The sequence below is a fragment of the Benincasa hispida genome, chromosome 7 (genome assembly GCF_027475165.1).
Source record: "Benincasa hispida cultivar pf3 chromosome 7, pf3_genome.v1.1, whole genome shotgun sequence".
In the NCBI taxonomy this organism is placed as follows: Eukaryota; Viridiplantae; Streptophyta; class Magnoliopsida; order Cucurbitales; family Cucurbitaceae; genus Benincasa; species Benincasa hispida.
In genome coordinates this window covers 25502750-25574838 of record NC_143484.1, presented here as the reverse complement: position 1 = coordinate 25574838, position 72089 = coordinate 25502750, and the positions used below count along the sequence as shown (strand labels likewise).

At 37.0% G+C, this 72089-nt stretch overlaps 1 protein-coding gene and 1 pseudogene across 1 annotated transcript; both read right to left on the bottom strand.

Moving 5' to 3' along the window:
* Positions 1-22831: 22831 nt before the first annotated feature.
* LOC150035064 (uncharacterized) lies at positions 22832-25477 on the bottom strand. Its single transcript, XM_090315219.1, is given in 6 exon segments — positions 22832-23137; positions 23206-23444; positions 23793-23928; positions 24021-24488; positions 24653-24740; positions 24864-25477. Coding segments are annotated over 6 exon segments (1851 nt in total).
* Positions 25478-25597: 120 nt separating this feature from the next.
* On the bottom strand, positions 25598-29677 carry LOC150035063 (uncharacterized; annotated as a pseudogene).
* Between the last annotated feature and the right edge of the window lie 42412 nt (positions 29678-72089).

Here is a 72089-nt window from a genome sequence, read left to right as displayed (position 1 = left end):
TTAATTTCAAAACCTATATGAAATCTTAAACCAAATGACCCATTTATATTATACGTGTAACTACAAATATATATGAACATTAAAGGGTATCTAGAACATTATTTTTATTAAATCATTTGTTTATATATTTCAAAACTACCACTCGCAATCCAAGAGACTTTTCTTCACATGTCTTTATGCACATTTTAGCCCTTTATAAATAATGAAGCTAGAAAATTAATATGAATGTTACATACTATTATTTAATTATAATTAATGTTATAATATTATTTATTAAATCACCTCTCTTCCCCTTAATACACTTCAATTTTCAAGCCTTTTAGTTGACTTAAGATTGGGAGATCTGCTCCCATTTTTAAATAAAAATTCTAGAGTGTTTTGTTATTTTTTTTAAGTTGACTATTTAAATTTAGGGTAATTGCAGTGAATAGCACTTTGAGGATTGATTATTAAATATATAACAAAAATTTTTAAAAATTGTAAATATAGCAAAAGCTATTTGTAATAGATTCATTCCAAAAACTAGATCTAAATTTTATTAGATCTACAAATTCTATTCTTTAGGTTGATAACAATATTTACAACTACCCCTTAAATTTGAGTTATCTGTATTGTTGATCCATAATAAATTAGATTCCACCCTAATTAACAAATGGTTCGTATGGTCAGCCCATATTTTCCAGTGTTCGTCAACTCATTTGTATAGTATGGGCTTTGACTTTGATTTCACTTGTATTTCAAATTGGGCTTCTTCTATTTTTTCTTGGGCCTTTTGTCTCTTGGGTTTGAAGTCCATTCTAGGGGCAATTAGACAAAGATATTTTAAAAATGTCTTTAAATTTGAATTTTTCAAAAAAACTTTGTATTATTTTTTTTGACAAATTTATCCTTTTTTATTATTTTTATTTTCGATTTTTATATATATTTCCTTATTTACAAAGCTTTCTTAATGATGGAGAGAGAAACTGCATTTATTAGGGAGAGAAAAAATGTATTTAATATGATTTTTTAACATTTTCAAATGAAGAGATAAATTGCATTTATTTGTTGTGATTTTTCCCTTTATTCAATTTAATTGGAGAGAGAAAATGCATTTAATTAAATTTTATTTTCTATTTTCATTGGTTTCACGTATTTTTTTTCGGATTCATAGTTATTTAAAATATACCTCAGAACATTTTGTTAGGTATTTAAAAATATTCTAAAAAATATATTAAATATACCACAATATATAAATTAAATATTGATTCAATTCTTGACATAAATCACCATATAATATGATATATGAAATATACCACGATATATAAATCGCATATTGGCTTAATGTTCGACATAAATCACAATATATATCATAAATTTCATTTACAATATATATATCCATTTAAGTAACTATAAATCCCAACAAATCAAAATTTGTATATATTACAATATATAAAATCTAAATAAAAAAAACTCTCAATTAATTTTTATATTATATAATATATTTGTTCATTTGGAAATATTCTAACAAATATTACGTATATATTATGTAATATATTCCGTTGCTTATTTAGTGTATATATCCTAGGTATTCTAATAATATATTCCCTTAATGTTTTGATATGTATGTCAATATATTTAATTATTTATTTGATGTATATATCCCAAGTATTATGATATATATGCACTTCTAATTAGGTATCCATATCTTATTGCTCTGATATGTATGTCTCTATACTTTGGAACATTATTTTAGATGTCTGCAAATTTTCAAACCAATATATGAAATATACTAGTAAAACGGTAAAACACTTTTAAATATTCCAACGTACTTTTAAATATACTAGTAAAATGATTTTTATATATACCATAGTTTAGATTCATGGTTATTTTTAAATATACATTAGAACATTTGTCTTAGATGTTTGCAAATATTATAAACAATATATGAAATATACTAGTAAGATTGAAAACAAATATATATAAATTACAAATGAACTTAATATTCAATATATATTAGTGTATATATCATAATAAAAAAAGTCTAAATAAAAAATTAAAGATAAATATCACAATATATATCAAAAAATCATCTTATATATCGAAAAAGAATATATATATATATATACCTATATCGAAAACGAAAAATCACCATATGACAGTATATATCAAAAAACCACCATATGACAGTATATATCATAGTATATATATATACACACCCTATATATTATCGTCGACCGCCATCATCTAGAACCCCACGCAATCGGTTCATTCGCATTGGATCTGCTCACCCCACGCCAGAAAAATAATCCCGCACCAGATCTGCTTGCCTACACCTAGAAAATCACTCCACATTGAATCTCTTAGCCCCACGTCAAAAAAATCGCCACTTGTCAGATCTACTCGCCACGCGCCGGAAGATGCACTGGATCTGCTTGCCTTGTGTCAGAAGATTCACTCCACGTTGTCCGTCTCCCTCGCCAGCCACCTACAACTCACATCGTCGGGGGAGATAAGAGAGGGAGGAGAAAGGAGAAAGGAGAGGGAGATCTGAGGAAGAAACTCACAACGGTGAGATCTGAGGAAGAAACCCATAACGAGATATAAGAAAGGCGACGACAACTAGTTAATGGCCCAAACGGAGGGATGTGATGGCTGGATCTTGGCAGGGTGGATGGATGTAGGGAGGCGGCGATGGAAAGATGAGAGAGTTTTGAGATAGAGAGTTTTGAGAGAGAAATTGAAGAAGATGAAGCGTGGGTGGGATATAAAAAGATGAGAGAGAAAAATGCAATTATTAAAAAAAAATCATTAATGGAGTGTGGATGGGATATGAAAGTTTTTCCACTTTTGTATTTTTTATTTTCTTTCAATGCTTGGAGGGTTAAATAGGAAAGTTCAAGACATAAGTGTAATATTGGGTAATAATTAAGGTCTTACATGTATAAAGTCTTTAGACAAATAACCAATATGAAGATTTAATTTCTAAGTAAAAGGGCTTAAGAATAGACTCATATTACGTTAATGTTTTGAACATTTTACTTTTTACAACAAATGCCTATTGGTCTCTATATTTTCACTAATATCAGTAGTTATTTACCATTAAGCTCTCATCCATTATTTTTATAAAACAAAATTAAATTAAAAAATTCTTCTAGAGATTTGTGTATCTCTCTCATCCATTGGTAGCCTAGATTTTTGTGTATCCATGTAAGAGGGCTTATCCCTCTTGCTTCTCCACTCTTCTCTCTCATCCCCCTCTTCTTCTTCATTCTTTTATCCGTCAAATTTCTCCTATTCTCTCAAACCCACTCCTCTCAATTTTATCCATGTATTCTAATCTTCGTCATTGTTGTGCCAAAAAAAGTTGCAAAATCGAACAACGTTACGGTTGAAGGCGACGATGCGGTCATCATCGTCGAGGAGAAAACGGAGTCAGACGAGCTTGGCGAACAACAACGGGGCTTAGATGAAGTCAAAGAAAATGAAGTCGTGGACGTGCGAGGATTGGTGCATATCGACCCAACTTACTTACCAAGCGAAAGGAATATGAATTTGTTCTTCATTGAGTTTTCCTTCGTCTTTCAGGCCTTTTTCGGGGAACAGTCAAACAATGAAAAATGGGGACGGGCAACAATGGCAAAGGCTTCACTTTTCCTCTTCTATTTTTTAACCCTAAAAATACGTATAGATGATATATATACATGTCTATTTGATATTGTTGAATGAGAAATTTTGGACCAATCACAAGTTGTCATGTCATTTATTAAATTAATGACGAAATTCCAAATCATTAAATTTGGGCTCAATTAGGAGTTGACATTTGTCCTGAATTGAAGTTGAAGACAAATTTCAATGACGCCATGTGGTTTTATCATGACCGTTGAATCAGATAAGATTAATTTGGCGCAATTTGATATTATTATTTGGGTCAAAGTCCAACTTAGCCCAAAAATAGGTTGAATTTGACTCAAATGTCAAATTAGGCCTAAATTCGATTAATTGGGCCCAAAGGTCAGACCCATAAACCAACCAAGCCCAAGTCCAACTAATTGGGCCCAAAGGTCAGACCCATAAACCAACCAAGCCCAAGTCCAACTAATTGAGCCCAAAGGTCAGACCCATGGATCAACTAAGCCCAAACCCACCTGTGAACTCTATAAATAGAGAAGCTCTCCTCATTTGGAGAGGTCAGCATTCAGAGAGCCCAAAGAGAATTTATTAACAAGTAGAAGACTCTCAAGACTTCTGTAGCTACAATCTTAGAAGACAGAAGACCTTGAAGACACAAAGACTCTTCCAAGACTTCTACTTCAAAAATGTTTGGTGTTTTTCTTCATCAAGTCAAGCATATTCATCCAACTTAGAGAGAATCAGAGGATCAAGTACTAGAGATCGAACCACATCGCATCAAATCAACCTCAACATCAACACCAACTCAAGTTCAACTCCATGAAACAAGTTTCTCCAGAAACCTCGTGCGAACACTAGTCCTCCAAGAAGATCAACAAGCCCAAAGGGCGATCATCCAAGATGATCAACAAGTCCAAAGGTTGATCATTCAAGAAGATCAACAAGTCCAAAGGCTGATCGTCTAAGAAGATCAACAAGCCCAAAGGCCGATCATCCAAGAAGATCAACAAGCCAAGGTCGATCATCTAGGAAGATCAACAAGCCCAAAGGACGATCATCCAAGAAGATCAATAAGCCCAAGGTCGATCATCCAAGAAGATCATCAAGCCCCAAAGACCGATCATCCAAAAATATCAACAAGCCCAAAGGTTGATCATCCAAGAAGATCAACAAACCCAAAGGCCGATCGTTCAAGAAGATCAACCAGCTTAAAGATTATAGTTTATTTTAAAAGCATCAAAATACTATGTATTAGAGATTGTACTCACTTTCCACAAAATTAATAAAAATACAAAGTTCAAGTTCCACGAAATAAATGTCTCTTAAAATCTCGTGCGAACAAATTGGCACGCCTAGTGAGACATCTCTACCTCTCATCTCTCTTTTGTCATCCAAGTCAACAAATCTACAAATGGTACCAAAGAAAGATCCATCCAAAGCTACCGTCATAAGCAACACTTATATAAGCTCTGTCATCACGGAGGAAATCTGGGACCAGCTGATGGAATCTTCTAAAGGCGGGATCATCATCAGAGAAAATCTCTTGTTCGATAACCATGCTTCTGCTACTGATCTATTAGAGAAAGAATCATATTTTAATGTAGTGTCTGTCATGATGACTGACGTAATAACTGAGTCGACCATGGCAGAGATGGAGATAAAGATAAATCTTCTGATGAAAACGGTAGAAGAGCGAGATCATGAAATCGTTTCTTTAAGAGATGAAATACAAGCTCAAGAAACTGCTGAGTCGATTCAATCTCCAGCTATGAAAGCCAATGACAAAGGAAATATTGTTTTGCATGAAGACCAGCCGCAACAATCTAACTCTGTCGCCACCCTGTCAATTCAACAAATGCAACATATGATTACAAACTCCATAAGGGCTCAATACGGAAGCCCATCACAGTCCTTCTTTATGTACTCCAAGCCGTACACTAAGAAAATTGACAACCTGAGAATGCCAACTGGGTATCAACCTCCAAAGTTCCAGCAGTTCGATGGAAAGGGTAATCCAAAACAACAGGTTGCACACTTCATTGAAACCTGCGAAAATGCAGGAACTAGAGGAGACCAGTTAGTCAAGCAGTTCGGCCGTACCTTGAAAGGAAATTCTTTCGATTACTATACTGATTTGGAGCCAGAAGTGATTGATAGTTGGGAACAACTAGAAAGGGAGTTCCTGAACCGCTTCTACAGTACAAGGTGCACTGTTAGCATGATGAAGCTGACAAACACCAAACAGTTGAAGGAAGTGACAGTCATTGATTACATTAACCGATGGAGAGCTTTGAATCTGGATTGCAAAGATAGACTCACTGAATTATCTGCAGTGGAGATGTGCACTCAGGGCATGCACTGGGAACTTATCTACATCCTAGAAGGGATAAAACCTCGTACGTTTGAGAAGTTGGCAACACGCGCTCATGATATGGAGCTTAGCATCGCCAACAGGGGAACTAAAGATTTTCTAGTCCCTAAAAGGAGAAAATACAAGAATAAATCTAAAGGCATTGAAAGATCGTAGATAGTGCCATAAAAGAATCTATGGTCATTCATGTGACCCTGCTGAAATTTTTCTCCAAAGGAAAACAAACAAGGCACAATGAGGGCGAGAAGCGTCGTCCAACTCTTAAAGAAAGACAAGAGAAAGTTTATCCATTCCCTGACTCTAATGTGGCAGATATGTTGGAGCAACTGCTAGAGAAGAAACTTATTCAGCTGATGAAATGCAAGCGGCCGGAACAAGCAGGAAAAGTAGATGATCCTAACTACTGTAAGTATCATTGAGTCATTAGTCGCCTAGTTGAAAGATGCTTCGTACTGAAGGAACGAATTCTGAAGTTGGCTCATGAAAAGAAGATTAAGCTATATTTGGATGAAGTAGCTCAGACAAATCACGCTACAGCAGCAGCGACTTCAAGTGTTCCAACACTGTCTATGTCCCATACTCAAAGACAAAACCTGATCCAGTTCGTAGCCCTCGAGCCTATAGTTGTTTGATTCCAGCAAAGGATTCAAACAACAATTTCCAAAAAGAAAGATAAACATGTTGAAGATGACAATAAAGGGTGGATAATTGTGACTCATCGAAAAAAAAAAGACAACCAAACTCCACCCAAAAAGAGTCGCGTTCCTATCGAAGCTATAGAAGAAGGAACAAGACTCATAAAAAGAAAGGCAAAAAAATGACATGGAAGCCTAAGCATGCTAAGAAAGAAGACAAGAACTTCCCTCAATTCTGACGACCGACAACTTTGGAAGAATTTCTCCCAAAAAACTTTCTCAATAATCATCTAGAGAAAGTATCAGAAGTTATTGCATGTCACATGAAAGTTGACAACAATCATATAACTGTTGAAGAAGTCAACGACTCAAAAGAAATGAAGAAAATAACTTCTGTCTTCAATCGTATTAAGCCTTCAAGTGCTCGATCTTCAGTCTTTCAAAAATTGAGTATGGCCACGGTAGGAGAAGAAGACCAATGTCCAACAATTACTTCTACTCGAACTTAAGCCTTCAAAAGGTTAAGTATATCCAAATCAAAGAAAGATCGACCTTCAGCATCTGCTTTTGATCGTCTCAGCAACAACCGATCAACATAAAGAAAGGATGAAAATCTTGAAGGCGACGTCATTCCATGAAGAAAACAACGACAAAAAGATTCACAGTCGTGTCCCTTCACGCATGAAGAGGAAATTTTCAGTTGACATAAGTACAGAAGGTTCCTTGATAGTGAAGCCAAAACTCATCATATTGATGAATCCTACAAATGAAGAGGATGATCAAAATCATGATGAAATAAGAGTTTGTGAAGTTTAAATGAAAAAGCTCCTCATCGCAAGAGTTTAAACTACATGATGCTCCTGGCCCGCATGAGCTTAAAATATGAATGGCCTAAAAAAAAAAAATCTTTGTACGAACTACGTTACGATTTGATCCCTGTCATTATAAAGGGTACGTAGGCAACTTATAGAAATTTAAGCTCAGTCGCGTATAAAAAAAACATTCTTTTTGAAATACATTATGACTTGATCCCTATCATTATAAAGAGTATGTAGTCAGCTTGAAAGAAACTTCAAATTCAGTCCAGTTAAAAAAAACTTGAACTACATCATGATTTGATCCCTTTCTTTAAAGGTACGAAGGAAACATAAAGAAATTTAAATTTAGTCCATCAGAAAAGGTACCACACCCACCTAAGTATGATACTACAAGATTGACGTTGATCATCCCCGCTAAAGAATGACACTCCAGATTGAAGATATTCATCCCTATTCGGGGCAACACAATGGATTGAAGAAGTTCATCTCTCGTAAGGAGCTAGCACAGTAAATAAAAGGCACACACTTGGAATGCGCTTCGCTTCCTCTTCAAAATCAAACTTAGATGCTCCTCCATCTTCAAGTTTAGAGGCTTCATCGATGTACTTTAATCTTCAAGTTCAGAGGCGTCATCGATGCTCCTCCATCTTCAAGTTCAAAGGTTTTATCGATGCTTCATTTTCATGCTCAAGTTTGAAGGCTTTGCAATGCCATCTTCATGCTCAAAGTCGAAAAGTCAAGCCTACTACCAAAGATTCATTGGTGCTTTGTCAAACTTAATTGCGAAGGATTCATCGATACTTCAAGCTTAAGTTCAGATGATTCACCAATATTTCAAACTTGAATGCGAAGGATTCACTGATGCTTTGTCAAGCTCAAGTGCAGAAGATTGTTCGATTCTTTGTCAAGCTCAAGTGTAGAGGATTAGTCGATGCTTTGTTAAGCTCAAGTGCAGAGGATTGGCTGATGCTTTGTCAAGCTCAGATGCCGATGATTCATCGATGCTTCATCAAACTCAAATGCGGAGAATTTTCGGATGCTTTGTCAAACTCAAGCGCGAAAGTCTCATCAATGCTTCTCCATCTTCAAGTTCAGAGGCTCCGTCGATGCTCTTCCATCTTCAAGTTCAGAGGCTCCATCGATGCTTCTCCATCTTCAAGTTCCAGATCGGCGTACGAGGCCCACTTCTATCTTCAAGTTTAAGATTGGTGTGCATGGTTCCGTGCTTCATCTTCACAAGTTTGGCGTGGCTCGCTTCGTCTTTTCAAGTCTGACGTGGCTTCGCTTCATCTTCACAAGTCTGGTGTGGCTTCACTTCGTCTTCACAAGTCTGGAGTGGCTTCGCTTCGCCTTCACAAGTCTGGAGTGGCTTCGCTTCGTCTTCACAAGTCTTGCGGGCTTCACTTCGTCTTCACAAATCTGGCGTGGCTTCGCTTCGTCTTCAAAAGTCAGGCGTGGCTTCGCTTCCTCATCACAAGTCAGGCGTGGCTTCGCTTCGTCTCCAAAAGTCAAGCGCAGCTTCGCTTCATCTCCAAAAGTCAAGCGCGGCTTCGCTTCATCTCCAAAAGTCAAGCGCGGCTTCACTTCATCTCCAAAAGTCAAAGTGTGGCTTCGCTTCATCTCCAAAATTCAAAGTGCGGATTCGCTTCATCTTCAAAAGTCAAAGTGCGGCTTCGCTTCATCTCCAAAAGTCAAGTGCGGCTTCGCTTCATCTCCAAAAGTCTAAAATTCAAGTGCGGCTTTGCTTCATCTCCAAAATTCAAGTGCGGTTTCACTTCATTTCCAAAATTCAAGTGCGGCGTCGCTTCATCTCCAAAATTCAAGTGTGGCGTCGCTTCATCTCCAAAATTCAAGTGTGGCATCGCTTCACCTCCAAAATTCAAGTGCGGCTTCGATGTTGCCACCTCATTTACTTCACCACCCTAATAACTTAACTTCTGTAAAAAAAAAAAAAAAAAAAGTGGGAGCAAGTTGTTAAAAAAATGGTGAACTAAAAATATTAAGCATAAAAAAGGAGATGGTAGAATTGCAAAAAAAAAAAAAAAAAATGTAAGATTCAATTCATTGTCTAAATTTGACTTGTTTCTAAAAGAGAAGAAACAAAAAGTAGAAACAAAAAGTAGAAACAAAACATAAAAAAAATAGAAAAGAAGGAGAAAAAAAAAGAAAAAAAAAAAAAGAAAAAATTGGAAAACAAAAGAAAAAAATAAAAGAGAAGAAGAAAAAAGGGGAAGAAAAGGAAAAAAAAGAAAAGGGAAAAGAAAAGAATAAACCCAAAAAATAATAATAAAAAATAAAAGAAACTAAAAAAGAGAGAGAAATATATATATATATATATATTTAACCCTAATTTTGTTTTTTTTTCTTAGTGTCGCCACCCCTCCCACCCAAATTTTTTTTTCTCCTCTCCCACAGGTCTCAACAGCAGATGGAAGAGCCAGTTCTCTGTCGTGGATCATCCCTCGTCCGACACTTTATGCCAAACCTTACGGCCGTCGAACCCATCAGTTGCACCTCTAGACCAACCGCTGATGGATTTCCGAGTTCTCCATTGCTGAATTACTTGAAAAAGGGCAAAAAAAAAAAAAAAAAACCCTAAAAAAATTGTATCTATCTGAAGTCTTAGAAGTGGTGAATTCCATTTGATGGTCTTCTCTCAATTTATAGGCAAAAGTTTCTTACTCATCAAGTCGAGAGGATAACAATTTGGTAAAAAAAAAAAAACCATCAACATTCAGTTTTAATCTCAGATCTTATGTGGTGAAAGTGGAGGTTTCAAACCAAGATTTAAAAGAAAATTGAAAAAAAATATTATGGTCTCAAGTTTAGCCAAATATTTAAATTATGATTGTGATCTTATACATCTCTGAAATAAACCCATAGTATCCCACCAGAATTAGTAGCTACAAGTCTCCTAGAAAGAAATTCAATCTCTAAGCCCAAATTTCACGACAACCCAATTGTCATGCGATATCAAGGAATTCTAAAGTTCATCTTCAAGCCAGAAAAAAAAAGTTTGAGAAAGCTTTAAACTATCTCGCACGAATTTTGATGGGTCAAATTTCGCCATATTCCACATTCTATCTCAAATTCAAATCCCTTTATCTTGGGTCAAATCAAATTATGGATAAGTATCTAAAATTTATTTCAATCAAAATTTTACCATATTCCAAAATTTATCTCCAGTTCAAATTATCCAAGTTTAGACTTATCTCATCAATAGTGGATAACGCCTCAAATTAATCTCAAATTAAAATTTGGGGCATGTTCCAAATTTTATCATAAATCTAAATATCCAAATTTAGATTTTTTTTTTCCTCAAGTCAAATTAAATTGAGAATAAAATCTCAAATTTATGTAAAATTCAAATTTGGGTATCTTCCAAATTTTATATCCAACTCATCCAAATTTAGGTTCTTATCCCTATTTCCAAATCAAGTTGTGGAAAAGATCTAAAATTCATCCCAAATTAAAATTTGGTCATATTCAAAATTTTATTCCAAATTCAAGTTATCCAAACTTGAATTTTTATCTTCAATCAAAATAAACTGTGGATAAGAAAATAAATCTCAATTGATATTTTATTAAAATTTGGGCATACCCAAATTTTATCTCAGATACAAATCAAATTGAAGTAAAATCTTAAATTAACATTTAGCCATATTCAAAATTTTATCCCAAATTTGAGTTAAACTTATGTACTAAATTCATAGTTTGACTGACACATCGATTGAGGTCAAATTCAAGAACAAATATATTTGGATTTTGATTCCAACTTTATATTTTTCGAGATTTATCCACCCATATATGTGCATAAATCTCGAAAGGGGTATTTGTTGAATGAAAAATTTTTGACCAATCATAAGTTGCCACGTCATTTACTAAATTAATGATGAAATTCCAAATCATTAAATTTAGGCTCAATTAGAAGCTGACATAGATTAATTTGACGCAATTTGATATTATTATTTGGGTCAAAGTCTAACTAAGCCCAAAAATAGGTTGAATTTGACCAAAATATCAAATCAGACCTAAATCCGATTAATTGAGCCTAAAAGCCAGATCCATAGACCAACCAAGCCTAAGTATAACTAATTGGGCCTAAAGGTCATATCCATGGATCAACCAAGCCCAAACCCACTTGTGAACTCTATAAATAGAGAAGTTCTCCTCATTTGGAGAGGTTAGCATTTTCTACATTGCCCAGAGAGAATTCATCAACAAGCAGAAGACTCCCAAGACTCATGAAGCTGCAATCGAAGACAGAAGACCCTTGAAGACACAAAAACTCTTCCAAGACTTCTACTTCAAGAACGTTTAGTGCTTTTCTTCATCAAGTCAAGCACATTCATCCAACCGAGAGAGAATCAAAGGATCAAGTAATAGAAATCGAACCACATCGCATCAAATCAACCTCAACATCAACCCCAACTCAAGTTCAACTCCACGAAACAAGTTTCTCCAGAAACCTCGTGCGAACACTAGTCCTCCAAGAAGATCAACAAGCCCGAAGGTTGATCGTCCAAGAAGCTTCCAAGAAGATCAACAAGCTCGAAGGCCGATCATCCAAGAAGATCAACAAGCCAAGGCCGATCTTCCAAGAAGATCAACAAGCCCAAAGGCTGATCATCCAAGAAGATCATCAAGCCCAAAGGCCGATCATCCAAGAAGATCAACAAACTCAAAGGTCGATCATCTAAGAAGATCAACCAGCTTAAAGATTATAGTTTATTTTGAAAGCATCAAAATACTATGTATTAGAGATTGTACTCACTTTCCACAAAATTAATACAAATACAAAGTTCAAGTTCCACTAAATAAATTTCTCTTGAAATCTCGTGCGAACAAATATAAATGATGGTGATTTTTTTTGGACTACTTGTTTTAAGCTATATACCGTGGTATATATATATTTTTTATTTGAAAATTGATATATAGACAAGTCTATTTGATATAAATGATTATGTTTTTTTTTCTTATTTAGACTACTTGTTTTATGATATATACGATAGTATTTGATATATCCTTGAACATTGTATTGGATTTTTACAAATGTTTTGACCAATATAAGAAATATACTGGTAAAATTATTTGAAATGTACTTAGATACAATTGGTTTCATGGCAACTAGTTGGTTTTTCTCGCAGATTCATAGTTATTATATACCTTAAAACATTATATTAGATGTTTGTAATTATTCTAACCAATATATAAAATATACTGGTACATATATTTGAAATATACTAAAATGATGGTTATACCATACGAAGATTTTGCAATTAATATGATTTTCTTTTCCATTTTTACTTATGAGATTTTCTTCGTTTTCTCAATTGAGATCTTCGTTTTTCTAATGATTTGTGGTTATTTTTAAATATACATTTAAACATTTTATTAGATTTACAAATATTCTAACTAATATATGAAATATACTGATAGTATATCATAAATTTTATTCAAGTAGTAAAAAATTCTAATAAATCACAACTTAATGATAGCTCCCTAACATTAGTAAAAAAAAATCGCAATACATATATGGCTTCAAATTAATTTTTAAATCTCATAATTTTCAAATAAACAAAAATACATACCATATTTTAGAGCCACGTATTTTATTTGTTGTCTTTTAAATAATGTGATCTAATTTGTAGCATAGAGGTATATATTTCCAAAATAACTATATATACATGAGCAGATATGAAAAGAATATGCAGAATATATAGTTCAATAGAAACGAGAATAATTAATTATGCAATTGGATGAAGAAGACGAGTACATATGACAAGGCATGTGAAATATATACATTTGAAATAACCTGAAAAATATTTAAAATACCATTGTATATATTTGGAATGAGCTTCATATATATACATAAAAAGAGAAAAAATGAATTTTTGAAACCAAAATCCTAAAATAAAATGATATTAAATATATTTTCTCTCTCAAATTGAAAAAAGAAAAAAACTATATTAAATGTATTTTCTCTCTCCAATTGAAAATGGAAAAATTCATATTAAATACAGTTTCTCTCTTCATAATAAATATATTATCTTTCTCCAACACTAAAGGAGTTTCATAAATAGAAAAATATATATAAAAATCAAATATAAATAAATAGAAAAATGGTAAAATTGTCCAAAATTAACACTAAAAATCTTCTTTGAAAAAAATCAAATTTAAAGATATTTATGAAATATAGTACCCAAAGATGATTTTTAATGTAAAAATCTTTAAAATTAGAGAAATTGCCATAGATGGTTAAAATTGGAGGCAAGTTGTGAAAGATGGCTATTTTTTGAAATTATTGAAAAATGTCTATCGAGTTATTAGGAGCGTTTGTATTTTCCAGATTTACCCTTCATATACCTTGTACTCCTGCCTTCCTCTCCTATTATTTTGGAAAATTTAAAACAAGGACAAATCACGAACTTTGAAATGACCAATTGTGCTTGACTACGAAAATGACCTCGATATTCTCAAGCAGAAAACCTAGGAGGAGTGGGCTCTGACTATTTTGGATTTCTGTGAGGGAAGGGAAAAGAATTAAGAGAAAAGAGGAAGAGAAGCAGGAGAATTTTTTCTTCTAAAATCCTAGTACCCTTTTGTGTTGCAGGAAGAAGAAGAAGAAAACACAAAAAAACCACTCCCTTTGTTAACAAATACATAGTACGTGGATGGAGAGAAAATTGGGGAGGGAAGTTAATTCCCTCCCAATAATTCAAATTATTAATTTTAAAAAAATAATTTAAATTAATATAATATGTATATATATATATATATATATATATATATATATATATATATATTTATAATAACTAATTTATTATACATATATACATAACTATATGTTATATCACATATAACATATAACCTATAGTTTCAATTTTCTCTCACCAATGACTTTTAATATAAATCACCTTTACATTAAATTTAATTATATGAATCCAATTTATATAATTAATATTTGAATCATATTCAAATATTTATTTCCTCTCATAAATACTTAATATTATAATATATCAAATACATTATAGTAATTATATCACATATAATTAAAATTTTAATTAATTATATCATATATAATTAATTCCCTCAATCAATTTGAACAATTCAAATTAATCCAAAATCTGATTCTCATTTAATCTCCTTGAGCTACCGAGGGGACCTCATGAACGTGTAGCTTGAACCTTCAACGGTACGTGAATAATTAATTAAAATCTTTAATTAAATTATTTACCATCCGTTAACTGTCGGGCACTCCACTAAAGATAGATAGCTGCACTTTTCGCACTATAGATATATTTCTATATCCATTGGATATAACCAATCAATAGTATGATAACCCTTCGCAAATTGTTCGTATATACAGTTGGGACAAAATTACCGTTTTGCCCCTATAGTTACATCTAACTCCTTATGTACCACTGATCCCTCTAATGAACAATAAATCATAGTCCAACTATAATCAAACCCCTCTCAGGTCAAGAGAGGGTGTGGCACCACATTGTTTAAGCCCCGGAATCAGCCCTTAAGGGAGAAATTTATCTACTTACTCCGACCTCGGGGAAGGAGTGAATTTCTTCTTGTATAACTGTATTCTCAACTTTCCAATCAGACGAATTCCCAAAATGGTGGGCTTGTTGAATCGGCGATCTGGCCACTCTCACCCATACAAATCAAAGGACCGCCCTTACAGGCAGGAGTTCATAACTCACTCAGGATTCAGGTCATGTTATCTATGGTCGTCCTGGTGAAATGTAAGTCTATTATGAACGACATTATATAATGAGACTAAAAATTTCGTGGTTCGGTTTTATACAAACTTCTTTTGTATAGAGTATCCCCATATCTCCAAATGAATGATCAGGATTAGATCATTTGTAACACTTTACAACAATTGTAACACCTACAAAGCGGGCCATACTCGTAGTATCACTAGGATAAAGTATCCAGCCTTATCCATCTACTACATACCATTTAGATTATCACTTAAACATGATCCACTCGTATGTCTCTACATACATATTTAAGCTATAAGATAACCCTGGATGTTAGTTTATTGGTTTGTGGTTAATGTAACTAATTTTGAAATAAAACATCACACTTCTATCACTGATAACATGCTATTAGAGATAATTTCTGTCATTCTTTTTTACCATCAAATAACATATCATTGTTAATAGCTTCTACACTGATAAACATGCTATTAGTGATAACTTTTAGGCATTCCACTTACACTTCAGTTCGAGATTCAACTTTATTAAATAAATTCACTAAGTTGGCTATCAATGATAGACTTCTCTAAGTGGCTATTAACTGTGAAAAAAATCATCAAAGATTAAACTATCAATGATAAAAAATATTATTGGCTATCACTGATAGACTTTTATTTGCTATTTATATTTAATATTTTGTTATAATAATCAAATTTGATGATTGATTTGTTGGTGTTAAGTCACTAATAAATGGGTACTTTCAAGTCTTGAGTATGAAACTCAGCCTCATAATTTTTATGAAAAAAGGGAAGAAGAAAAAATTGGATAAGTAAAGAAAAATTAAAAAAAAAAAAAAAAGAGAAGAAGCAAAAACTAAATAAATGAAAGAAATTTAAAAAAAAAAATAAAAACCAGAGAAATGAAAGAAAATTATAGAAAAAAAGAAAGGGAAGAAGCAAAAACTGGATAAATGAAAGAAAATAAATAAATAAAAAAAAAGAAGCAAAAACGGGAGAAAGAAAGAAAAAAATTTAAAAAAAAAAGGAAGAAACAAAAATCGAAGAAAATAAAAAAAATTAAAAAGATAAAGAAAAAAAGATAAAAGATGACGAAATTGAAAATTAGGAATCAAATGTTGACTAGTCATTTAGCCTCCCCATCTAATATTTCATCTCATAAAATGACGATTGAAGGCCTTCCTATAATTTAAAATTTCGAATAATCAATTCATTCTTCATGAACTTTCAAACTGAAATATTTTCTTTTGATTATGTGGGATTACACTCTCTATGATTTATAACACATTATTAAGTGTGGATGGGTGGCATGCTTAGTTTGCATCTAGTGTATATTTCCATACAAACTATTTGTGGCCACTATTGGGTAAGGACTCTATATTGTACAATACTAACTTAAATTTTCCATTATGAAATAATATGAGGTTGGATGGAATATTAGGCTAAAATGTTGAACTCTAAGGAGATGTTTGGGGTAAGGAGTTGGTTATTATAGTCTTAGATTATTATAGTTAGGTTATAATAGTTTGTGTTTAGGGTGTAAATTATTTTAGTTTAAGTTATAATAGTATGTGTTTGATGTGTAAACTATTTTAGATTTGAGAAAGGAATAATAAACACTGTAGTAAATAATACAAAAAAATGATGAAGGTAAAATAGTAAAAATTGTAGCAAATAAAAGGTTTTAAAATAATGTTGACTGTAGCTAATGGAAGGTTTTAAAATAGTATTTATCGTAGTAAGAAATGGCTATTATAGTTTTAGGATGGTCATTACCCAAATATCTCTAAAAGTGAATGGTGTTTTTTTTTTTTTTTTGAATTAGTGTTTTATTATCCTTTTACCAAATAAGAAGGGTTTTGTTAGAGATGGTGTAATTAGTTGGATGAAAACACAGGTAGAGGTGGGTAGAATCAAGGTTTATTATTTTGACTCGATTCTTGTTTTATTTGCAACAACATATTAATTTGCATACAATGGGACCGTTTGGAAAAATGAGTTAGTTATTATAATTGGGTTATGATAATTTGTGTTTGGGGAATAGATTATTTTAATTTGGGTTATAATAGTATTTGTTTGAGGTGTAAACTATTTTAGTTTGAGAAGAAAATAGTAAACGCTGTAGCAAATAATAAAAAAATAATGAATGTAAAATAGTAAAAATAGTAGTAAATAGGCAATACCGTAACAAATGGGAGTGTTGAAATAACGTTGGTTGTAGCTAATTGGAGGTTTTAAAATAGTTTTTAAACAAGAGGTGGTTATTATATTTTGATAATAATCCTTACCCCAAACACGGCCTATGTATTTGTGTCTCAACACTAACTTAAGTTTTAATGTTTGGAAAGTTTATATCAATCTTCTTTTAACAATTTAATTTTTTTAAAAAAATTTAGGAACAAATTAATGAGTTTGAGTTTTTTTTTTTTTTTTTTTTTTTTTTTTTTTTTTTTTTTTTTTTTTTTTCTATTTACGTTTATTTGTTTCATTGTAATTTTATTTTGTTTAGTTAATTTTGAATTGCTAGATTTAATTTGATTTTGATTTATTTCCATTATCTTCCACTATTTACTATTTGAATTTTTGGATTAGATTCTACATTTAAATATATGGCAATTTTTTTTGGAAGTGTATATCTGTACGTATTTTCAAATAATTACCATATATTTTGATCAAATATTTTAAGTTTGGACATTTTTCCAGATAGAAATTAGACATTTTTTCAAAATTATCTTTTAAAATTAGACATTCGTTCAATTGTCACTTAAAATTATCCTAAGATGGTTTTTCTTTCAAAAAAAAAAAAAAAAAAAAAAAAATGAAAAATGAAAAAAAAAAAGAAAATAAAAGAAATTATACCTTCCATGCTTATAGGTCTTTGTTCTAATTTTTTGAGTTAAAATATAGTTTTGGTCCCCTTCAATTTTAGTCTTTATGCTTACAGAATTAGTTCATGTAATTCAATAAATTTTTCCTTAAGTTCTTCAAAATTAATTCTTATCGAAATGAATTGAATAATAATAATAATAATTTTCAGACAAGAAAACAAATTAGTAGAAATGCTCATAGATCAAAAGAATTTTTTTTTAAAAAAATACTAACAATAGAAATTAAATTTAAGATCTATTAAAAGTATAGGAATCAAAATTAGACATTTAAAAAGAACTATAATTGTAGAAATCCAATATGAGGATTTGAACCATGGACCTAAAAATTATTAAGAAATGGAAAAATCGAGCCAAACTGTCTAGTGATGTTGACCGAACTACTTGAGCCGATTAAAACCAGTTTACTCGATTTGATTTTCAGTTTTATTCATGATTGGTATTCAAACACGACTATCCAGTTTAATGGCATTGCCACTACCCACTGAAGCCATCTTTCTCAGTTGGTAAAAAAATCATTTTTTTTAAAAAAATAAATATAGATATTCAATTGGCTCAACTATATTTAGGCTAGGAGTGCAACAAAAAATTGGAAAACCGAAAAGCCAAACTAATCCAAAACGATTCAATGGTTTGGTTTGGGTTTTTAGTATAAAATTGGACATTTTGGTTTGTATTTGGAAAAAACCAAAAACTATTGGTTTTGATCGATTTTTATTAGAAAAACCAATCAAAACCAAATAGATCCAATGATATATATACCCTTAAAAATAAACTATCTTTTAGTATTTTAATTATTATGGTGTATGTATATTTGTTGTTTAGAAAAAAAATTGTTATGGAGCCTGTAAGTTTTTTTATTTAGAAAAGTGCCCAAAAAAATGTCAAATTTTAATTTATGAAAAAATAAATAGGCCCAATTTTTACTTTTAATTAGCAAAAAGGACAAATTTAAAACAAAGTTGTAATAAAAATAAAAATTAGAAGAAAAAAGAAAAATGCCAAAAATCGAGAACCAAACCAATAATAAACCGATCCAAATAAAACCAATTAAATGGTTTTGTTCTTTATTGGACATTGTTTTGGATCTCTTCTTTATAAAATCGATTGGTTCTGTTTGGTTTTTGGTTGACCTTAAAACCAACAAAACTGAACTGACTATCACCCTTAATTTAGGTTACCCAATGTAAAACCTGCAGTCAACCTGTTTTAGTCGATTTTTTAAATGTGGAAATCGAACCTTTAATCCGAAGTGATAGTGAACCGAACTAATAGCAATTGCATTTTTTTTTTTTTTTTTTTTTTTTTTTTTTTTTTTTTAATTTTAGTTTTTCGATATTCCCTTACACCCCTACTTATAAATCTCTGCTCTAACAACTTCACTGAAATCTTAAAGAAAACTTTGTACGGTGTGAACCATGCGCTATCGTGCCTAAATTAAATTTCGTGACTTACTCCACTAAATATAACAAGGGAAGTATAGAGTCGACCCACAAAGAGCCAATTTGGATTTCTCATGTTTGAAACTTATAGGATGTAATCGAGGGGGGGGGGGGGGGGTGAAAATAGTAAATGTAAATTGCGCAAAATTTGAAATGCACTGAGTAAAAACTTAGCTTGGGTCGTTCTAGTTTATTCCATTCACTTTTCAATTATATCATAGACTAACTCATACAATTAATGTGAGATTTTCCAATTGAAACTTAGCCTACTTGCTTAGAATCCTAACATGTAGCCCATAAAATCGAGTTAATTCAAAGCAAAGCGAGGATCCTCCACTAATCAACAAACCAACAGGCATTAAGATTAAGGGCAATGACAAGAAATGCACGACGCGGCGGAAAAATATGGGTACGTATATTTCCAGACAAACCCGTTATACTAAGACCCACAGAAACACGTATGAGTTCAGGGAAAGGATCCCCCGAATATTGGATAGCTGTTGTTAAACCAGGTATAATACTTTATGAAATAAGTGGAGTAGTCGTAAATATAGTCAGAAAAGCTATTTCAATAGCGGCATCCAAAATGCCTATATGAACCCAATTCATTACACCGGGATAGAAATGTAAAATTAAAGGAAAGCAGTCTTTGTTTGAGATGAAAAAAAAAAAAAAAACAATTGCAGATTTCTCTTTTTTTTTTTTTGGAAAAACAATATATATTTTTTTTACTTTGCCCTTTGCATTGAAAGAAAAGATTCCAAAATAATATGATTTAACCTCAAACCCTTTTGAATGTAGTAGTAATAGCGGAGCTCAAGAATTGATGTATATTCGAATCAGGGGGGCTAGTAATCGACGATGTGCTTATATTGGTGACGTTATCAATGTGAGATTTTCCAATTGAAACTTAGCCTACTCGTTTAGAATCCTAACAGGTAGCCTATAAAATCGAGTTAATTCAAAACAAAGCAAGGATCCTCCACTAATCAACGAACCAACAAGCATTAAGATTAAGGACAATGTTAAGCCAAACAATTGATTTCCATCGTTTAATCAATTATTTGAGCGAGAATTATCTAGATTATAATAAAGTAATGCTTATTAAATGGAATCCCAATTTAACTTCACAGACTTTATTAATCCTTGCTTCTAGGTGATTACTACCTAACAATTACAAATTAGGCTCAATCAAAGCAATTAATCACACAAACATAGTCAATTTATCAGATTATCCCATACAAGACAGATTGAAGTTTAAACTCGATAAATTCTCATACAAAATAGAATAATCTTAGCAGAATTACAAACCGAGTCTCAAGAATGAAAACATAATGGAAATAAACTACGAAACCCAAGCTAAGTGCTTACCCTTTAGCCACAAATCATCATCTAAATTGAATTCTCAAGTTCTATGGTCCTCAAGGGCAAGAAGGTTCAATAATTTGTTCAGAGGAGAAGGAAAAATCAAGTCAAATTAGAATGGCGGCGTCCTCCCTTTTAACCTTGAACTGCAATTTATTTATAGCAGTCACCGCAGCGTTGCAATGCACAACATCGCAATGCTGCCCTATCTCTCGCGCTTCCACTTTCAAGTTTGTAGCATTGCAACACTACCCTGTTCTTCATGGAATAAGTAACTATTGCCTTGTAGCATTGCACAATGCTCAATTCGAGCGTTGTGACGCTCCGGCTGGGTAGAATTTTCAATTTTCTTGGGCTTTTTCTCCATTTGTACAATGTAGCTCCTATCTTGGCCATTTTAACGTCCTTTCGTCTCAAACACTTCATTCAACCTCTTGTACACTTGAGTCCTATAAAACCATCAATTTAACCACATTAAATAGCTTAAAAATCCCGAATTAAGTAGAGGAAGATAGCACATTTCCGATGCTATCAAACACCCCCAACTTAGCTCTTGATCGTCCTCGAGCAAGGTAGAACAAGCAATCATACAAAACTGTTCAGTTTGTCAAACCACAATGTTCCCTACTCAAGCCTCAACAGTCAACTAGAATCATACGCACAATCGATTAGGCATTCAAAAAACATTCCACCATTTCAAGACAAGTTTGAAAATTCATTAAAAGCTTTGTCTTTCATGTACAAGCACAAAGTTATTTATTTTAGACAAGAACAAGCCCAAAATAACCTTATGAATCGTCAATTTATTTTCCCCTACATTGACTCGAAGGATCCGAAATTAGGTTTCCTAAAGTCAAAGTGACAATGACATTAAATTGGAGTAATCAAAATCTATTCATTCATCGCCTTTTATTACATGCTTTTCTTTTCTCTTTTTTTTTTTTTTTTTTAAATGAAGGGAAAAATTTATCTAGGAAGGCAACTCTCGTTTTGGCTTGCCCATACGGGTTACATGGAAGACGTCCAACTACGGGTCGATTTCATTTCAAAAGTGCCTAAGCTTACTCATTCCTCTAAGGCACTTTAACCCAGAGAGAAACCACGAGTGTCATGCACGCCCCTGGTTAATTATAACATTGAAGAAGAGGAGTAAACTTTTTTTTTCTTTTTTTTTTTCCAATTTTGTAGAGCAAATTGTGATATCAATTGACTACATCTCAAGGCATGCATTACTAAATTGAACTGTGAAAAGACTAATATCTATCACCCATAATTCAATTCTAAGCAAGCAAACAAGGTCAAGATAGATATGCAAAGGGCTTATAGATGTATGAAAAAAAGTTAAGCAAAATTTTCAAAAATTCCATGAAAATTGTGAATCCTTTTGTCCGACCTATTCTTATGCAAAAATGCATCATAGATTGGTCATGACAAGGAATAAAACAAAAAGATAGACCAAAATCAAGCAAGCATAGTCCAAACAAATCCAAACACCCCACCCCCAACTTTTAAAGCACACATTGTCCCCAATGTGATTAAAAATAAAGCACGAGGAAAACCTGACTATCTCTAAGAAGCGCAAATTTTTAGGTTCGGTTGCTTGACTGTGACAGTTCATTGTCAGATGTAAACCAATGAGTCCAACTAGTAGGCGATGTCAAAGCAATCTAAAGACTCACCATCATGGAAAACCTTCAACCTGTGCCCATTCACTTTCAAAATTTTCCCTGTCTTAATATTAATGATATCTACTGCACCATAAGGGTAAAAGTGAGAAACGCCAAATGGCCCAAGCCACTTAGATCGAAATTTTACAAGCATAAATTTCAAATGGGAGTTGTATAAAAGAACTTTTTGCCCTACTTGAAACTCCTTTGGTGCGGTCATCCGATCACGAAATTCTTTTGCTCTTTGTTTGTAGATCATAGAATTGTCAAATGATTCTAACTTGAGCTCTTCCAATTCTTGGAACTATAAAAGTCTAGCCTCCCCAACTGCCTCAAAATCCCAGTTGCATTTCTTTACTTCCCAATATGCCTTATGTTGAATCTCAACTGGAAGATGGCAAGCTTTTCCAGAGACCATCCTATAAGGATACATCCCAATAGGGGTCTTGAAGGTCATTCTATAAGCCCACAAAGTATCGTCAAGACGAAGGCTCCAATCTTTCCTTCTTGGGTTGACCACTTTCTTCAAAATAACCTTCACCTCCCTATTGGACACCTCTGCCTGCCCATTCGTCTGAGGGTGGTTCGGGTGGCAATACGATATTGTACACTATACTTTTTCAACAAGGAAGCAATGACTCGATTGTAGAAATATGATCCTTGGTCGCTGATGATTGCCTTAGGAAAGCCAAATCTGCATAAAATGTCAAACTTCAAGAACCCTACAACTACTTTAGCATTATCAGTAATAATGGCCTCTGCTTCCACCCATTTGGAAACATAGTCCACTGCCAATAGAATATACTTAAACCCATAAGAAGAAGGAAATGGTCCCATAAAATATATCCCCCACACATCAAATATCTCACAAAAAAGAATAGCAACTTGTGGCATTTCATTCCTACGACACATACCTCCTGAATTTTGACAATATTCATAAGTCTTACAAAGAAAATATCCATCTATAAACAAAGTGTCCCAATATAAACCAAAATCTAAGACTTTTTTAGCAGTTCTTTTAGGACTAAAGTGTCTACCATATGCATGCTTATGACATAATTCTAAAACAGAAAAGAACTCGTCATTAAGGACACATCTCCTAACAACCTGATTAGAGCAAAATTTCTATAAGTAAGGCTCCTCCCAGACATAATATTTTGGCTCAATTTTTATTTTATCTCGTCTATGCTTGTTCTTTCCCTAAGGGAACTAACCAGCGGTCAAATAATTAATGAGGTCAACATACCAGAGAGTCATAGAAATACCATCTGCCTGCATCAGGGTATGGTCAAGGAAGTCTCCATTAGAACTAAGACAATCCCCTTCAACTACAAGCCTGCTCAAGTGATCAACGATAGCATTCTCACATCCCTTTCTGTCTTGAAGCTTCAGGTTACACTTCTGAAGGAGAATAACCCACCTCAATAATTTGGGCTTGGACTTCTTTTTAGACACGAGATAGCGCAAAACTGCATGACCAGAAAAAATACTACTTCAGATCCAATAATATAAGAATGAAATTTTTCAGGAGCAAAGACAACAGGTAAAAACTTCTTTTCTATCATGGTGTAGCTGCACTGAGCCGGATTGAGGGTCTTCGAAGCGTAGTAGATCACATGATGTTTCCTATCAACCTTCTGTCCCAAAATCGCTCCCATAACATGATTGCTCGCATTGCACATGATCTCGAAGGGAAGATCCCAACGAGGGGCCTGAATAACTGGAGCACATGACAAGGCATTTTTTAGCACGTCAAAGCTATCCTTGCATTCATCATTAAACTCAAAAGTCACATCCTTGTGAAGAAGAGAGGTCATCGACTGAGCAATTTTGATAAAATCTTTGATACACCTATGGTAGAAACCTGTATGCCCAAGAAAAGATCGAACATCCCTCATGTTTGTGGGGTAAGGGAGCTTAGCAATAACATTAATCTTAGCAGGATCTACCTCAATACCATGCTAAAAAATGATGTTCCTAGTATAATTCAATGTGATGCCATAAAATGACATGTTTCGAAATTAAGCACAAGGTTAGACTCATTGCATCTCTCTAATACCCTAGACAAGTGTGACAAACAATCATGAAATGAGTCTCCATGTACAGTGAAATCATCCATAAATACCTCAATGCCATTTTCAGTGAATTCAGAAAAAATACTCATCATGTAGCACTGGGAAGTGCCAAGAGCGTTACATAGTTTGAGCGACATCCTTTTGAAAGCAAAGGTGCCACAGAACATGTAAAGGTCATCTTCTATTGGTCTTCCTAGTTAATTGGGATCTGATAGAAACCCGAAAAACCATAAAAAAAAAAAAAAAAAATAGAAGAAAGGCTTTCCAGCTAGCCTCTCAAGCATCTGATCTATAAATAGAATGGGGAGATGGTCCTTTCTAGTGACAACATTTAACCTTCTAACATCAATACACATTCTCCACCCATTTTTAATTCTAATAGGAATTAAACTGCCTTCCTCATTTTTAACCATAGTAACACCTGTTTTCTTAGGCACTACATGTATAGGACTGACCCATTCACTATCAGCAATATGGTAGATAATATCTACATCAAGAAGTTTAAAGACCTCTTTCATCACTACCTCCTTTAGAACAGGGTTCAAACGTCACTAGGATTGTCGACATGGTTTAGTTCCATCTTCAAGAGAAATCCTATGCATGCACACAGTAGGGCCAATACCTTTAATGTCTGCCAACGTCCACCCAATAGCCAGTTTATATTTTTGCAAGACTTTTACCAACTGCTCCTCTTGCTCAGCAATCAAGTTCTTAGAAATAATCACGGGTAGTGTTTCAACTTCTCCCAAATAGGCATACTTCATATGATCAGGAAGCTTCTTTAACTCTACTTTAGGTGCCTGCACAATAGAACGAAACATCTTATTAGATGAATCATTATCAGAACAAGAAGGCATACTTACCAGCTCTGTCATGGATAAAGTGGGAAGCTCCTCAAGTGAGATCGAATCACCTGAATCATCCTCGTCATCATCATAGATGTCCTAAATTACCTCCTACTAAAGACAATCAAACACATCAATTTGGCACAAAAACTACACATGCCCAATGGTGGGAGATCTCATAGCATAAAAAATATTAAATTTAACTACTTCACCGTTAACTAAACAGATAAAGTGCCTTCATCCACATCGATCTTGGTCTTGGTTGTTTTCATGAAAGGCCAGCCAAGCAAGATCGATGTAGATAAAATAGACATAGGTTCTTCCATCTTAAGAATGTAAAAATCAGTAGGGAAAAGAAGATCATTTACTTACACAAGAACATCTTCTATGATTCCTAACGGGTGAATAAAAGTCCTATAAACTAATTGAATTACAACAACAGTTTCAATCAAGTCTTTCAATTTTAGTTCTTGGTATATTGAATATGGCATAACATTTATGGATGTACCAAGATCTAACATAGCTCTCTCAATTTTCTTTTTACCAATTACACAAGGGAGAGAAAACATACCTGGATCCTTTTGTTTTTCAGGCAAATTATTTTGAAGGATCACAGACATGGACTAACTTACCACCATCCTCTCTTTTTCTTTTGCTTGCCTTATCCTCGTGCATAGTTCTTTAAGGAACTTGGCATGCTTCGGGATTTTCTTAATGGCATCGAGGAGAGGAATGTTGATTTCCACCCTTCTGAACATCTCCAATAGCTCTTTATTCTTGTCTCCCATGAGCTCCTTTAGCCTTACAAACCTGGAAGGAAAAGGTGCTTTAGGCACATAAGAATTTAAGGGAGGAAGAGGGTTAGAGGATATTGATACTCCCTTTTTCTTTTCTTGTGGTGTGATTGTAGGATTTGAAGAAGTGGTTCCTTGTTCCTCCACCTCTGGCTTTTTCACAGTTTATGCAGGTGGCTCCAACTCCTTCCCACTCGAGAGCGTTGTTGCACTCACATTCTCCCTGGGTTCAATTCTAGCTGAGATGGGAGTTTCTCAGACTATCTCTTCAACTTACTCATTGAAGTGGTTAGCTAAGAGACTTGGGTCCCCAAAGCATCAATGGCATTCTTTGTGTCTTGCTAAAATTTAAAAGAATGGTGAGCTAGAATTTTCACAATATCTTCCAAGGAAATACTTGAGTTAGACGATGCTCCATGGTTAGGTTGAGCTTGCTCGTTCTGTCCTTCCCGTTTTAAGTTCGGGTGATCCCTCCATCCAGGATTGTATGTCTTGCTGAATGGGTCTCGTCGTCTATTTTGCCCATTGAAATTGTAGCCTCTAATAGCATTTACCTCAGGTATTTCCCCTTGTGTAGTACTTGGGCAAACATCAGTTGTGTGTCTCGCTCCATGACACATTTGGCAAATAAAAGTAGGTTGCTCATTTTCTGTCTTTGCCAATTGTGTCACACCCCCTCCCGAGCCTTGTCTCCTAGACCCGAAAGAAGATGTGAAGACAGCTGATACCACCCTTGTAATACCAACTGTCCAACTTCATACCAATTCACAAATAGCTAATATGTACAAAACTTAATTAAATTTTTATGAACTACAAAGGTTTGTACTATTATTACAATATTAGCTTTTACAATCCTTATGACTTTCAAAGATAACCCAATCCGAGTCTTGCATTGTAAGAGAGTAGTAGTTTCAGACCTTGGGTGGCTTTTCCCAGAACGTTCTGCTTCCCACTACCTGGGAGGAAAACAAAACATTGAAAAATATGAGGTAGAAAGCCCATTGAGTGGCACTCTTCAAATGAAAACAATTTTGTTTAAGGAGCACATTTTTGGGAACAACTTTCACACTAAAACAATCATCACACATATAATGCAACCCTTCCAGCCTGGTAACTAGATATCCCTGGCATGATCATGTATTTCCTCGAGTATTCCTATGAATTCCCGATACGAATGATGTGGGAATAATCCCAGTACCCTTATAGCTCACCAAATGTGCACATGTCGACAATATCCTGTTAGACGTGCTATAGACACACTAACAATTTTCCAAAGTACAATTCTAGTTTCCAATAAAAATCACAACAAGCAGAATAATACGAATCACATCAACCAATAAAATCAGAAAAACACATTTCCCTATCATGCCAATTTTCGAAACTTTACATATATATAATAGCATATATATATATATATATATATAATTCAACATAAGGAAATAATAAAACCACTCACAGATCTCTTGTTATTCCTCAGGAATTCTCCTAGCACAGCTCCTGCCCCAGATTTCCTTGAATTTCACTTTTTTTCAAAGAAATCCCAAATTAGTCCAACATTCCATTTTAAACCAAAACTAACCTAAAAGTAAAATAACCAACTTATCCCCTTTTAAAAAAAAAACCAAAATAGGTCTAACTTCCCAAAATACAACCTTTGGAGGTTATTTTGTAGGCTGATGGGCGTTGTGGCTGCAAGGTGGGCGTTGTCGTGCACAATAGGGCACTGTTGGATGTCAGACTTCACACAGGGTGGGCAGGACGCATCATTGGGCGTGCATTGGGCGATCGTGCCCATGATGGTTGGGCGATGGGATGCATACAAGCGTGAGCTAGAGCACTCAATCGCATGGTCGTGTGTGCTGACGAGCGTCCACGCGCTTAGCATTGGCCATCCATGTGCGCCTGGCATTGGGCGTCTGTGCTAGCAAGGATGCGCGGGTAGAGTTGGCCGATGGGGCTGCTGGGCACACGTGCAGGCACTGGGTGATAGGCGATGGGCATCTGTGTAGTGCTATGCGTCTGTCTGGACCTTCAGCCTTCCAGCCCCAATTCCTCTTTCCTTACAACTTCAATTCAAATGGCAGCCTAGAGTCTCCTGCTTCACTCCCCTCTGAACATTCTCACACTAAACTTACTCAAATTTCATGAGTGATTTGTGAAAACTAAGCCCCCAAGCTACCCTATTTATAAGCGTTCAAACCTGCCCACAGCTTGACACCTCTTCCTTCCTCGCATGTCTAAGTGCCCTTTCCTTATGCTACCAACGTCTCCCCTTGACACCTCTACCCTGAAATGTCTTCATCTCCCCTGGCCAATGCAAAGCCTCTATTTTGCATGTTTTTTCATACTTCCTCCTGCCTTGGTTCAAGCCCAAATCACCTTTGATCAGCCACTTATCCAGATGAGTTGCTAACCTAACCTTATTCTCCAAGTCACACCTTGTCAACGTATATTCCACCTAATGGCTACATACCTCTCATGAACGCATGCCATTGTCTAATGTTTGGACCCTTCTTGTTCCCACACTACCTTAAGACCATCACAAGCCTCTCCTTGGCTACACACTCCTTCCCACACATGGCTCACCCTTGGCACGTACCCTATTCAGCTAACACGTTACTTCATGCGTTCATCCTTTACACATAGGCCGTCGCATGCTTTTCATCGCATACAACACAACCAACGCAAACCTTTAGGCGCCTAAGCTAACCTTGTCACATGCATCCCATGAGGCCTTCTCTAACCTCAAGGTGACTTAGCCATTGCATGACTTCAACACAAAGGCATTGCCTCACCCACTCATGCGATCAACTAACCTTTAATTGCCTTGTATGCCGCATGCGCCTTACTTTCAGCCAACACCTTGCGTTTAACATGTCCCTCATGCCCCCCGTCTAGACAACTCTTTCATGTCATTGCTTGGCCAACCTATAACATGTGTCCATCATGGACTTGCCAAGTACAACACTCATTGCTTGGTGTCTTGGCCACGTGCTTCACACCAACGCATGGTGTCTTTATGTGTTCCACACTTAGTCAATAAGCTCGCCTAACCTCTAATGACTATGTCATCGCCTAAACTTCAAATCGAAAAGCTATTGTTTCACACACCTTCATCCCAATGCATAGTATCAACACATGCCTTCCACTTAGCCAAAATTTTGTCTCTTAAAACTTCATTTAACTACAACTTATGTTTTAGCCTTTAAGGTCTAGTTTTTAACACTTTAGGCATTTTCCTCCTCTTTTATCCGTCTTCAAGCTTCCTTACTAACCAAGTTCTAACCTAACTCAGTTAGGTGAAATTTCAGGGTTTTACAAACTATTTCACAATAGAAACCAGGTCAGATATCTCTTTTCGAAGTTCACTTACCTCATTGGCTGATTTAACGCTGATTGAGGCCCTTGTGCCAAACTGTTGAGAATTGGCCGCCATGGTTGCTATCAGTTTCATCACCTCAGTAGGGGTTTTTTTTACTAAGGCTTCTTTTACAACTGCATCAATGCTGCTCTTGTCAATTTGCATCAGTCCCTCATAAAAGTACTAGATCAATAGTTATTTTGAGATTTGATGGTGGGGAAAATTTGCACAGGTCTTCTTGAATCGTTCCTAATACTCGTGAAGTGTCTCCCTGATGACGGAAAATTAGAAGTCAAATTATTCCACAACTAAAATCCCTTGGACGCGGTATGCGATGCATGTTCTTAAGATATGCGTTGATAGTCATGCGTCGATGGTCATACGTTGGAATGAATATGCGCCAACAAATGTATGCGATGACCATGCGCCTGTCACAAGTTTTCTTGCGCTCACGCCAAGTATAATGCAAATGCAAGTTTCTCGGGTGATCCGAGGTAGAACTCAGGGACTTGTAGCAAAATGAATGCAGTAAGTTAATCCTTCTCTTACTTCTAACTAACAGACAACACAATGAGAACATGCATGAGAGGTAGAGACACGACAACTTCTGACATGAAACAAATGAATGGGAAAATAGATAAAATGCGGAGATTTTTTCATTACAATACTTAAGAGCGATCGCAAGAGCAACCTTAGTCAACGCAAGGCATGCAATCACGCCACACACACGTGAACCTAACTCTAGGACGTATGCGGTGTATCTGCGATAGTGCCAAAAAGCCTATGCCAGCCTAAACCCCTATAACACGCTCACGTGCTTCCGCCGCATACCACCTTATCTTACTTCCTGGGTGCATGCAATATCCTATATGTAAGGCACATACGCTGTGTGATAGCAAATAGAGCTTATCCCTAAGTTTCCCATTCTTGCCTATGCAAACCTAATCTAGCCCTTCCGAGCATCGATTCTAACCTAGCTCTCTCGAGTCAGGTTCTTTCTTTAGACTCTCTCCCGAGTAGCTCTAAAGTTGCAATGGACGCATACACAAGACAAGGTAATCGCATGAACTTGGCTAACATAAGATTATTCCTATTCCTAGTGAACAACGCATACATTGCTTAATGCGACCAACCACTTACCCTCCCAGGCAGTTAGTTATTGCTGACTCTACTCATGGACAAGCGTTCTACAACTTCACACTAAGCAAATAAGGTTACTCACACACTCACGCAACGCACACCTCTCGGTGGGCTGCTACATGCTTCATATCCCTAATCTACATGACTAAATATGCGATATCTAAGCAATCTCACTAAATGTTGCAATGAAAGTAAAGATGCTAAGCAAAGAAGATGGAGATGGAGTCGAAGGAAACAGAGAAATGCATTGAAAACAAATTGTATTAATTCCTTAATCACAAAATTTCATACAATACAATATGAGAAAAGAAAGGAAAATGAAATGACTGGCTGGAAGTAAAGACTTGCTTCCAGCGGATGAGCATCAAGGCTGTCGGTGGTGCCATGGATGGGCGATGAAGCTGACTCTCCCGAGATCTAACTCCGGTCGAAGGCTCCAGTTGTCACTCGAAATTGATGAAGGAGGTGAAGAACTCTCAAGCATCTTCTCACGCATTTTGTTTGGATCACAAGGATCCACCCTGGTGAACCTTAGGCGAAGACCTTGGATTCAACCTTGGACGAAAACCCTGGATAACTTGAATTTCTACTCATCATCTTCTATTTATAGAGCTTGGATCGCCAACAGCATTAATGGACTGCTCTGAGTTTGACATTCGGCCCGTTAGTTCTTTTCTGAACCTCTGCCGCTAACGACGTGGTAGGTGAAATGTCAACATCAACTTTTGATTTTCTCAAGGTAGATGCGTTGATGCGTTCATTCCACCAACCTTACGTTGATCCCATTATTCTGCGTTATCGTGTAGCCGTAATCGTGTAGTGGTCGCATTTGCTTAATACCGTAACTTCTACATGATGACTGTAGTCGTTTGACGATCGCAACTCCTATGCGATGGACACATACGGCTAATTACTGCAACATCCATGCGTTGATCGACGCGTTCGCCTTTGCGATGGAAAGTTTCTCTGCATGCGATCGTCTATGCGGTGGTCCGGTTTCTGCGTTTGCGTCCATTTCCTATTTTAGCTACAAAAATAGAACATTGAATGCATAATAACGTATAATAATGGGTTAGCCTAGATTCATCATGCTGATCGACGCAAACTCCTTTTCTTATGAATTTCTAGCACAATTGCCGCATATTCTGCTTAACAACCTTCATAATTCTAAGTAAAAGACCTAAGATGATATGCATTTCTGCATGTCATCACTCCCCATCAAATTGCATAATACTATAGATCTCTTTTCTAATACTGGCAACTCGAGATGCTGGGAAGAAAATTTCTAAAAACTACCTCTATAACTCCTCCCAGGATGTGATGCTCCCAGGTGGTAGGATGTAGAGCCACTCCTTGGCATTGTCCTTCAACAAGAAGGGGAATGCCCTTATATTAATTTGTTCATGAGTCACCCCATTTGGTCTCATGCCATCACACACCACATAAAATTCCTTCAAGTGGTTGTGTGGATCTTCACCCTGCAGACTAGAAAATGAAGGGAGTAAATGAATTAATCTAGACTTGAGTTCAAAATTACCTGTCGTTTCTCGATAGGCAATGAATATGGGCTGCTTGTTTCTTTCAAGCATTGCTTGTTGTCTTCTTTCTCTTCTAATTCTTCGCTCCTCCCTGGAAATTTTTGCAAAATATAGCGGTCTAGATCCATTGGGAGTATAGGTTATGCACCAAAAGAGAAAATTGATGAGCAAGAAAGGCACTACAAGCCTAAAAAATCAAGAAATCCATTGGCTCCCTAGCAACGACGACAAATTTTGGTATGGTGTGAACCACGCGCTAGGTTATATCATGTCCAAATTAAATTATGTGACTTACTCCACTAAATATAGCAAAGGAAGTATAGAGTCAATCCATAGAAAGTCAATTTGGATTTCTCAAGTTAGAAACTTATAGGATGTAACCGGGGGGGAGGGGGTTGTGAAATGCACCGAGTAAATTGAGTGAATTTTCTATAAAATAATCAATCAAACAAAACACTTAGCTTGGGTCGTTCTAGTTTATTCCATTTCCTTTACCATTCTTTCATAGACTAACTCATACAATTAATATGAGATTTTTCAATTGAAACTTAGCCTACTCGTTTAGAATCATAACCGGTAGCCCATAAAATCGAGTTAATTCAAAGCAAAGTGAGAATCCCCTACTAATCAATGAACCAACAAGCATTAAGATTAAGGGCAATATCAAGCCAAACAATCGATTTCCATCGTCTAATCAATTATTTGAAGAAGAATTATCTAGATTATAAAGTAATGCTTATTAAATGGAATCCCAATTTAACTTCACAAACTTTATTAATCTTTGCTTCTAGGTGATTACTACCTAACGGTTACAAATTAGACCCAATCAAAGTAATTAATCACTCAAACATAGCCAATTTATCAGATTATCCCATGCAAGATAGATTGAAGTTTAAATTCAAGATAAATTCTCATACAAAATAGAATAATCTCATTGGAATTACAAATCAAGTCTCAAGAACGAAAACGGAATGGAAATAAACTATGAAACCCAAGTTAAGTACTTACTCTTTAGCCACAAATCATCTTTCAATTGAATTCTCAAGTTTTATGGTGCTCAAGGGCAAAAAAGTTCGATATTTTGTTTAGAGGATAAGGAAAATCCGAGTCAAATCAGAATGGCAGCGTCCTCCCTTTTAACCTTAGACTGCAATTTATTTATAGCAGTCACCGCAGCGTTACAATGTTGTGCATAGCGTTGCAACACTGTCCCGTCTCTCGCACTTCTGCCTTCAAGTTCGTAGCGTTGCAACGTTGCCCTGTTCTTCACAGAATGGGTAGCTACTGTCTTGTAGCATTGCACAACGCTCAATTTAAGCACTGCGACGCTCCAGCTGGGCAAAATCTTCAATTTTCTTGGCCTTTTTCTCCATTTGTGCAATTTAGCTCCTATCTTAGCCATTTTAACGTCTTTTCATCTTGAACGCTTCATTTAACCTCTTGTACACTCGAGTCCTACAAAACCATCAATTTAACCACACTTTCAGAGTGTTTGAGGAGCTTGGATCAGACTCGTACGACTTACACTTTTTGCACTGCCTGTATCCCGAGTACCAGGGGTAGGCGGTCCGACAAACCCGAGAGTAACGAGGGCTGTCTCTTCACCTCGAAACTGTATGGGATACTTTCTATGAGAGCAGACTTCCCTAATCTAATAAGGATAGAAGCCTTGACGCAGCTGGATGCTGTATTTCCAGGATTGGATTTCATATTCGAATGAACCCCGTAATCGTAAGAAAGTAGGTTTTTTAGCTATGGGCCTAGCAAAAGAAAAATTTGGATAGGATACTATAGGATCTCCCCCTTTCCCAAAGGGCGGGCGATTTGGTGACATTTCTGATTGGCTGTCTTGTGTTTCTAATAAGTTGTTTAATAGTTGGCATGGTGAATTGTATACGTAATCGATTCTTTCATTTCTTTGGGTTACTGGCCATCCGCCGAAAGTTTCAGATTTAATATATTTTAGCAACAAATCCAATAAATCTAAGCGTAGTGCTTGGTATATTGATTTTTTTTTGGAAAGGGAGTGTGTGCGAGTTGTTTATTTCAAGAATAGGTTGGATACAACCAACTGTACTTTTCTAGTTATAACTACGAAAAGGTGCATGATCCTGCGAATTACTTCTGACAAAATGAAGAAATCATATTGAAGAACCATAGCATTTCGTAATTCATTGGTAAATCAACTTTGATTCTCTATCAACCAATAATGTAGGACTATTAACATGGTTAAAGCTAAATCGTTTGAAGTCCAGACGCAGCATGGTACTCTTTCTACTACTATGTTAATACATAAATCGTTTCAAATTTGTTGGGATTTTTTTTTCGATATAGAACACTCATGTCGATAAAATGATTTAAACCCCATTTTTTTCGTTTTTTATCCAATGCTGAATCGATGACCTATGTTATGTATAAAGTAAGAAAAATTCTTTGGATTTCAAGAAAAAAAAAAGAGAAACAACTTTGCTGCCAATTGTTTGTTTGGTCAGAAGAGTCCTCCGAAATGATTCCGAATTAAGTAGAGGAAGATAGCACATTTTCGATGCTATTAAAACTCTAGCGTTAACGTAGGAGTAAGGACATCAAGAGAACTTAGCTCAACTTACATGTGTTGAGAGCCAAGAGGTCCAAGGTTCAAATCCTTCACACCCAATTTGTACTAAAAAGAACAAATAGGAGTAAGGACATCAATTGTGTGATTTTTTTCTCTTTCAGAAAAAAGATATTATTATTAGGGCTTAAACTTAAAGCTTCTAAAATAAATGTGGAGTGATAATCAAAATTTATACTCTAACAAAGGTAATAGTTCTTATTCACTTAGTCAGTAGTAACGGATGGATTACTTTTTGAGTATTTAAACTATATACATTTCAATCACTTACAAATCTATATATCAATTAAGTAATGCTCATACCCTTTAAAATAGGTTTATGTATATTAGTTTTTGAATCTAAACAACCTACGAAATAAAACTATGAGTTCTTGTATCTCTAGCCCTAGATTTTCATTACACAGAAACAAACAATAAAATATAGGAAAATTTTCCTAAAATTTTTATTAATGGGCGTTTGGCACGTAATGTTTCAAAATATATATTTTTATTCATTGAGTTTATAAGAATAGGTTTAAAAAATCATTGAATATGTTTAATTTTATTATCATTTTAAATTTTGACACCTAGAATTTTAAATTTAAACTAATGATTGTACACATCTATTTATAAATATTCTCTCCTCACTTCGCTCTCCTTTCCTTTTCTTTTTCAATTATATTTTCTAATTCAAAATGTCATGTCAACATTAAAATAATAATAATAATAAATTACTAAGTGACATTTTAAACTTATTTTTTAAAAATTCGAAAACTAAAAATACTTATTTTTTAACTTCAAGAATCGAACACGCTTATGAGTGAAAACTCAGAAACTAAAAAAAAAAAAAATTTAAAAAAAAAAAAGTTACAAGAATAAGACAATAATGACATCTAATGTTTAAATTTTGTTTGAACATCAATTTTTCTCTTCCTCCAAATGGAATAAGGGTTGTAAAACTTGTTCTACTTATGCTCAAACTTCATAGATTTTTCTGATACTCTCCCCAAGAAAAGATGGAATTTTGTTGGAAAATACGTTGTATAAGAAAATTGAATAACATTAGCAAATTAATTAGAGTTTAACTAGATAAAGATATTTATAGTATAAACATATCGACATTATATACAACAATAATATTCAAACTCAAAGGTAAGTCATATGGATACAAATGTTATAAATTGAAGTAACCACAGACAAATGAAATCTCAAGATCTTGTGAAAAATTCAATAGGTAATCAAGACACACTTACAAAATGTTGTTTTGAAGACGATTATCGGTATGCTTGAGTTGCAAGTAAACTACCTCAAACTACTTCAATTTAATAAAACTCTCAAATACTTGCTATCAACTCAATTCAAGATTTTTTTTTTTAAAAAAAAATGCAACAGAATCATGTTTGGCATAACTAGTAGGCAAGAAATTCAAACATTTAAAATAAAGCAATATCATTATCTAAAATGTCTATCTTATCTATATCACAACTTAACATGCTCTAATTCAATTTATCAACATATAAGATTAACTCTCTAAATTCAATCACATCCCTATCCACAACATCTATCAAATTACAAGTGTTTACAGAATCAACCTATTTCATGGATTGATAGATGTTAAAATTTACCTCTTCCTCATTCACTCTTAATGTGAACTTACCTTGCTGGACATCTATCAAAGCCCTACCTATGAAAAAAAATGTTCGCCCCAGGATGATTGGGACTTTAGCATCTTCCTCCATATCCATTACTACGATATCCCCAGGATGATTGGGAAGATGAACTTATCAACTTTAACTAGCACGTCCTCTACTACACCACGAGGGTAAGTAAGAGAACGATATGCTAATTGAAGTGATATGGTTTTCCACTGCACCTCCCCTGTGTCTAACTTTCTATACAAAGACAACAACATCAGATTTATTGAGGCTCCGCAATCACAAAGAGCTTTACTTACCATCAAATTTCCTATGGAATCAGGGATTGTGAAAATCCCAGGGTCCTTCAATTTCTGAGCCAACTTCTTTTGCAGAATGACACTGCACTATTCAGTCAGGCTCACTGTCTTATATTTTTCAAATTCTTCTTCTTTGATAACGTCCTTCATGAGCTTCGCATAATTTTATCTGTTTCAAAGAAATTGTAAAAGGAATAAGACATTCTTGTCTAAATACTATATGCAGAATAACTCATATTCCGATAGATTTTTAGGTACCACTTTTGGTCAGAAATTATTAACACTTAATAATTTTGTAAGTGTAGACTCGCCATTTTCGGACATCAAAGGTCATAAAGACCTAAGAAATCCTATCCATTTCTGGAGCTTGAGTTGTTCTGAATCCTATGTTACAACCTTCCGAGGGGATAGCCATCGTTAAATGACTAGCAAAGGGCTGCTAAAAGCTAACCAGTAGGTGCAACATAGGAATCTCATGGTATAGACTAACGGAAGAGACTGTAGGATATGTTGACACATTTCCTTCACCTACTTACTATGAACTACTTCCTTCGTTCACCTTGGTATTGACTCATACATCCACTTTCCGAATGGAGGTCACTCTCAGGGTGACACAAAGTGTCATATGAATATCACGGTTTGAACTATGTGGAGACGTGGCAGTTGAAATCGTATCATTGATTTCAGTTCGAACAACTTCCCCTTATTCACCAAAGTCTAAATTTAAGCTAAAAAATACTTTCCATATGGAGGTCACTCCCGGGGTGACATGAAGTACCACTTTAATTTAGACTGTGAACTCTTAGGGACGTAAGAGCTAAGAATAACATATCGTGTATGTTATTAATCTCCCACTGAAGTTTTCTAATAACTCTATCATATAAAAGTTATTGACTACCACTGAAGTGTTCTAATTTTTTGGGTAAAATTATACTTTATAAATGGACTTAAACCTACGATGTCTAGGTGATAAACCCTTTTATTACCTCACATCGCTCACGAATACTCATAAAATCGGTTACGAACACTCAATTATTCGGCCATAATCCCTAGGTAGGAGGTGTTCCGTAGACTGTCAACTTAAATACCCCCAGTCTTCGACAAGATTATTTACCGGTTGAATTTGTAACCTCAATTTTACAAGTTTAACGACCTACTTTAATTATTTAAAACAAGTGATTAACCTACATGAGCATGCAAATGTTCTTTGTTATGGATTTGAAATGTCTAACCCACTTTTATAACAACTTATAAAACTATTATTAATGTGAAGTTTTTTTAAGATCTCTAAAAATTTAGAAAATTGCTCATCTAATTTATTTTTTCTAAAGCATTGAGGATAAGGGATTCTAATAAGAATAGTAGGTAAGGGATTATAATTACTTCCTGAATTAGGTGGTATAGGAACATCATCCACCTTTCCATCAACAATTTTCTCAACATCTACACTTTTTACCTCTAGGTTCTACAGTAACCTGCTCTTCTTCTTCAGTCATCACTAGATTCACTACATTCTTCCCACTTCTCAAGGTCAATGCTTTGCATTCTTCCTTGGGGTTCTTCTCAGTATAGGTAGGGAAATTTCCCTTTTGCATGGTATTCATTGCAGTTGCCATCTGGCTAAGCTGAACCTCTCCAAGAAGTTTATCGAACTCCTTGATTCCTTAATAAAAATTTCAAGTAATTCCTCCACAGATGGTTTCTTCTCATCATGTAGATGAGAAGCAGAAAAACCTGGAAGGGCTTGTAAAACATTATTGTTATTAGCATATGAAAAGTTCTCATGATTATGCAAACCTGGATGGTAGTGGGTAGGTTGTTGCATTTGATACGATGGGACTTTTGAAGATTGGTGTGCTCTTTGGCATTGATTATATTGATGCACATAATTGGTTTGTTCAGAATCAGGTATCTCCCACAAGGGGTTTGTACTATGAGCTGCCATCGATGAAATTGGTGGTTGATTTCCTGTAGGCAATTGACTAATTGTGTTATTAAGGATGCCATTTGTCCTTAAGTACATTTACCTCATCGAGCTCATATAGCCTCGCTACTCTGGACGTCAACCATTCTTTTGGTCAATTATAACTGGTTGCAACCATATCCTCAAGCAATGTTTAGGCTACGTCGACGGTCTTAGAGAAGATGGAACCACCTACTACAGCATCCAATATAGATTTAGTCGGGCTGGTCTGTTCGTTGTAAAACAACTGGATTTGAAGCCAATCAGGATATCCATGCTGGGGACACTTTCACAACAACTTTTTATATCTCTCACAGACCTTAAACAATTGCTCATCTTCTTTCTAAAGGAACCCTGCTAGAGGTCCTTGAGCAGAACTGGGGATCAGATCCAAATCCAAAAATTCACAATATATAAAATTTTATAGTAGAAGAACAAAATCATGCATTTAATTCAGAAAAATACAGCATGCTAAAAAATGAAATACGAAAAACAAAAATTGGTTCAAAATCCTTATCTTTAAAGATCGTTCTTCAATGGAAAATCCCTCAAACAAATGAACACCACCACAAAATTTCCTGTGTATCCTCAGGGATGAGAACCCAGGTGTTTTGGTTGAGGGAGTTTGATGATGAGATTTCTCACAGTGTGTGTGTGTGCCTGTGCATGTGCGTGTGCGTGTGCATGTGCGTATGTGTGTTTGTGTGTGTGTGCGTGCGCATGTGTGCGTGTACGCGTGCACGTGCACGTTTGTGTGTGTGTCTGTATGTGCGTGCGCGTGTGCGCGTGCTGTGTGCATGTGCATGTGCATGTGCGTGCGTGTGTGTATGTGCGCGTGTGCGTGTCAGTGTGTGTGTGCATGTGCATGTGCATGTGCGTGTGCGTGTGCATGTATGTGTGTGTGTGCGCGTGCGCGTGTGTGTGTGTGTGTGCGCGTGCGCGTGCGTGTGTGTGTGTGCGTGTACGCGTGTGTGTGTGTGTGTGTGCGCGTGTGTATGTTGTGTTTGTGCGCGTGGGTGGATGGGTGTGTGTGTACGTGTGTGCATGTGTGCATGTACGTGTACGTGTGTGCGTGCGCGTGTGCGTGTGCGTGAGCATGTGCGTGTGCATGTGCGTGTGTGTGCGTGTGTGCGTGTTCGTGTATGCGTGTGTGTGTGCGTGTGCGTGTGCGTATGTGTGTGCGTGTGCGTGTGCGTGTGTGCGTGTGCGTGTGTGCGCGTGTGTGTGTGCGTGTGCGTGTGCGTGCGTGTGTGCGTGCATGTGTGTGTGTGTGTGTATGTATGTGCGCATGCGTCTGCATGGGTGCGTGTGCGTGTGTGTGTATGTGTGCGCGCGTGTGCGTGTGCATGTACGTGTGCGTGTGCGTGTGCGTGTGTGCATGTGCGTGTGCGTGTACATGTGCGCGTGTGTGCATGTGCCTGTGTGTGTGATAACGAGTAGAAATGCACGTTATCATAGTGCTAAGTTCTTAAACAGTGTTGGATTGCGTTGATGAAATATGATAAATTATGTCCATTAAGCATAAATTCTATAATATTGTGGTTGCATGCGTCCAACGCATTAGAACAGTTGATCTTTATATTTTTGTGCAGAATATGCGTTAACGCAATGCAAATATTGCGATCATAGGAATTCATTGGTTGAGCGCAACTTCACCGCAAGGCTTTGCATTGATCGTGCTCGCACACATTTGCTCGAGAAGGATCGCCGCAACTTGGTCAGCGCAACAAGGTGGGTGCATTCGGGTGAAAGGATAATTAAGAGCGATGGGACAGAAAGCTGATGATAGTCGGATCCAAATTAAGTTGATAGCCGATAACGGTCACGAAGTACATTCAGCTTTATCGGTGACAATTATCCGGCACATCAGTCAGGAATTAAAGTTGTCCCATGTGTACAACCAGGAGAGAGAAGCCGCCTTTCACCATGGAAGCTCTATAAATACCAAGTGCATTCTTCAGAGAAGGGGTTAAGTAGTCGATTAATTCACCACTTTACAAGTTCACGCCTCTGTCCATAGTTTCTTTCATTTTAAGGCGGACGCGAGGAAGAAAGTGTGCCCGTAGATCGTTCTTGTAAGCTTAGGAAAGCACTAGAAGCTCCAAGACAGAGAGAGGGCTGACGCCTGCAGAAATGGGAACACCTTTAGATCAGAATAGAGATTCAGTATAAAAAGCCTCGGTCAGCAAGGAATTGCTACCAGGCTCTCTACCTTTACTTTCCACTATCATTTTGTATTCAACTTATTTATAAGAATGAAATTTCTTTCTCTATATCTGTTCACTCTATGTTATTCATGCATGAGTAGCAAAATTAGTTGAATGGGTTGAAAAGCAATTAGCTAGCATAATGAGAGAATCTTCATTCTTGTGATTGTCTTATTTATGAATACTTCATTCGTCTATTAGAGATATTGGGAGGGTAGTCTAAGGACAGGATCTAGACTTGGGAAGGTTAGGTCAAAATCTAGGTTTGAAAGAACTAGATTAGAACGCATAAACGAGAGATAGGCACTTAGGAATGAGCACTATTTGTTATTAACGCATCACTTGCATCTTAGCGATAAGATATGATTGTATACGGTCACCTTGCTTTCATGCATTTTGCATCAATGCATAGGACAAGAGTAGAGACTTAAGGATAAGCTCTATAGACATTTTGTATTCAACACATGCGTTCTAGATTTAGGAGCATTGCATTTTCATTGAGATGTCTTGTTGTGCATGGTTGTAACATGATCGCATAGTCTGACGCATTCCCGAGTAACGCTAGCTAAAGATCTTCTCAACCCGTTCATCACATACTCATTGCATCTATCAACGCAACTATCTTTCTCAAATCTGCCGCCTTTATTTACTTCTTTTTCATCAATGCAACAACACACCCAACACATTATTTATTTACTTGGTTTCAATGGTCAAGGCAACTTGACCCAAGCAGTTGAGAGCTATCTTCTGCATGGAAGACTCCTTGCGGTGACAACATTCCTATTTTTCCAGGGACGTCTTCTACTCTATCTTTAACTTGCTTTCGTACTGTAGGTTATTTTTATTTTTATTGTTATTTTGGACATATGGCTACTTCCTTGGTTGTGGTACGATTGTTCCTTGCAGGTGCTACAATAAGTCTCTTCTATGCGCAGCTCAACGGAAGAATTCCTTTCACCCTTCAACGCATGGCTTCGATCGCATGAATTCCAACGCATAATTGCATGCGTTGTTCCGCCTAAGGTTATTTTCTTGTTATCCTTTATGCATTATCCTTTTGAAATTCTACTTTTCCCGGTTGCGTTGTTTTGCAATGTTTATATGATGGTACGTATAATTTACCGCATTTTCTAATTAATCATCGCAAGGCGCTCCTTACTTTTATTAGCTTCTTCAAATTTTGAAAGTCTTAAGTTTTAGTTTGTGTAAACCCTTGTTCAAACATTTATTACCGCATTCCTGCTGATTTTGCTTTTAGCTTTGCGATGAGAATGCTGCCAACCTTTAAATTTGGGGTGGCTGTGGTCTCGGAGAATTGCGTTCATTTGCATTGCGATCATTTGAAAAAAAATTGAGAATAATAACTCCACTGTCAACGCAATGGGGAAACCCATGTTGATAAGAGTTAAGTTGTGAAAGGCACTCACCCGAAGTTGGATGTTCGCATGTCACACGTGAGAGCAAGACAAAATGAAAGTGAGTTGCCAGGATCAACACAATACGTGCAACTCCTCTGTCCGGCGCAAGCCAAAACAAGCAAGACAAGAGTTGAGTTGAATATGGAATGCAACCGAAGTTGGATGCCTGCATGACACACGTGAGGGTAAGCCAAATCGAAGGGCGTAACTAGGTTCAACGCCGCATTTAAATAAGTCATCGCAAATTTTTGAACTATTTTGAACGAACGCATTCTCAAAAGCTAAATGCAGTCAAAGTGGAAGAGTGCATCGTGTATCTTAGAGTTGGTTTACAACTTCCCCGCACGTAGTTTGACTTCGGTTGCATGCTTCTCTTTCGGTCATTCTGCAATCGCCTTCAATTGGTCATTTACGAACTCCATTGCGTTCCTAACAATCTCTGCCATTTCATATTGATTCCCACTTCGCTTCCTCTTACTTCCTCTTGAAGCATTTCCTCCTCTAGTGCTTTGGCTAGTACGTGTTGCATGCATATCATACTGTGACATATCCATTCCTTGACTAGACATCATGGGGATGTTCGGATCCTATGATTCATGAATAAGAACACCATCATTTATATGGTTTGGCACGTTAGACCCGACGTCTGCAAAGGTCTCTAACCGTCCTCCCGTAGCATGATCCTTGCCAAAGACGTAGGCCAGATCATCATAGTATTGGAACGACTTGTGTAGAAGCCTTTTTGCTGCAGGATGACTCTGCCTGACAGGGGAAATGGATGTATAATTATGTTACCAATATTCGTAAATCAATTTAGTCAAAATTGCACCTTCACCCATCCATCGAATAACTCCTGTTCTGTAGTGGTGCATTGGAATTTCTCATTCCAGCCAAATCCACTACAAGTCGGTTCTCTCGATGGTCAGAGGTGTGTGTAAATTATATTATGAGAAGCTGGTCATCGCAAAGGACAGCAAGAAGGTGAGTTAGAATTTCTTGAGTATAACGCATGCTTGAGGACAAGCATGATTTTAAGTTTGGGGGTGTGATGACATGCAGAAATGCATGTCATCTTAGGCCTTTTACTTAAAATTATGAGGGCTGTTAAGCGGAATATGCAGCAATTATGTTAGGAATTCACGAGAAATTGAGTTTGCGGTATTCAACATTGAGAATCTCAGCTAACTCGTTATTTTGCATTATTATTCATTCAATTGTCTATTTTTTTAGCTAACGTAGGAAGTGGACGCAAATGCGGAAATCGGACCACCGGTTAGACGACTGCAGCGGAGAAACTTTCCATCGCAAAGGCGAGCATACTCGATCAACGCATGGATGTTGTGGTAATCAGTCGTATGTATCCATCGTATAAGAGTTGCGATCGTCAAGCGATTGTGGTCATCGTGTAGAAGTTGCAATATTAAGCGAATGCGGTCACTACACGATTGCGACTACACGATAACGCGTAATAATGGGATCAACGCAAGGTGGGTGGAATGAATGCATCAATGAAAGTCAAAAGATGATGTTGACATCTCACCTACCACGCCGTTGGCAGTAGGGATTCAAAAAGGACTAAACGCATTGAATGTCAGAATCAGAGTAGTCCATTAATGCTATCGGCGATCCAAGCTCTATATAAAGAAGCCGATGAGCAGAATTCAAAACTGTCCGGGGTTTTCGCCTGAGGTTCGCCTAGGGCGGATCCTTGTGATCCAAACAAATGCGTGAGAAAATGCTTGAGAGTTCTTCACCTCCTTCATCCATTCCGAGTGACGACCGGAACCTTCGACCGAAGCTAGATCTCGGGAGAGTCGACTCCATCGCCCATCCATGGCACCACCGGCAGCCTTGACGCGCATCCGCTGGAAGCAAGTCTTTGCTTCCAACCGGTCATTTTATTTCCCTTTCTTTTCTCATATTGTATTGTATGACATTTTGTGATTAAGGAATTAATACAATTTGTTTTCAATGCCTTTCTCTGTTTCCTTCAACTCCATCTCCATCTTTTTTACTTAGCATCTTTATTTTCATTGCAACACTTAGTGAGATTGCTTGGGTATTGCATACTTAGTCATATGGATTAAGGATATGAAGCATGTAGCAGCCAACTGAGAGATGTGTGTTGCGTGAGTGTGTGAGTAACCTTATTTGCTTAATGTGAAGCTGTAGCATGCTTGTCCATGAGTAGAGTCAGCAACAACTAACTGCCCGGGAGTGTAAATGGTTGGTCACATTAAGCAATGTATGCGTTGTTGTTGACTTAAAATGTATTTTATACTAAGTACGATTATTCACACTACCCATGGATGGATGTAATACAAGTTTATGCCATAAACTTGATGACTTGGAATTGTGAATGTAATGTGCATGCATGATGATGTGCTATAAGCTCATGTTGCCATAAACTTGTAACGCAAAATGTAAGCTTATGTTGTGTTATTGCTCATGCACACTTTATGCGATACTACTTCTAGATATATGCATTGTTAACTAAATGCTTGTAGTATGCTATGGGGTAATGCGTTGTCACAAGTTTTCTTGTGCTGAAACCAAGTATAATTCTAACGTAAGTTTCTCGGAGTGATCCGAGGTCGAACACAGGGATTTTTGTTGTTAGTGTATTACATTTGTGATATATGCGACCGGTTTTTACAATTAATAAAGATTTTGTTTGTATAGGCAATTAAATTGCGGTAAAGTAAAATTGTGTAGATAAACTAAAGTTGCGTTAATAAAATAAACTGCGATAAAAATAAACCTAAGCTAAAGTGATGCAAGATACAAGATACATGATATACATGATGCTAAGTTCGAAACTAACTGGGAAGTTTATCCAAAGGATCGTGGTATGCGATGGCAAGTCTTTATATATGAATTAGAAATGGGAAAGAATAATTAGTACAAACGTCGCAAGTTTGTTAATTGCGTTAAAGATATAACTAAGGTTCCGCTTTCCCTTGGCGTACACCTCTCGGTGATCGGCCGCATTCCCATATCTCTATGGTGAAACAGGGATGAACGTGGTGAATGCAAGGTTGCTTCCATCTCTGGAAGTACTTCTCGCTTTAGTGAACGCATTCTTCCAACCCTCTCTTGATAGGCGGAATGGCATCTTCACTTCTACTCTCACAGGAGAGGATGTCGTCTAGCATGCCTTGACTAAACATAATTATTTCCTTAACCCAATTAATTACTTGCTTAACTCATGCTAATTATCCAAGGGATTAAGAAAACATCGTTGAGAAAGTGAATTACGGATGAACGAAAATAGACAGAAAGATGAAGATGAAAATGATCATAACAATTAATACTAAGATTAAGCGTCTGATACATGGTGTGAATGATAGAGATTAAAAAGATGAGTACAGTGATGATAAAGAGATAGAAACAAATACAGAAGAGTGTCAACATCTTGACACAGATCGTGACGGTTGTTTTGCTTGCCCGCGTGTGGAATGGATGAACATAAGAGCTTCCCTCTCAGGCTTGCTCGTCTGGTAGAGTTCGTACAGAGCTTCAACGGTGGGGATCGGAAGGATTCTTTGCCCGGAGACTCACCTCTCGGCCTTGTCTCTTAATTCTTCCCGGATCTACTCTAATTAGTCGCTCAACCAGTCTCTCCCTCAGATCAGTATATACACTTTTCTCTATATTCAAGCATATTTTTTCAATGGAATGGTCAGAGTTATTTATAGGCTAAGCTTTGACTCTCTGCATTGTGGTACCCACTTTATTGTTAAGGCAGTTCCTGAAATGGTGGAGTGAATATTCCTTCTATTATGCAATCAATCCTGTCAGAAATGCACAACGATCAGCTGTACACGCGTGAAAATCCTCCGCATTTGCGTTGCTCTTTACATCTTCGATCGTTTGCCCGCATGCGGTTGAGATTGCGTTGATCGCTTAGCTCTTGATCGATTGTCACATGCGTCGTCATTGCATTGATCGTCTATTCATTTCTGAATGATGGGCACAATGCGACGTAGATGCGTTGTTCAGATAATCTTGAGCCGTGAACGCATGCGGTGACTTGATTTCTTGCAAAACAGATATAAAATATTCTTTTCTACCATTGCAATGGTGTCAGTGGGTGTATTGACGACAATTTATAATTCTTGCATTTCTTAACTAATTTCTATACAATTGATGTAACTTTTCTTCCTTTTGGCTGCAATATCTAAATAAAATAGTATAAATAACTTGTATTTCTACAAGTTATCACACCCCCAAATTTAGATATATGTTTGTCCTCCACCTAGGCACATTACTTAACATCGCAATTTCTTTCTATCCTTGAAAATTCCTAGCAAAGCCCTACTTTATTCTTCTATATCACAAATTTCTGCTAAAAAATGTTTTTCTAGTTTTAAAAAGAATGTTTACCTCTTATTGTGAAAACAACTTGATGCGTCTGGATGTGGTGGTCAGCGTCATTTATTAGAGACTCTTGATCATGGCTACACCCTTTGTTTTGGCTTGTTCCCACGGGTGTCATGCGAACATCCAACTACGGTTGTGTGCCAATCTCAACTTTAACTCATGAATTTCAGAGGAGTTGTCTCTTGTTTCTTTTATTTTTCTTTCTCATTTTTTCTCTTTTCATATTGCGTTGTTCTTGGAAACCCACCTTCATTTTGGCTTGCTCCCATGGGTGTCATGCGAACATCCAACTACAAGTAGCTTCTTTCACAACTTAACTCTTATCAGGTTGGGATTGTTTTTGAGTTTTCCCTTGCGCTGACATTGGAGTTTATATTTTTGTTAATTTAGAAATGAACGCATTTTTCTTAATGACCGCATCACTTGATCTCATCTGCTCAGACCTTTCCCACCTCCAAATTTAGAGATGCGCAAGGTCCTCATTGCGTTGTTTGGACAGAATAAACAAACACTTAAACAAAATTTCAAAAAGAAGGTTTGAGCAGAGTTTTGAAGGATAAAAAGTAAAGTATTGCTATAGCTACGAATTAACTAAGTGTTAGTTAGAAAATACAAGGTGTGGGAAATGTTTCTAAGTGTATGCATATAACTCATCATGGCAGCGCAATGAATAACGCAAAATAGAAGATCAAGAATATCGCAAATCATGACGAAGGATGATAAAGAAGAGGCTATCGCATACTTGAAAGAATTGCTACTTAATTGTATTGAAAATTAACTAAGTATACAAGGGATTACAATTAACGCAATATAAAACTTTTTGCATGTACAAAGAATCAAAGAATTGGCTTCTATACGTAGAAAAATAATAAATAAAGTTAGAAATAAAAGAATGACCGCAATAAAAAAAAATGTAAAGTTATTGAGGAGAAGGAGGTTTTGGTGGAGGATTTTGGTGAGGTACACAAGGAGCGTCTTCAAAGTGTAGATGTTGCTGGAGATGTGGAGGCACCCTGGGACCATGAAGATACGCTGTCAAGAAGTTGAAGTACTCATGGTTGCGCTCCGCTAGTTGCCTCTGGTTCAAGTGGATCGTATAGATGTTGCGCTAAATATTGATCATCACCTGCCTTGTCATCGCAGCATTGCGTTGTAAATCTTCTACTCGCTCGTTTACCGCATCTATTCTCTGGCAGAAGAAGGCCTGTTGTTGGGAGAAGAGTTCTTGTTGTTGGGCAAGAAGAGTTCGCATATCTACTAGTTCAGCGTCTAAGGAGGCAATGGTAGGTTGTGCCTACGATGTTTCGCCATCGACGTTTTGGGGTTGGGCAGAAGTGCCTTCACCCAAATTGCGTGGGTCATCAACATGCGACGGTGGAAAGGGAAGTTGCGGTGATGATGCTGAAGGTGAGGATGGAGCTACTGGATATGCGATTGGAGAATCAGGTGTAAGAAGAAGGTTGGTGAAATGCTCGAGAAAGAAAGAAGAAGGTGTGCGGGAGGCCTTGGAGGGCGAATTATCAAAGGCAAAGGGTCCAAGGGTTCTGGTTCTTGCATTAGTGAGTTTTGGACTTTCCCCTTTCCTTTGTCATCTTTATGTTGTTTCTTCGGCTTGGGTTGTTGTGGCGCATTTAATCAATGACGAGCCTCTTCAATGCGAGTTCGAGGCAGTGTGGGGAATCTATGAGGAGCAACCTCAAAATCTTGACGTTTATGAGGCCATGAACTTCAGGCATGGGTTCTTCCTCAATGCCTATACCCATTGTTAGGCATAAACTTGAGACCGTTCATGGGAAGAAATACTGACCTCTTATGTGCCCCACAAAACCTCGAATTTGTCTTGCGATCAACTGGCCCACATCGATTGAGATGCCGCACGCAATGCAATATGCGGCTATGACTCGATCCCTCGAAATTGTTTTGTCATGGGAAGTCGAGATGAGTCACCGTTTTACCAAATATACCCAAAGTCGCGCCTCGGGAAGCAGTGTCTTAGACGCCAGAGTTCTGATGCCTTTTAATGAAACTAACCACTTAGTGCTCGGTCGTGTTAATGTTTGCAACGTATCTTTCATCTGCTCTTCAGTAGGATCATCAATGATTTTATTACCCAGTGCATCTAGGTTGCTCTTCATCAAGTATAATTCATTGATGTCCTTTACGCTGAAAGACACCATTTCCCCTTTCATGGTCACCACATCTTTGGTGCCATGTAGTCGTCCGTTGTAGAAGTCGCGCACTACCTTTGGAATGATGATGGCTGGGCACTGGCAAAATGTTTCCCATTCGTGCTCCAGTACAACGCTTATAATCAGGTCTAATAGTGGCGTTGGTGCGGGGAAAAATCCTATCTCTATTAGCATATCATCGTTTTCTCTCTTCTTCGATGGACGCCCCTTAACCAACGCAGGCTCACTACTTTCTACAACTGTTTTTCCTTTTTCTTTGGTCAACGCAAGGCGAGATTCTTGCCTTTGTTTCCTTTCACTTGCCTTGCATTGTTCCTCCTTCTCCTGTTCCGCAAGTTCCTTGCCCTTCTTTTCTCTTATGTGCTGAATGTTTGCTCGGCGCTTCCTTTCATTTTCCTCTTTCTTCTTCCTTTCTTCTTCTGCCTTCTTCTTCTTTTCTTCTTCTTCTTCTTCTCTCTCTTCTTCTTCAATTTCTTTTTCAAACTGCTCGGAGGCCAGCAAAATGCATTGTTCCTCTTCGAGCCTTTTCCTTTCTTCATCTGTCGAAATCTCATTGTTGCGGCGCACCTTCTCATCTTGTAATTTCCTTCTTCGACTACCTTCTGCGATGATGAGTTTTTCTCGCAACATTTTCTCTTGCTTCTCTTCTTCCTTCTTTCTTCTTCTCTCCTGCTCTTCTAACACATCTGTCAAAATTAGAGGGTCAATAGTTAACCCTTGCGGCGCATCCTCCTTGTGACGCCGTGTCAAGGGGGTGACATCTACATCTTCTCCTTCATCAGTCGCAACCATTTGCGGTGTTTCAGGTTGCACTGATTCTCTAAGTCGTGCTGATTCCCCCTTGTCTTCCCTCACGGAGTTGGATTCTCCGTCCAGTTCTGGGCTCTCAGCCCTCTTTCTCCGCTCTTCCTCCTTCTTCAGGCGCCTCTCTTCCCGCTTGCGTTCCTTCTTCTCATTCATCCTCATTTCCTTCTTCTTGATTAGATGGGCTTCCTCATCTTCTTCAACCCTCTTCTCTTTGATCTTCTTATTCTTCTTCTTCTCTTCAACCACTTTAAGTTGCTTCTCCGCCGCCGGTTCCTCCAAAGCGACCCTGATGGGTCCCTCATAGGATTCTGCGTTAGCAGTTTACCTAGGATCCAAGATTGCCAGAGCCCTTTTCCTTGATGTTTTCTCCATTTCCTCCTCCAAAGGTAATGGTTGGTTCACAACCCCAGCTTTGGGCAGTCCTCTTCCTTTCTCCAAGTTGCTGAGTATACTCCCAAAAACCTCCTTGTCGTCTTGTCTCTTCTTTTCACTTTCAGAGGAGAATGTTGGGAGTAAGGTGCTCTCTAAGCTCTGCCCCCTTTTGAACTGGAGTGGTACGAATGCTACAGGCTTTCGTCGAGGTTTTCCGGCGACTCGAGGGATGGTTTGTGGCTGGGTGATGAGACGACGGCTTGTCGCAAGGAATTCCGCTTCTCGTGCAGTGAGTTGGGCTTTTGAGGGTGATAAGGGTAAAGAAAATGGTTGGGGAAACTGGTCTGCCATGGATGCCGGAGTAAAAGCACTGGGAAATTTCTTTAAGGTTTTGGGAAGGAAGAAAATCTAGTTTGCAAAGGCTCTAGCGTTTCTGTTTGCAAAATGAAGCAAGTAAACGACCTAAGATGAAGAGACGAAATTTATAGGTTGGGCCTTGATGGGCCCAACGCAGATTCTGCGGTGGCAGGCCTCAAGGTACTCAAAAAGCCTGTCGCCGCGTGCCTCACATTTATGAAGTTGCAGAGTCGTACGTCCTTTCACCTACAGATTCATCATGTCCTTGGAAGCTAAAGCGATTAGACTTCTCAATTTGCAAAAAGAATTTTCTTTGGTATTTTATTCGGACGGGCGCAAGGTTAAGAATCAACGAAATGAATCCATCAACGCAAATGCATCTTTGCAAAGGACGGGCAACAATGTATGTATCCCCAAAACACACCCCTTAACTCAACGCAGTTCTGGAGGTCGGGCGCACGGTACTTCTACCAGCATAACACTGCCTCAACATAGTGCATTTTTGCTAAGGACGGGCAAAGAACATATACGAGCGCAACACACCCCTCAATGCAATGCATTTGAATTGGATGAACGCAAAGTGTATCTTGTTGGTACAAGATGCACCCATCATCGTAATGCATACCAGATGTTGATTGTTTTATATTATTTTTTTTTTCATCAACGCAAGTCACAAGGACCTTGCAATATTAATTCTTTTCTTATTAAACAATCATTCACCAGGTTTTAAGAATATGCATTTAATACGGAAAAGTAAGGAATATAAAGAGAACAAAGAAATAAACGCAAAAGAATTAAATGAAGCATAAATTCATAAAGTCATAAAAACAAATTAAATGCAGCAATAAATGACAAAGTTCATAAAGCAATAAAGACAAAAAGCAAGAAAACATAGGATTGAGATATGAACTGGAAGACAATTTCTTCGTGATGAACGCAATCCACACCTCCGCAGGCGATCCAGCTTGCCTGCACAAAGTCTTCAAGGAAATTGTTCCTTCTCGTGAGATCTAGTGGCTTCGGAATTGCTCGGCAACATTTCAGATATTCTATTACGTAACTCGGATGCCAGCTGCCCCACTTGAATCTCCAAATTTCTGATTGAAGATGTCTGCGCCTGCATCACCGCATCGTTTTTATCCATGTATTGCTTGAGCAGGGACTCCAATGAATTACTATAGGTGTTAGAAGAGGATGGTTGGTGTTGCGATTGTCTTTGTTAACCCTGATTCTGATTGTGGTGAAAAGGTGAAGGGTTTCCTCGATTCCCCAAGTTGCTATTCTGATGGTTACTTGGCCCACCTTGTTTCTGATTCCTTCCCCAACCGAAGTTAGGGTGATTCCTCTAACCAGGATTATACGTGTTGCTGTACAGATTGTTCTAGATAGCGCATACTTGCTGCAGGTTCGATGGGTACATTTCCACCACATGGCCTCCTCCACAATTGACGCAATGGGTTGTGCCTGCGCATTGGGTTGCGCTGATCCTTGGGAAAGGGCACCTTGATTAAGCACCATCGACTGGAGGATAGAGGTCACTGCGGCCATCTGGGCGGCCAAAGTTGTCATTGTCTCCGCAGACACAATGGCAGTATCATTTTTTCTTCTTTCGGAGCCTCTTCCTCTGTACCCGTCATCAACCCAGTCATCCATATTCTGCGAGATGCGGTCAAGGATGACCTTGGCCTCAGTGTATGTTTTATCATAAAACCTCCTATCGTGGAGGTATTAGCAACAGCCTGCGTTGATCTGTTCAGGCCATTATAGAATGTTTCCATCAGGACGCAATCGGGTATCCCGATATGCGGACAATTCTTCACCAGTCTTCTTAATCACACCCAGGAGGTGCTAAGGGTCTCGTTATCCATCTGTTCAAAGCTCAGCATGTCCTTCCGTCTTCTTGCATTGACTTCCGGAGGGAAGAACTTCTTCATAAATCGCTCAACCAACTGATCCCAGGAAGTTATTTCATTTGGCTCTAGTGAATGAGGCCACCTCTTAGCCTCATCCTTTAAGGTGTAAGGGAAGAGGTATAGTCTGATACCTTCTGGGGTAACACCAGGTATAGAGAAGTTACCGCACATCTCGATGAAACTGGTCAGATGGGAATGTGGGTCCTCACCTTGCAAACCACTCAACTGCCCCGCATTCTAAATCATTTAGAGCATGACCGGCTTAATCTCGAATCTTGCATTCTCCTCATCTATCGGCCTTGAAATTCCGGGCGAAAAATCATACAGATTGGACATCGCATAGTTCCTCATCGGGATGTTGCGGTCAGCCACAAGAAAAATAGGATCTTGCGCTAGTTGTCCCACCCCTTGATTCACTTCGGGAGCCACATTGTCATTGTTATTATCTGCCATGTTGGCCTTATTTCGCCTCGCTCGGTTCTGGCGTGCCCTTGCGCGAAATGTACGCTCGATCTCTGGGTCAGCCTCGAATTTTGGATCAGTTCCAGTACTCATAAACCGTCAAACTGCTCTTCGTGATAAGCAACCAGTACAAAGAGATATGTCCTGTAAAATATCACAAACGTACTCAACAATAACCGTTATCAATCCCCGGCAATGGTGCCATAAACTTGTAACATAAATTTATGTCTTTAAGCATGTGGACAAATATGGACAATGATGAATGTGAATCATACAATCTCATGTTGCCATAAACTTGTTGACTTGGAAAGATGGAAATGGAGTGTGGATGTTGTGTTATGTGTATTTACACTTTATGCAATACTACTTCTAGATGTATGCGTTATTAATGAAATGCTTGTAGTATGCTATGCGTTGTCGCAAGTTTCCTTGCGCTGAAACCAAGTATAATTCCAACGCAAGTTTCTCAGAGTAATTTGAGGTCTAACACAGGGATTGTTGTCGTTAATGTGTTACATTTGTGATATATACGAACGGTTTTTACAATTAATAAACATTGTGTGTTTGTACAGGAAAGTAAATTGCGGTAAAGTAAAATTGTACAGATAAACTAAGTTGTGTTAATAAAATAAAGTGCGATAAACCTAAGCTAACGTGATGCAAGATACAAGATACATGATATACATGATACTGAGTTCAAGACTGACTGTGAAGTTTATACAAAGGATCTAGTATGCGATGGCAAGTCTTTATAGATAAATCAGAAGGGGAAAGAATAATTAGTACAAATGTCACAAGTTTGTTAATTGCATTAAAGATATAACTAAGGTTCCGGTTTCCCTTGGTACACCTCTCGGTGATCGGCCGCATTCCTATATTTCTATGGTGAAACAGGGATGAACGTGGTGGACGCAAGGTTGCTTCCATCTCTGGAAGTAATTCTTGCTTTAGTTAACGCATTCTTCCAACCCTCTCTCGATAGGCAGAATAGCATCTTCACTTTTGCTCTCACAGGTGAAGATGTCGTCGAGCATGCTTTGACTAAACTTAATTATGTCCTTAACCCAATTAATTCATTTGCTCACTTATTGCTAATTATCCAAGGGATTAAGAAAACATCGTGGAGAAAGTGAAATATGGATGAAAAGAAATAGGCAAAGAGATGGAAATGGAAATAATCATAACATTTAATTATAGAATTAAGCGTCTGATACATGCTTTGAATGATAGACTAAGAAGATGAATACAATTTATGATGAAGAGATAGAAACAAATACAGAAGAGTGTCAACGTCTTGAAACAGATCTGGACGGTGGATTTGCTTGCCCACGTGTGGAGTGGATGAAGAAAAGAGCTTCCCTCTCAAGCTTGCTCGTCCAATAAAACTGACCTTCGTACAGAGCTTCAACGGTGGGGATCGAAAGGATTCTTTGTCCGGACACTCACCTCTCGGCCTTATCTCTTAATTCTTCCCGGATCTACTCTGATTATTCGCTCAACCAGTCTCTCCCTCAGATTAGTATATACACTTTTCTCTGTATTCAAGCATATTTTTTCAGTGGAATGGTCGGAGCTATTTATGGCTAAGCTTTGACTCTCTGCATTGTGGTCCCCACTTTATTGTTAAGGCAGTTCCTAAAATGGTGGAGTGAATATTCTTTCTATTATGCAATCAATCCCGTCAGAAATGCACAACGGTCAGCTGTACACGCGTCGTCATGCGTCGTCATTGCATTGATCGTCTATTCATTTCTGAATGATGGGCACAATGCGACGTAGATGCGTTGTTCAGTTTATCTTGAGCCGTGAACGCATGCGGTGACTTGATTTCCTGCAAAACAGACTTGAAATATTCTTTTCTACCATCGCAATGGTGTCAGTGGGTGTATTGACGACAATTTATAATTCTTGCATTTCTTAGCTAATTTCTATACAATTGACGCAACTGTCCTTCCTTTTTGCCACAATATCTAAATAAAACAGTACAAATAACTTGTATTTCTACAAGTTATCAGTTGTTCACTAGGAATAGGAATAATATTATGTTAGCCAAGTTCATATGGTTACCTTGTCTTGTGTATGCGTCCATTGCACCTTTAGAGCTACTCGGGAGAGTGTCTAAAGAAAGAACCTGACTCGAGAGAGCTAGGTTAGAATCGATGCTTGGAAGGGCTAGATTAGGTTTGCATAAGCAAAAATAGGGAACTTAGGAATAAGCTTCGTTTGCTATCACACAGCGTATGCACCCTACGGATAGGATATTGCATGTGTCCAGGAAGTAGGATATGGTGGTGATATACGGCCATCACGTTCATGTGACGAAACCATGTGAGCGGGTTATAGGGTTTTAGGCTGGTATAGGCTTCTCGGCACTTCCGCATATCCACCGCATACGTCCTAGAGTTAGGCTCAAGTGTGTGTTGCATGATCACATGGTTTGTGTTAGAAACCTCCCCATCATTCTTTTATTTAAACCGCCGCATGCACATTACCGCATTCATTTTGCTACAAGTCCCTGAGTTCGACCTCGGATCACCCGAGAAACTTGCGTTCGCATTATACTTGGCGTGAGCGCAAGAAAACTTGTGACAAGACGCATGGTCATCGCATACATTTGTTGGCGCATATTCATTCCAACGCATGACCATTGACACATGACTATCAATGCATACCTTAAGAACATGCATCGCATATTGCGTCCGAGGGATTTTAGTGGTCAAGTAAATTGACATCTAATTTCCCGTCATCAAGTTTTTTGCGCCATTTCCAGGGACTTGGCAGCTAATTGTTTGTTGAGTTTTGTGTCTCTGCAGGCAAACTTTCTATCTTGGGAGTATTGTAGGTTGTGCGACCAGGCTGCAAACAATATTGAAGTGTAGACGATGCGCTGAAAGCCAGTATTGAACCCAAGGTAGAAGAGCAATTAGTCGCAAAAGAGCTGAAGGTAATTCTAAGCACACGGTGGGCAACATGTGCCCAACAATTGCCGGAAGTTCCAATGGTCAAGGCAACTTGACCCAAGTAGTTGAGAGCTATCTCTTGCATGGAAGACTCCTTGCGGTGACAACATTCCTATTTTTCCTGGGAAGTCTTCTACTCTATCTTTAACTTGCTTTCTTAGTTTAGGTTATTTTTATTTTTATTGTTATTTTGGACATATGGCTGCTTCCTTTGTTGTGGTACGATTGTTCCTTGCAGGTGCTACAATAAATCTCCACGGTGTGCAGCTCAACGGAAGAATTCCTTTCACCCTTCAACGCATGGCTTCGATCGCATGAATTCCAATGCATAATCACATGCGTTGTTTCGCCTAAGGTTCTTTTCTTGTTATCCTTTATGCATTATCCTTTTGAAATTCCACTTTTCCCGATTGCATAGTTTTGCGAGTTTCTATGATGGTACGTATAATTCACTACATTTTCTAATTAATCATCGCAAGGCGCTCCTTACTTTTATTAGCTTCTTCAAAATTTGAAAGTCTTAAGTTTTAGTTTGTGTAAACCCTTGTTCAAACATTTATTACCGCATTTCTGCTGATTTTGCTTTTAGCTTTGCGATGAGAACGCTGCCAACCTCTAAGTTTGGGGGTGGCAGCGGTCTCGGAGAATTGCGTTCATTTGAAAAAAAAAATTGAGAATAATAACTCCACTGTCAACGCAATGGGGAAACCCATATTGATAAGAGTTAAGTTGTGAAAGGCACTCATCCGAAGTTGGATGTTCGCATGACACACGTGGGGGCAATCCAAAACGAAAGTGAGTTGTCAGGATCAATGCAATACGTGCAACTCCTCTATCCGGCGCAAGCTAAAACAAGCAAGACAAGAGTTGAGTTGAATATGAAACGCAACCAAAGTTGGATGCCCGCATGACACACATGGGGGTAAGCCAAAACGAAGGGCGTAACCAGGTTCAACGCCGCATTTAAATAAGTCATCACAAATTTTTGAACTATTTTGAACGAACGCATTCTCAAAAGCTAAATGCAAAGTTGTGGTGAATGAATAAAAATTTTTTGAGCAAAGGCTTACTAGATTTAAACTTAGAAAAGATCTTTTTGAAGAAGCAGCCAAAGTGGAAGAGAGCATTGCGGCGATGGTCAGAGGTGTGTGTAAATTATATTATGAGAAGCTGGTCATCGCAAAGGACAGCAAGAAGGTGAGTTAGAATTTCTTGAGTATAACGCTTGCTTGAGGACAAGCATGATTTTAAGTTTGGAGGTGTGATGACATGCAGAAATGCATGTCATCTTAGGGCTTTTACTTAGAATTATGAGGGCTGTTAAGCGGAATATGCGGAAATTATGTTAGGAATTCACGAGAAATTGAGTTTGCGGCGTTCAGCATTGAGAATCTCAGCTAACTCGTTATTTTGAATTATTATGCATTCAATTGTCTAGTTTTGTAACTAACGCAGGAAGTGGATGCAAATGCGGAAACCGAACCACCGCATAAACGACTACATGTGGAGAAACTCTCTATCCCAAAGGCGAGCGTGCTCGATCAACGCATGGATGTTGCAGTAATCAGCTGTATGTGTCTACCACATAGGAGTTGCGATTGCGGTCATCGTGTAGAAGTTGCGATATTAAGCGAATGCGGTCACTACATGATTGCGGCTACACGATAACACATAATAATGGGATCAATGCAAGGTGAGTGGAATGAATGCATCAATGCAAGTCAAAAGATGATGTTGACATCTCACCTACCACGCCGTTTGCAGCAGGGATTCAGAAAAAACTAAACACGTCGAATGTCAGAATCAGAGTAGTCCATTAATACTGTCGGTGATCCAAGCTTTATATAAAGAAGCCGATGAGCAGAATTCCAAACTGTCTGGGGTTTTCGCCTGAGGTTCGCCTAGGGCGGATCCTTGTGATCCAAACAAATGTGTGAGAAGAAGCTTGAGAGTTCTTCACCTCCTTCATCCATTCCGAGTGACGACCGAAACCTACGACCGGATCCTTCGACTAGAGCTAGATCTCGGGAGAGTCAGCTTCATCGCCCATCCATGGTACCACTGGCAGCCTTGACGCGCATCCAGTGGAAGCAAGTCTTTGCTTCCATCCGGTCATTTCATTTCCCTTTCTTTTCTCATATTGTATTGTATGACATTTTATGACTAAGGAATTAATACAATTTGTTTTCAATGCCTTTCTTTGTTTCCTTCGACTCCATCTCCATCTTCTTTGCTTAGCATCTTTACTTCCATTGCAACACTTAGTGAGATTGCTTAGGTATCGCATACTTAGTCATGTGGATTAGGGATATGAAACATGTAGCAGCCCACCGAGAGGTGTGCGTTGCGTGAGTGTGTGAGTAACCTTATTTTCTTAATGTGAAGCTGTAGCATGCTTATCCATGAGTAGAGTCAGCAACAACTAACTGCCCGAGAGGGTAAGTGGTTGGTCGTATTAAGCAATGTATGCGTTGTTCACTAGGAATAGGAATAATCTTACGTTAGCCAAGTTCATGCGGTTACCTTGTCTTGTGTATGCATCCATTGCACCTTTAGAGCTACTCGGGAGAGAGTCTAAAGAAAGAACCTGACTTGAGAGAGCTAGGTTAGAATCGATGCTCGGAAGGGCTAGATTAGGTTTGTATAAGCAATAATGGGGAACTTAGGAATAAGCTCTGTTTGCTATCACACAGAGTATACACCCTACGGATAGGATATTGCATGCATCTATAAAGTAGGATATGGTGGTGATATGCGGCCATCACGCTCATGCGGCGAAAGCACATGAGCGGGTTATAAGGGTTTAGGCTGGCATAGGCTTTTCGACACTTTCGCATATCCACCACATACGTCTTAGAGTTAGGCTCAAGTGTGTGTTGCATGATCGCATGGCTTGTGTTGACTAGGGTTGCCCTTGCGATCACTCTTAAGTATTGCAATGAAAACATCTTCGCATTTTATCTATTTTTCCCATCCATTTGTTTGATGTCAAGAGTTGTCGTGTCTCTACCTCTCATTCATATTCTCATTGTGTTGTCTGTTAGCTAGGAATAGGAGTAGTGTTAGCTTAGAAACCTCCCCATCATTCTTTTATTTAAACCGCCGTATGCACATTACCGCATTCATTTTGCTACAAGTTCCTGAGTTTGACCTCGGATCACCCGTGAAACTTACGTTTGCGTTATACTTGATGTGAGCACAAGAAAACTTGTGACAGGACGCATGGTCATCGCATACATTTGTTGGTGCATTCCAACGCATGATCATCGACGCATGACTATCAACGCATACCTTAAGAACATGCATCGCATATTGCGTCCGAGGGATTTTAGTGGCCGAGTAAATTAACATCTAATTTCCCGTCATCAATCACAAAAAGAGAATGGGAACAAATTTAGTCAAACTTCTTCGGCAGAGATGTTCGGGAACACAAAAGTATTGCAGATTTCTATAAAGTTACGGAGGTGGGCGTGCGGGTCCTCGCCACGCCGTCCTCTGAATTGTCCTGCAGCTCGGATCATTTGCAGCATCAACGACTTCGTTTCGAATCGGCTTCCATCAAGGGCAGGCCTCATGATTCCTGGAGAGAAGTCATAGATGTTTGGCGATGCATAGTCCCTAATGATTCTATTACGATCGTTTGCCAAAAGGATTGGATTCGCCATGACGTTGTTTTCGTTTGGTGCTCCGTTTCCAGGCTACTCCGCCATATCTTCTTTATCTGACTATTGTTGTTGGCAGTCTCTTAATCGTCGTCTGAACGTCCTCTCAATCTTCGGGTCGTAATTCGCCAAAGATTGAGAGTCTGCAAAGAAATCAGAAAAACTACCATTAGCACACTATTTTACCGAAGTCCCCGACAACGATGCCAAAAACTTGGTGCGCTATTTTATGATGTGGAATTATGGATGAAATGCAATGATGGAGTTGCATTGAGCACTCAAGTTTTCTCAGTGGAATCCAAGTGTAAACCCCACTGAGTTTCCTGGTAAGTCCAAGGTCGAACTTAGGGACTTGGGAAAACGGTATGCGATAATAATTTTTCGAAAAACTTTGCCGTAACCAAATAAATAAATAAGTTATTGTGATTGTTGTTTGCGGTAATGAAAATAAAAAAATGCGGCGGAGTTCCGAAAAGAGTTGATAAAATGGAAGATGCGATGAGTATGCGGTCACGGGTTGAGAAGGGTTTTGGCTAACACTTCCAAGGATGCATACGTGCTATGCAATCATGCAACACACATACAATAGTAAATCACCTTTCGGTGTGAATGCTACGGCTTCTAATGCTAGAACGCATCCAATATATGCGCTAAGTCTATAGAGCCTACACATAAGCCTCTATTCTTATTTATGCGATGACAAAATGACACACACACAAATAATGCGACCACATAATATCATACCTATCTCTAGGGTGCATGCGATGCAGGTTGACAAACAGAGCTTATCTCTAAGTCCTTATCTCTTGCTTATGTCGATCTAATCTTGCTCTCTCGAGTCTAGATTCTAATCTAGCTCTCTCGAGTCTTTAGGTTCTTTCTTTAGACTCTCTCTTGAGTAACTCTAAAGGGGTGTTGGGCACAACATAAAACAAGATAATCTCATGTGATAAAGATCTTAGGTCATGTTAGCTTAGTTCTTCTCAACCCATTCAATTAGTTTAGCTACTCATGCGTGATAAGAGAGTGAAAAAATGTAGAATATGAACTTCCATTGTATAAATATAGAGTTGAAGTACAAATAACAATGCAAGAAAAGAATAAAGAGCCTGGTAGCAATCTCTTGCTTCCCAGGCTTTTTACACTGTCTTTCTACTCGTGTTCAAAAGATATTCTCGCTCTCACGAGACGGCCTGCTCTCTGCTTTTACACCTCAGGGTTCTCTCTCGAGTTGCCCTGAGCGATCTTCCGGCGTCTCGGCTCTTCTCTTGCTTCGCCTTAAAATAAAAAGGAAAACTATGGACAAGGCTAAACTATGGGGAAATTCTCTAAGTGTTCAAACGTGTGAACCGGTTGGGAACAGGTTAACCCCTTTTTTGAAGGATGCCTTCGGTATTTATAGAGCTTCGGGGTGAAAGGCTGCTTCTCTCTTATGATTGCACGAATGAGATGGCTTTAATTCTCTGACTGATGCGCCGAATATTTGTCACCAAAAAGCTGGATGTAGTTGTTATCGTTAGCGGCTTGTCAAATTAATTCGGATTCGACTGTCATCAGCTTTTTGTTCCATTGTGATTAATTATGTCTTTCACCAGATTTGCCCACCAAGTTGTGGCGACTTTATGCAACAATCCTTCTTAAGCAGATGTTTACGAACACAAATAACCGCAAAGCCTTGCGGTGATGCTACGCTTGACCGTTGATTTCTTGTGATCGTGCTTTTCACCTTGCGTCAATGCATATTCTGTATAAAAAATACAAAAATTAACTGTTTCTATGCAATGGACACATGCGACCGCAATGTTATAAACTTAATGCCTTTTGGACACAATCTAACATATTTTATCAACACAAACCTTCATTGTTTAATAACTTAGCACTGTAATAACGTGCATTTCTGCTCATTATCAATATGATCATACAATTTCCATCAGCAGCATATAGGGGGGGAAGTAATTTTGCAAAAGTAGGTGCAATCATAAGAGAAATTTCAGATGTGATATGATTGCAACAAATGAAATCAAAAAGCCACCGATTACCTGAGGAAATCGCAAAAACAAAAGAATTGGAAGAAATTACATGTTTTAGTAAGTCTTATAGATCACTCATCTGAAAACTAGGAAGGGAAAGGTCGGGATCATCGGAGAAGGCATCAACACTAACAGAGAAAAAACTAGTTTTAGGAAGATTCCTTAATTTGGAGGATGCCCTGCAGGTAGAGGTGGTCGTGTGGGACAATTGTCTAAAATATGGCCACGTTTGTGACAATACCTGCACTCTATCTTAGGGCAATCAGCAAACTTATGCGTAGAAAGCTTACAGTTCTTATAAAAGAGAGCTCCATGAGTACTGTGCATATGAGTACTTACGAGAACAACTTCAGATTGTTTGAAGGGAACGATGCTAAGTTGTTTTTTCTCAAATAGGATTTCCTAAATCGAGGTATCCAGCAAAGGTAGAGAACTGTGATGTAACAAAGCAACACAAATAGATTGATATTTTAGACGAAGCCCCATAAAAACCTTAATAAGATGAAGATGATCCGTACTAATTTTAGCTTGATCCAATTGCACCCAAATTAGTTGAAGAGTTTCAAATATTCACTAACTGATTGGCCAGTATCCTGATTGAGATTAACAAGAATACTCTGCAATTGATAATAATAAGCCAACCCAACATATCGAAAGAACGTAGATTCTTTCCCACAAACATTTGGCATCATCAAATTCATCAAACTGAACATGAATAGTAGGAATAGATGTATTACCTAGCTAAGTGATAGTTTGGTGATTCTTACTTTCCCAATCTTCTAATCGTTCGATAAATTTATTATCGTCCCCAGTGGCTGTCTTGACTGGCTTAAAAATATCTCTAGTGATAATGTGCCATAAGTTGCACCCAATCAAAAAACTTTATTGATGGGTCTAAGTAAAATAATTGGTCTCATCAAGAATAGTAGGACGAAACACATGGTTTTTCTCCATTTTGGCAAATGTGGCTCGATTGGAAGACAGAACAGATCGACGACTCAACTCGAGTGAGAGAGAACAGACAGATCAGTGGCTCGGTGGCGCATCTTGGTTGGGAGAAAATAGATCCAATCAGTGGTTCAGCTCTGTTGGGAAAGAACACACCCGGTCAGCGTGGCTCAGTTGGGAGAAAACAATCGGCTAGATAAAGCATGAACGCAGATGCAGTCGGGTTGATTGGCGTCAATGGACGCGATTGGCAAATCGGTGGGTGTGAATGGACAGACGATTGAAAAAACTAGTTTTATGAAGATTCCTTGATTTGGAGGATGCCCTGGAGGTCGAGGTGGTCGTGTGGGACAATTGTCCAAAATATGTCCACGTTTAAGACAATACCTACACTCTATCTTAGGACAATCAGCAAACTTTTGCCTAGAGAGCTTACAGTTCTTACAAAAGAGAGCTCCATGAGATGAGTACCTCCGAGAACAACTTCAGATTGTTTGGAGGGAACAATGCTAAGTTGTTTTTTCTCAAACAAGATTTCTTGAATCGCGGTATCCAGCAAAGGTAAAGGACTACGATGTAGCAAAGTAGCATGAATAGATTAATATTATGGACGAAGCCCCATAAAAACCTTAATAAGACGAAGATGATCTGTACTAATTTTACCTTGATCCAACTGCATCCAAATTGGTTGAAGAGTTGTCAAATATTCACTAACTAATTGGCCAGTATCCTGATTGAGATTAACAATAATACTGTGCAATTGATAATAATGAAATATCTCTGGTGATAGTGTGCCATAACTTGCACCCAATCAGAAAACTTTTCAATTGATGGGTCTAAGTAAAATAATTGGTCTCATCAAGAATAGTAGGACGAAACACATGGTTTTTCTCCATTTTGGCAAATGTGGCTCGATTGGAAGACAGAACAGATCGACGACTCAACTCGAGTGAGAGAGAACAGACAGATCAGTGGCTCGGTGGCGCATCTTGGTTGGGAGAAAATAGATCCGATCAGTGGTTCAGCTCTGTTGGGAAAGAACACACCCGGTCAGCGTGGCTCAGTTGGGAGAAAACAATCGGCTAGATAAAGCATGAACGCAGATGCAGTCGGGTTGATTGGCGTCAATGGACGCGATTGGCAAATCGGTGGGTGTGAATGGACAGGCGATTGAAAAAACTAGTTTTATGAAGATTCCTTGATTTGGAGGATGCCCTGGAGGTCGAGGTGGTCGTGTGGGACAATTGTCCAAAATATGTCCACGTTTAAGACAATACCTACACTCTATCTTAGGACAATCAGCAAACTTTTGCCTAGAGAGCTTACAGTTCTTACAAAAGAGAGCTCCATGAGATGAGTACCTCCGAGAACAACTTCAGATTGTTTGGAGGGAACAATGCTAAGTTGTTTTTTCTCAAACAAGATTTCTTGAATCGCGGTATCCAGCAAAGGTAAAGGACTACGATGTAGCAAAGCAGCATGAATAGATTAATATTCTGGACGAAGCCCCATAAAAACCTTAATAAGACGAAGATGATCTGTACTAATTTTACCTTGATCCAACTGCATCCAAATTGGTTGAAGAGTTGTCAAATATTCACTAACTAATTGGCCAGTATCCTGATTGAGATTAACAATAATACTGTGCAATTGATAATAATGAAATATCTCTGGTGATAGTGTGCCATAACTTGCACCCAATCAGAAAACTTTTCAATTGATGGGTCTAAGTAAAATAATTGGTCTCATCAAGAATAGTAGGACGAAACACATGGTTTTTCTCCATTTTGGCAAATGTGGCTCGATTGGAAGACAGAACAGATCGACGACTCAACTCGAGTGAGAGAGAACAGACAGATCAGTGGCTCGGTGGCGCATCTTGGTTGGGAGAAAATAGATCCGATCAGTGGTTCAGCTCTGTTGGGAAAGAACACACCCGGTCAGCGTGGCTCAGTTGGGAGAAAACAATCGGCTAGATAAAGCATGAACGCAGATGCAGTCGGGTTGATTGGCGTCAATGGACGCGATTGGCAAATCGGTGGGTGTGAATGGACAGGCGACGACGAACGCGATTCAGATTTGAATAGGATTTGAAAAGTCGTCCGTGATTTTGATTGGAATCGAAGGGATGCAAACGGATGCACAGTCGTGGAGACAGGAGGTGGACGCAGGCGTGGGGCGGCTTCAAGGCAGGTCGCCGACAAAGGAGGGAGTCAGAGAGGCGGTTGGGCTAAGGCAAAGAACAAAAAAGGAAAAAAAAAATAACTCTGATACCATATTATAATGTATTAAATCAAAAGTGTGTAATATGCAAAAGAATATAGGGGTTTAAATACAAAATATACATACTAAAAATAGGACCTAAAAACTCTCTCTAGCGTAACTAATTGGCAATAATATACGTTGATCACAATATACATTCCTAGGTGCAACCAAAGGATTGGGAAAGACAACTTTAGAAAAGTTGGAGCAAAGCATCATGAATTGGTTTTATAAGCGTAACTTTCAAGGACAAAAGTTCTTAACATGGGAAGATTGTAACGCCTCGAAATTTCGAATGTAGTGATTCTTGCAAACTGAAGTTTGATTTTGGGTTCCATCTTGATTAGATGATTTGGTTTAATTTTGATTAAATGGAATTTGTCGGTTGGAATTATTATTTAGATTTATTTGGGTTGCTCTCTTTTGATTTGATGAGTATTAGAACATATTTGAATTTTATTGGCAAATTTAATGTTTAAATTCAAGTTTTTGGAAGGAATTGGGCAAAAAAAGACAACAATTTGGGCCTTATCCATATGTTGGGTGAATTAGGGTTTAACTTGATTTGAGAGAGATTCTACTGACGGTAGCTCCACCGATTACGCCCGTTGTTGCCACACTAGGTCTCCGTTAACTGTCAGATCGTTCGCCTGTAGTAGACACCACGCCAACCTCACTCGTTGTCGTCGTCGTTAATCAGGTGAGTTGTTACTTGCTAGCCATCAATACACCACTGCCACATTTGTGCAGTTATCGAACGTTGTCCAACGAGTATTTGGCTTTGTTTTTGGGTAATTATGAGTTTTTGTTAATCAATTCTGACTAATCGCTAAGTATTTAGCCTAAAATTTGCTTACCTATAAGATTGTGAGTCTAAATTCGAGCGTCAGAAGTGTCTAGAGTCGCTGCCCAACAAGGATATTGACTGCTGGTGACTACGTTGGTGAGTGCTAAGTCCTCAAACTCTATTTAATCATAATATTGTTGCTGTAACTTGTGTTCTTAACCCTTAAACTTGTGTTACTGCTTAGATTAGATTCGTATTTGGAAGAGTTGAGGCAAGTTGGGGCCAATGTACAAATTGGGTAAGTTATCTAAAGATTTTAGGATGATTTACAAGTTGGATTGAAGCCTTAATTGAATGGTTTTAAGAAGTTGTGTGGTGTTAGAGTTGGACTTAACCTTCATATTTATTATTAGGGTTTGAAGTGTAGTTTTCACAAGGTAAAAGGAGTTCATTCTATAATATTTATCTTCTGTTCTAGATAAAGGGTTTCTTAACGATAAATTTAGAATAGCATGTTATGACTTGCTCATAACTGATGTCGTCTTAGTGTCGATTGATTTATTGCGGTGTCGATATCTGTCTGATATTTGTTTGGAGCGCGTCATGCACATTGATGTTTGTGTGATGCAAATGTAGTGCATGACACGAGCCCTAAGCTATGGGATATGTACACCAATCTGTGTGATAAGTTTGTGTGACAAGTCTGTGTGACTTCGTGTCATATAATCATCGAGTTGCAGTGGGTCATGCATACCAATCTATGTGATAAGTCTATATGACCTCGTGTCAAAATCCATAGGTTACTTGGCTGCTTAAGTGTTGTGCATTGTTGGTCTATGTGACGAGTTAGTGTGACGCGAGTATCTCAACACTTAAGTTGTGTTTTGTTTCTTGTGTGAGCATCATATACATCTGTTCAACTGTGTGATGTGTTTGTATATGGTGGATCATACACATCTATTCAACTATGTGGTGCGTTTGTGTATGGTCGGGTACTCTTACTGGGTGTTTTTATAATGTTCCTCCTTCCATTATTCTTTCTCGGGTAAGGCAAGGACGCGCAAGGCTGTAGACAAGATGTTGCTATATGAACCGGGAACTAATTGAGTCAGGCTTTCACATTGTGATTTTAGTCTAGTCAAACGTTTTGTTATGGCATTTCTATTTTATTTTAGATTTAATGTTTAAGGGATCTCGAGTAACTAAAATATTATTTCTTTTAATAAAGAGCTTGTGTTTTTTCTTGTTTTTAACTTTTATGTTTTTTAAACCCTAAATGCATAGTTACGACCAATGTTGGTTTCCTAAAAATTTGGGTTCAAGGGAAGTACATATATACATTTCTTCAAAAGCTATATATATATTTGTTACCGTAGCATGAAATTAGATCTTTCTGCAGCGGTAAACATGAAACTTCGTTAGTCCGTTGGTCAGAGTTCGAATCTTCTGGGAGGATAGTTCTTTTTATTTATTATCTTACCAAATTTTGTTGCTTAAAATTTCAGACATATATAAGCTTAAAATATTTCATTCCATTTTTATTTTTTTCACATGTAATAGGATAAAACATCTTTTAAATTTTTAACTCGTTTGGTAACTATCTAGTTATTGTTTTTTACTTTTTGAAAATTAAGGCATATAACATCATTTTCACATATAAATTTTTTACTTTATTATTTAGTAGTTACTTTACTATTATTTTAAAATTATATTCAAGTCGGTACAAGTTTAATTATTAGTTTTTAAAACTATGACTAATAAATATCTAAACTTTTAATTTTAACTTTAACAAGCCTTAAAAATGTCTAAAAAATATATAAACTTTCAATTTAGTATCTAAAAGTCTCATAAAATATTAAAAATGCTTAAAAGTATAATCGTTGTATTAGACAAAAAATTATTTTTGTTTCTAATTGAATCTCACAATTTTAATTTGTAGCCTATAGTTACATTATTATTTTTTAAAAAAATATATATGTTACTACATATTAGACACACTAATCGAGATGTTAGTGATCTATTATATATTTTTAAGTTCAAGAACTATAGATGACACAAATTTTGACATTAATGGCTAAAATTTTAACCTTATATAAAGTTATGTCCCCTAACATGAAATTATCGATCCGCCATTATCCGTATGTCAGCTAGTTATGATTGTTTTGACGATATTATATGATTTGAATATTATATATATGCAACTAAAATATATTTATATAAGCTTATGCCCCTCTTGCATAAAATCCTGGATCCACCACTGATCGGATCATTACAACAATGTCCTTGACAATGTTCTAGCATGTTGCAAGACATGTCACAGAGGATAAAAAGGTACACCAACAAATGTGCCCTATACATATCAACATATAAGAAATCAATTTCAAAGTAGAATCAGCACGACAAGGAACATATTTTCTGTAATAAAATCTGTCAGTCATACACCGGAAACAAACTCCCCAACAATATAGAAAGGTGTATAGTTGAATTTAATGATATATGAGTATCAAAATGAACCTACCTCAATTAACTTAATCCATGTACTATTAACTTCGAAATTAATGGTTGAATTCTTCCAACAACATATTATTAAAAAAAAAAAAAAAAAAAAAATCTGAAGTTAATTTTTTTTTTAATTGGATCTTTAATGTATTTATGTTTAATTCTCAAATCATGCACTTACCATGTAATATTGGTGAAGTATAGGTTGACTTTTAAATAAGTTGGTTGTCTTTGTAAATAATTTAATCAAGCTTATTCACTTAAATAACGACTAAGCTTTAAACATTTTAGAATCTCTTTTATAATAAATGGTAGATCTAGCAATATTGGCCTTTCAATCATTCAAGAGTGCAACAACATCATATATATTATTTCATGAGGGAACCACTTTTGCACTTCTTTTATATATATACATACACGTGGAAATCTCAAACACAAATTCATGTCAGTTGAATTATATTTATTTTAGCTGAAAATATCTTCTTTAATTGTAAACACCTCAAGTCTAAAATTCGAAATCTATATTTGGCACCTGATGATCTCAACATTTTCTTGCAACTTGGTTACGTTGTCCTTACTTGTCTTGAATGCTTTAAGAGTAAAGGTTGTCCCCACAAACCAACAAAGATCTTTTCAATATATTTTGTCCTCATTCACTACTTCCTAGAAAATTTTTCAAGAGACTATCCAACATAGAATTGCTCCAAACTAAGCATGCTTAACTATGGAATTCCTATGATTGAGCCACCGAAAAGAAAGGTACACCTTATTAGTATAGATAATAATTTTCAATTCTTTTAAGACTTCGTCATACTTTTATGTCTTCAAGATCCCTCTCAATCGAATGTGATTTCAATTCTTTCATATCCCCTCTCAAATTTAGGGTATTATATTAGTATAACAAATACTAGTACAATATTTAAACTTCGAGAGAATATATGTAAATTGATGTTGAAGTCTCTTCATGTTGACTCGTTGAAAAGCACCCTCTAGTTTGAAATTACATTATCAATACCCATTACTTTCTTCATGACTTCCAAATCATTACACTCACCAATTACCAGTGAGCTACTTGAATTACACTCACGACCAGTGGGTTGAATTACCTACAGAAATGCTTGACTTGATATGAAAGAATAAAAAAAAAGATTTTTTTATTCATTGACAGATTGATTATCAATCAATTTGACAATACCGAAAAAATGACTATTAATCCATGCTCCTCGCACTAAAGTACATGTCTCCGCTCCGCGATAAAATACAAAATATTCTTGAACTTTGGATATAACCAGTAATGTTTTCCAAAAATTTTAAAGGTTCCTTTAAGTAAAATTATAGAAAATACTTCTAAATTTTGTAATTTATGTACAAAATATCTATGAACTTTTAAAAGTTTCGAACATATCATTAATCTTTCATAAAGAGTTCAAAAATACTCTTTTACCATTCGTTTTAGATGGAAACCGTCAGTATCTTGTGGCAAAAATATTTCTTAACTTTCAAATGTTTCAAAAATATCCTGAAACTTGGAAGAAAAGTTAAATTATCCTTAATGTTAGTATACGAACATAAACTATTAATACCCTCTTATATCTCTATTTTTCCTATTTTGACTCTTCCCTCTCTTCTTCACTACTCTTTTACTCTCGTTTTTGTTAACTATTTGACATTTGATATCATAAAAAACAATCATCTAAATGTCAAATTCGAGAACATCTATTTGTAGACCCAACATTCACAATGCAAAGAAAACAATCCACTATCTTTTTTTTCCCCTTCCAAAATGAAAAATAATGGCATAACCTGACTCTGATACCAATTGAATGAATCGAATCTCATGCGAAAATGCATAAATATCGTTGCCATTGATTTTAAAAGCCATTTAAAATCGAAAAAAATAGAAAAATACATACAGAGAAGTATAGTACAGTACAGGATAAACATACACTACAACAATTAGACATGTTGAGCATATATAAAACGTTAATACAGAGAGAAGAAAAATTGACCCTTGAAGACTATCTTGAAATTATTTTCTCTCTGCATGAATTCCCACAAACAGGACAATGAACATTACTACGGGTTTATCTTGCTATTCTCAGGCAAGGATTTGGATTGTGAGATCCATGGAAGAAGACAAGAGTAGTAAATTACAAAGAATTTTGTTCTTTGTGTTTTTGAGAGAAAAATATTACATAAGAAAATCTCAGTATATGGGAAAAAATCTCTCATAAAATGTAAAACACTTTTGCATTTTAAGTGAAAGAGATAGAGGAGGAGGAGAGTTACAATAACTCCCCATCCACGTTAAACAATAACTCTCATGTAATGAGGAGTTAATATATTTTTCAAAATTCAAATTTTAATTAATAAATTAAATCTTATTTAATTAAGAAAAATTAATTATTTAATTACATAATTAATTAAAAAATATTTAAATATCTCATATTTAAATTAACTCTTATTTGAATCATATTCAAATAAAAATCTCTAATATAACCTATAGTTTTAATACGAATCTTATTGATATTAATTTTAACCAATAGTTTTTATATGAATCTCATTCATGTAATTAATATTTTAACCTCATTCAAATATTTATCTCTCTTATATTATATGGTTTAATTTTAAATTTCATTCAAAAGTAACTTTATATTATAATGTATCCAGATACATTATATTAATTATATCTTATACAATTAATTTACATTCCCTCATATAGTTTGAACAATTCAAATTATTCCAAAATTTATTAATCTTTATTTTACGTTTAGTGAGCTAGCAAGAGAACCTAATAGACCTACAAATTAGAAGCTCTAATGATACAAGATTAAATTAATTAAACTCTTTAATTAAATTGATCAATTTTTCTTAACTGTGGGTCACTTCACTAAAGACTCATAGTTGCACTCTTCTCACTGTAAAATATTTTTGTGTCCATGGATATAACCATTATTAGTAAGACAACCCTTCACAAATTACTCGTAGTTATAGTTAGATCAAATTACCATTTTATCCCTATAATTACTTTTTACTCCGTGTTATAAGAGACACTCTTCGAACAGATTATGTGTTCCTAACGATGAGTTGTTGAAAAATGTCATGTTAGAAGAGGCCCATCATGGGTCAGCCTATGCTATGCATCCAGGTAGCACCAAGATGGACCTTGAAGAACTCTTATTAGTGGCCAAGAATGAAGAAAGACATAGCCAGTTATGTAGGTAGATGCCTGATCTATCAGTAGGTTAAGCCAGTATGTCAGAGACCTGTAGGTTTGTTGAACTTACTTCCAATACTATAATGGAAATGAGAGCACGTGACCATGGATTTTGTGTTTGGATTACTCAGAACACCTAGTGGTTATGACAGTATTTGAGTAATAGCAGACAGGATGACTAAGACGGCGGAATTTTCGTCCATTAAAGCTACATCTACTCTTGATCAGCTAGCTAAGTTATATGTTGATCGAGTTGTGAGCCAATTTGGAGCTCTGTATTTATTATATCAGATAGAGATCCAAGACTCACTTCAAAGTTCTGGCCTAGTTTGCAAATGGGACTTGGTACTAAGTTGTATTTCAATACAGCCTTTTATCCACAGACAGATGACAGACAGAACAAATGATTCAGACTCTAGAATATATATTGAGAACCTGCGTATTGTAGCTTAAAGGTAGCTAGGATACACATTTGTCATTGGCTGAATTTGCTTATAATAATATTTATTATTCCAGTATTGGTATGACACCATATGAGGCTTATATGGAAGACCTTGTAGAACTTCAGTTTGCTGGAATGAGGTTGGAGAAAGATAGCTGATAGGACCAGAGTTATTCCAAGCAACATAAAAAAATGTTAAGGTAATCAGAGAAAATCTAAAGATAGCTCGTGAAAAACAAAAGAGCTAAGCAGATAAGAGAACAAGAGAGTTAGAATTTAAGATCGAAGATCGAGTATTCCTAAAGTTATCACTGTGGAAAGGGATACTCAGATTTGGTAGCAAAGGTAAGCTAAGTCGCAGATATATTGGACCTTATGAGATAA